Consider the following 70,157-nt stretch of genomic DNA (forward strand, 5'->3'; position numbering starts at 1 on the left):
AGATGCAAGCCAAGATGCAAAATTCAGATACACACATCATTCACACAGATGAAATTCTCAGGATGGGGGTGGGCCAAGTCCCGCCTTGCTGAGACTCTGGCAGCTACATCCAGATCCCACATTCAACACCACACCAATGGCCCAACCTCACCTTTTCACAACTCATCTCAGAAGAGACACCAAACTGACAAAAGCTCCAGGTATGCAGTTTGGGGACTGAGAACTCTGGGGTCCGCAGTGAGGAAGGGCAGCCTTCCCTCCAGCTCCTGTATTCCGGAATCCTGGGCAGCCAGACACATCCCCTAGCCACCGCCAATGTCAGCTCATTGGCCCAGCTCCAGATGATCCTGAAATTCTTGAGAGTGTGGCCACATTTGTGGCCATGTGCCATGTCCACATTTTTCAACACTGACATCCCAGTAGGAAAGCACCATATTAAATGCCAAAGTAGTATCAGCTCAACATCAACAAAAAATAATCAATAACAGAATACTCAATGAGCAACAAACAGCTTGGTAAACCTTCATACAATGCCTTAAATGACCCCACTGTGAGATAATATATTAATTTTTCACAAATTTTCTTTTAGTGAGTTTTTTTTTCTAATTCAACTACCATTTAGTTGTAACAAGCAATGTAAAGTCCATTATTTCATATCTGACAAGGGGGCAGGTTTAGGAATGGGTGGGAAACTAGGAACAATGGTGGAGGAAATGCCACACTGTTAGTGGGATTGGTGCTGGAATACAGAATGCCAGAATCAACTATAATGAACAACTCTAAACCAGTAAGTGATACTGAGACATACCCATGGAGAAAAGGAACTTAAAGTTATATTTCTGACCTTATACCACATTCAAAAGTAATTCCATATAGTTTAAGAAACCAAATGTTTCTAGACAGAAAGCCTGTCTAGAGTACAGGCCTGTGTGGGGTGGGGAGGAAGGACATTTGGGATATTGGTCATGGGAATGTTGCACTAGTGAAGGATTTTATATACATATATATTTAAAAATCAAAAAAAAAAAAGAAAAGAAAAGATAAGGCCTCCCAATTCTTACCACAGGCTGTGTTCTGTACACTGACTGTATAGAAAGAGGAGGTACAGTAAATGCACCCCATATACACCTCAACCCAGGCCCTTTGCCTGGTCTGTATTGTGAATTGGGGGATAAAAAAAAAAAAAAGAAACCAAATGTGGATAGTAACAGTCTTTAAAATATTCAGAAAACAACCTACAATTTTATGGCCATAGGATAGGAAAATATTTGTTAAAGACGAGCATAAAAGATAAAGAATTAAAGCATTAAAACATAAAAATTCATGTTGTACAAAAGATATCATGAAGCAAATACTTGCAACATACAATCCACAAATAACCATTCTCAATAATGAAAGAATCTAACAGACCTAAAAGAACAAATCAAACCAAAGACCTTCTACAAAAATAAAACAAAAACAATAAATGGGGTTGGTGCAATAGCATAGTGGGCTGGGTGCTTGTCTTGGATGAGATTGACCCAGGTTCAATTCCAGCAACCTATACAATCCCTTGAGCCCACCAGGAGTGATTCCTGAGTGCAGAGTCAGGAGTAATCCCTAAGCACCATCAGGTGTAGCCTAAAAACAAAAACAACATCTGAGTAGCTGGTTACTATGAAAAGATGCATATTCTTTCTATATCTCTTTGGGGCGTAGTGGAAACCAATGCTGGGGACAACAGGAACCAGATCTCCAGCTCTGCCACCAAGAAATTATGATCAGCACTGACACCTGAGCTCCCTTATCTGCAAAATGGACAGATCTGTGCTTCATTATAGAAGGACAAGAATTGAGTTGGTGGCATAGTATAGTGGGAAGGGCACTTGCCTGGCATGCAGCTGATAGAGGTTCAATTCCCAGCATCCATACGGTTCCCAGAACACTGCCAAGAGTGATCTCTGAGCACAGAACCAGGACTTAGTTCTGAGCACCAACAGGTACAGCCACAAAACTAAAACAATGACTTAGTAGAAAAATTTCTTCTCTAGACAACCATACTCCTAAAAGGATAATTACAAGGATTAAACTACTAAATTTAAGTAATTTTTTTCAAAAATAAAACACATGTCAGAGGCCAGAGAGATAGCACAGCAGTAGAGCATTTGCCTTGCATGCAGCTGACCTGGGAGGGACCTGGTTCGATTCCCAGCAACCCATAAGGTCCCGGAGCCTACTGGGGTGATTTCTGAGTGCAGAGCCAGGAGTAACCCCTGAGTATTGTCAGGTGTAGCCCAAAAACCAATCTATCAATAATTAAAGTTTTCAAAAAACAGATTACTATGATCACTTTTAACAGAACATCAGTCTTCTAAGCAAACACTATGTTCTTTCAGTAATTTGTTGATTTTCCCATAAAAGGAAAAGGGACAGTCTACATGAAACCATAAAAAGAAAGCTTGTGGGGAAGGGAGGGCTAAAATAAAAAAGAAAGTTTGTGGGGAAAAACACTCAGCAACACATTTCCATCACCACCCTAAGCAATTAACTCATTCTTCCTATCACTGCTTCCAATATTCCATGCAAAAATTTGAGACTAACTCCTAAGATATATACATATGTATCAGGCCCTGTTAGGTGCTAAACAAGGAGGACCCATCCTTGTAGGATCCGGCATGGAAGACATATGATGAGCAGTGCTATACTCTACTCACTGAAGATGAAGCAGCAAAGCCAGGGCCCTGACCCTGTCCTGAAGGTCAGAGACAGGCTTCCCCGAGGAAGCAATAGTGCAGTGGGAATAGCATCCAGCTGTCTCTTTGCCAGACGACACAAGCTATTAAGATCGTCCATCTAAATCCACGGCTCTATACCTCCTCTGCCAACAACCTTCTGGTTCTAATTTGACTCCCAACACACATTGTCCAATAAGGAGAAAAGAGGCTGAGTCCAGCCACAGGCACTCTCATTAACTTGGCATTAATAAATAGCCTCTACCTTTCAATCTAAAAAGAAAGAACTGGGCATTTTCTGAGCCACCATGGACAGCAGCAGGGTGATGAGAAAAGAGTTGGGGATTCTCTGCAGTCTCTATCACTGTGACCTGTGAAGCTGATCAGAGTGAATCAGATATCATTTCTGTTTGTTTGTTTGTTCGGTTTGTTTCGGGGCCACACCTGGTGACACTCAGGGATTACTCCTGTCTATGCGCTTAGAAATCACTCCTGGCTCAGGGGACCATATGGGACACCAGGGGGATCGAATTTGGTCTGTCCTAGAATAGCTCGGGCAATGCAGACACCTAACCTCTTGCGCCACTGTTCCGGCCCCAGATACCATTTCTTCACATGGACAAAAGGAGACTTTGTGTACCTCTCTGAGATCCCCTTCTCGCTAAGCTGATGCTGGGGTTAAACTACAGAAGGAGTCAACAAACATGTCTCTACCTTTGGCTTTCTTGGTAGCAAAATGGCGGCTGGGTACAGCTGGGCAAGTTATGTTCTGCCTAAGGTCATTTTGACTTGTGTTCACTGTCTTCAGCGTAACTTCTGAAATAGGTCTGGTGAAGGCTGCAAGAGAGCTGTAAAGGGCAGGGTGGACGCAGCGGAAGCAACGGAAGCCCAAGGCCATGGCTGAAGACAGTGGTGTGAGCAGGAACTAAAATGAAAAACAAGAGAAAGAAAATTTATGTAAAATTGACTGTCACAACACCAGAAAACACTGTGTAACCATTTTTTCCTTTATTTTATTTTATTTTATTTTATTTTATTTTATTTTATTTTATTTTTTGGCCCTTTTAGACCACACCAGGTGATGCTCTTGATTCTGTATTTAGGAATTACCCCTGACAGTGCTTGGAGAACTATATGGGATGCTGGGGATTGAACCAGGTTTGATCTCATGCAAGTCAAACACTCCTGCACTATCACTGCAGCTCCAAAAGTGTGTACCCTTTCTGAACAAAGCTTATCTTACTAGATAATTTAAGTACATTATTGCTAGTCCTTCTCCCACCAGCTATATGCAGAAATATTATTAGCCTCTTTCTTTTTTTTTTTTTTTTTTTTGTGGTTTTTGGGTCACACCCGGCAGTGCTCAGGGGTTTTTCCTGGCTCTGTGCTCAGAAACTGCTCCTGGCAGGCACGGGGGACCATATGGGACGCCGGGATTCGAACCGATGACCTTCTGCATGAAAGGTAAACGCCTTACCTCCATGCCATCTCTCCGGCCCCTTATTAGCCTCTTTCATAGGACAAAAACACTAAAGCTCATTAGAAATTTTACTTGCTTTAGTCTGCAGGACTGCAAATCCCTGACTCCTCCTACTGCACAAAATGTACCTAAGGACAAGTGAATGTCCGTCAGTCTCTGCTTTTAAATATGCTAATTCAACCCCATTCTGAGAAAAGGCATCAAATCTGGACAAAATTTTACTATAAAAGAGGAGGGCAGAGAATCAGAGGAGGACTTGAAACGAAGTAAGAAAATCATTTCAACAGGCATAAAACAACTGGAAAATTCACACGAAAGCATTTAATTAAAATTTTCTTTGGTTCTTCATGCACTGATTACCAATTAAAATTACTTTAATGTGTATCTGAAGCCTGACTTAAGTTTGAGGTCTTCCATGTTATGGAACTCAAGGTCTGGAAAATGCTACTCTCCTTTGTGTTAATACAAGTTACACATTATATTTGAGATCTTTGTCCATGGAAAGATATTAGAGCCAAAAGCTACCTCTGAGATGAAACAGAAAGCCAACAGACTAACAAATATAAGCATTAACAGCTTCTACCAGGAATTTGGCTACCATACAGCTAAGAATTAAGAACACTTAGCATCAAATATCTAGAAGAAGCTATCTTTAAAAAATCAATCTCAGACCTCATTAAAAAAAAGAAAACCTCATTAAATTTTTGATGTGGTATAATGACCTAAATTAAGAGCACACGTTTGGCAGTCTGGAAGATTTAAAATCCCATCTGAGCAATACCCAGCTGGCTAAGTGTCCTCGGAACATCTCTCTACCTTGATTTCCTTAACTATAAAGTGGGTATAATTATGCTTACTCGGGCTTGGGAGAAGTAAATGAAGCAATGCAGGTACAACAGTTGGAATAGTGCCTAGCAGATACAAGAGTCAAAAACAAGACTATCCACTGATAGTTACCACCTTCCCTTTAAAGACTCCTAAGCTAGGGACAGTCGCAATAAGGAAATTATGAACATAGGGTCTGAGGAATAATACAGTAGTGTTTGCCTTACATGTAGCTGACCTAGATTCGATCCACAGTATTCCCATGGCCTCCTGAGCAACATCAAGAGTGAACCCTGGGGCCAGAGAGATAGCATGGAGGTAAGGCACTTGCCTTTCATGCAGAAGAATGGTGGTTTGAATCCCGGCATCCCATATGGTCTCCGTGCCTGCCGGCATCCCATATGGTCCCCCGTGCCTGCCAGGGACGATTTTCTGAGCCTAGAGCAAGGAGTAACCCCTGAGCGCTGCCAGGTGTGACCCAAAAACAAAACAAAACAAAACAAAAACAGAGTGCACCCCAAGCACAGAGCCAAGAGTAAGCCCTGAGCACTGCTAGGTGTGGAGCTAAATCAAAAACAAAAAAGAAAAGCAAATGAGTTACCACATAGAAAATACTTTCTTCAGGTCAGATCTTATTTTTTAAATGTTTTAGAGCCAACTTTGAGAGAGCCCAAAGGGTTGGAGCACAAGATACTGAGTTTGATCCCCTAAACTGCATACCCTCACCATCACCCCAAACACAACCAGATGTATGGCCTTGTTAGCCCCAGATCTGCTGGGCCTGCAGTTCCACAACCTGGGCCCTAGCATTGAAAGGTTAGGTCCCACAACAAAAGCAAGAGTCACCAGAAGTGGGCACAGAAGTGGGGAAGTGCGAGGGGGAGGAAGAGAGAAGTTGGCAAGGCCAGTGAAAACAATCTGTACAGTGCATAAGGCACTGACTGGCTTGTACTACCCAATTCTGGCTCAACCCAGGGCATTCCTTATGGTTCCCAGAGCCCCACCAGAAGTGATCTCTGAATAGAGGCAGAAGCCAGCACTGGACAAAGTCAGTGTGACCCGAAACAAAATTAACAAAAATGTGTACCTTTTTTTTTGTGTGTGTGTGTGGTTTTTGGGTCACACCCAGCAGTGCTCAGGGGTTATTCCTGGCTCCAGGCTCAGAAATTGCTCCTGGCAGGCACGGGGGACCATATGGGGCGCCGGGATTCGAACCAATGACCTCATGCATGAAAGGCAAACGCCCTATCTCCATGCTATCTCTCTGGCCCCAAAAATGTGTACCTCTAAAATGAAGAAATATTTCTTCCTATTCATCCAACCAAAAGTTACTACTAATTGAACTCAGGCACTGAGCTATTTACTACACCCATATTATTTCATGTAATGCTCAATAATGCCCCCCAAAGAAGGTATAATAACCTTCACTTAATAGAACATCAGAAACTGATGTTCTATTAGATTATTAGTTGCCCCACCTTACTTAGCAAAACTGTTTACAAAGATCTGGCTCTAAGTGGGGTTTCTAAATCTAGGGTTTTGCCTTATATAGTCAATATCAGGCTGTCCACACACCTCCAAATATGGCTGCATAATAATGTGTGGGGTTCTGCGAGCCTATTTCTTTAATCTCTTGGTCTCAATCTAGCTACTCCATTTAAGTTTCCTGGTGTTCCTGTTGTAGGTCATAATGCCAATCTACAAGGAAACAGGAAATCAAAATGGATTAGAAATAACCTTTGACAGAAAATGCAGCACCCAAAAGCAGACCTAGTACAACGGAACCGGAAGACAGTGCTATAAATAAACCACATTGCTGAAATGCTTAAAGAGTATCTTAATTGCAGAGAAGTCGGGAAATTTCAAAGTGGAAGTTCAGTACAGGCAATCCCTTGCGCCTTTTACCTTATTATTATATTAACATTCAATCCAATCTATATAAAGAAGTTCAGCAAAGAAACCAATAGACAAATCCAGGTGGTACCTCACAAAATGAACCTCTCAGAAACTATACAACAGGAAGTAGCTGGGCTTTGGGTGCAGTATGAAACTGAAATTCTACTTCCTGCACCACCTTAGGTGGTTCTTTTGAGTAGTACATCCCTGAGCCATAGTCATAGTGTCCACTGTATCACTGATGACATAATATAAATGAGTCTTTCAAAAGAACTATAATAATAATAATAATAATAATACCTAGCAGTAGCTGCATGCCAAAAATAATTCAAATGTTATATTACATACACCAGAGGACTTCAAACTACGGCCCATGGGCCACATGCGGCCCGCAGAGGAGTCTAATCCGGCCCGCCAGCAGTGAGCACTGTTTGGTTGCCAAGATACCTGCCAGCATATACACTCAATGTATATCCAAATATCAGGAACCATGCACTCAAAATGGTAACCATCTTTGGTAGCACTTATGCCTGTGAACAGACTTTTTCAAGAATGAAACATCTGAAATCTCCAACCAGATCAAGATTAACTGATGGCCACTTGCATCACTTGTTACGGATGGCAGTGACAAATATGGAACCGGACATTGACCATCTCATTAACCAAAAGCAGGCCCACAGTTCCCATTGAAATACTGGTGTGTGATCTGTTTATTTATAAATGGTTTTCATTTTATTTATATAAGATATGTGCAGTGTGAGTAGGAATTAGTAGGCCCTCCAGCTCTCTAAGGGATCGTAATCCGGCCCCCACTTTAAAAAGTTTGAAGACCCCTGACGTACACTAACTTGAGCCAGTTGTTATTATGCCTATCTTACAACTGAGAAAACTGGCACAATCTGCCCAAAACTTGATTTCACTCCTTGCTTGAAGTTAGGGGGACCATATGGGACTCTGGGGATCAAACCCAGGTCCGTCCTGGGTCAACCGCATGCAAGGCAAACGCCCTACCCCCTACTGCTGTGCTATTACTTCGGCCCCCAACATAAACTAAGTCAACCCTGCCCCTCAGGAGATTTACCTTTATTCTGTTAACTCTGTCTAGTAAAAGTGACAGGGAAAGCAGCTCAGTTTAGCTCAGCTGGGCTGGCCTAGTAAAATCGAAGAGGCTACTCGACCCCCTGATCCTTATGCACCTTTTCCTGTGACTCCGTCTGTTTCTTGTGGGCACAGCCTCAAACACAGTGAACACTACAAACAGGAGGCTGCAGGTAGCAGCCCCTGGGAAACCAGTCATCCCACACAATACTATGCTGTGTCTATATAACAGTATAATATCTGGTACCCAGTGAGTAGGCAAGAAAGCAGCTGCTAAAACATTATTCAAACTACTAAATGGTTTTAAAACATACTTGATATTTACATTCTTTTCCTAAAATGAAGGGTCATCACAGAAGCGCCCTTTTCATTTTAGAAAGAACAAGATGGGCCCGGAGAGATAGCACAGCGGCGTTTGCCTTGCAAGCAGCTGATCCAGGACGTAAGGTGGTTGGTTCAAATCCCAGTGTCCCATATGGTCCCCCGTGCCTGCCAGGAGCTATTTCTGAGCAAACAGCCAGGAGTAACCCCTGAGCACCGCCGGGTGTGGCCCAAAAACCAAACAAACAAAAAAAAAAAAAATAGAAAGAACAAGATGAGGAACTTCTAGAGTATAGACTGGCCATTGACCCAGCAACTGTTCTCAAGTCAGCTATATATATTAGCACCAAATACATACTTTTTTTTTGATGTTTGGACCACACACAGTGATGCTCAGGTGTTACTCTGGCTATATGCTCAGAAATCGCTCCTGGCAGGCTCAGGGGACCAGAGGGGACACTGGGGATCGAACCCAGGTCTGTCCCGGGTCAGCCGCATGCAAGGCAAAAGCCCTACCGCTGTGCTATTGCTCCCACTCCTAAATAGGTACATTTTTAAGCATGCAGCTGTGTGTACATGTACACCCAGGTTGTATCTAAAATAAGTCCACGTTTATTTGCTGCTTATCACCCTCATTTACAAATAAGTAAACCAATTTCATTCATTCCTTTACATCCTGCAAGTGTGCTATACAATCTGCTTACTCCTTCTCCCAGCTCTTCCGATTTGCAGATGAAGCCATCATTTCCTCAGAGGTGCCTTCCTTGGCTGCCTCCTCCAGCCCAGCTTGAGACCACTTTTCTAACACTTTATATGAACCTTGTTTATATGAACCTTGTTTACAAACATGGACTTGGAGTGACCCATAGACTGGAAACTGGAAACTACTTTCCTGTGCATTTTCATAGCCTTTATTTAACCAGGTGAGTTAATATTTAATGACCGTCTTCCTTTCCTCCAAGTCCTTATGAAGACTGACCTTCAGTGGCCTTCACTGGCATATCCCTGTCTGTCCCTGAACATGGAAGACGCTGAATATTATCTGACAAATTTATAAGTGAAGGTCCTCGGAGATTGAGTGTTGGCCTCCAAATTGGCTTCTTTGCCTCCGAAAAGTAACTCTGAACTCTTCTCCCTAATACATCTCTTATTACTTCTTGGCTTACTGAATTTTCACTTTGAGATAAAAGGGCATGCATGTCCTTCTGGAACTTTGGTGCACGTCAAGGTATTGGTGCTATCTGACAGATCCACATCTCTAGCACAGCCAAAAGAGGCTGACCCACTTTACCACGTGGGAAAGAGCTTTTTGCCTAAGAGCTAGGAGGTCTGGATTCCCATACTACACTTCAGTCAAACTTCCAAGTAGGTATAGACCTTTTAGACTAGTCCTCATTTGTATCTCGATTAGTTTCCTTTGGTTTTGTTTCCCCATTGGCTTTTCCCCCTCCCGTTGGGGGTGAGGCTTGGTTTGTGACCTTAATAGAGGAGAAGGCAATGGGGAAACAAAAACCAAAGGAAACCAACTGAGACACAAATGAGGACTAATCCAGAAGGCCTCTATCTACATCTCCTCTTTGGATTCACAACCAACCTGTACTCAAAAAAAACATTTCTGGCAGACTCATTTCTTGAGTCTAAACACAGCAAATCATCTCTCCTACATTGCTTCTGTTTCCCCAACTACGCAAGGAAGACAGACTAGGTTTTCGTTCTAATCCCACTCTAAATGGCTGCCAGCTTCTGGGAAACGCAGGAGCGTGGCCAAAAGGTGGGGAAAGGGGTGCTAGACACCAAGAAGACAGGGGCAAAGCGTCCCGGTTCCAAAACATCTTATACAAGTCAGTGACTTTAGGCAGGTCAGACTCCGGGCACCTCATTCCCGTGTGACAGGACCTCCAAGTCCTGGCGTCATCAGGATGACGGGGCCACGACAAGGAGTGGCGTACTTTGCAGAGAGGCCTCCTGAGCGCCAGGAAGGACAGAGGCTGGGAGCTGTCCGTGGGCTGGGGTCAGCGGCGACCCCGCGGGTCCTCCTCTCCGCGTCCTTCGGGGCTCCACCCTCGAGATGGGAGCGCGACGCCCAGCCCCCGACCCCCGAGAGAGACAGCGCTCTGCAGGTGCGCCCGGGTCGCTCCCAGGTCCTCCGGTCCTCCCCGCCACCTCCCTCCGTCCGCCAGGGACGCCAGGCCCGAGGCCCCGCCCACCCGGGTCACGTGACGCGCGGGCCCCGCCCCGAGCCGGGCATGGCTGGGCTGGGCAGGGCAGGGCAGGGCAGGCCCGGCCGAGCCCGGAAGCGGCGCGCCGGGGCCTGGGGTGCCCGGGTTCGCGTGCACGCTGCTCCCCCGCCACCCCGCCGCGGAGGTCCGAGCGGCGCCCGTGGCGGCCGGAGCCCGCGAGCGCTCAAGGCGCCTCCGGCCGCGCCGACTCACCCAGGGGCGTCCGGGACGCGGGGCGGGGCGGGGCGGCGCTGGGCGGCGCTGGGCGGCGCGGGCTCCTCCGACGTCGGCGGCGGCGGCGGCGCGGGGCGATGACGTCACGACGCGCGACGCGGCGCAGGCGCAGAACGTCCCGGGCTTTGCGGCCGAGCGAGTCCCGCGGCTGGAACCCGGAGCCGCTCGCTCGGGGCAGGAGCCCGGGGACCGGGGGCCCAGGCTGCGGGTGAGGCCGGGTGGAGCGCGCGCGCGAGGGGCCCGGAGACCGACGCCGCCTCCGCGCCCCGCCGCCGCCCCCGCCCCCGCCCCCGCCGGGCGGCCTGGAAATCGGCGGGGACGCGGGGTGGGGTGCGGGGAGGGGGGAGGGGGCAGCCTCGTTTGCTTGTCTAGCTGGCTGTCTGTCTATCGGTAGAGTTTATCGATTTGCTTCCTGATACGTCCATTTATTTATCTATTATTGGTGGTGTTTATTCTTTGTCTATTGGTAGTGTTTATTGATTCATCTATCGGTAGTGGTTATCCATCTATATAGTGATAATGTTTATTTATCTATTTGTTTATTGCTAATGATTATCGGTAGTGGTTATTTGTTTATTGGTAGTGCTTATTGATTCATCTATCGGTACTGGTTATCCATCTATTTATTGGTAGTTTATCTATTAATAACGTTTGTTTATCTATTTATTTATTGGTAGTGTTTATCATTTGTTTATAGGTAGTGTTAATTGATTCATCTATCGGTAGTGGTTATCCATCTATCTATTGATAATGTTTCTTTATTTATCTACTTGTTTATTGCTAGTGATTATCTATCGTAGTGTTTATTTGTTTATTGGTAGTGTTTATTGATTCTTCTATCGGTAGTGGTTATCCATCTATTTATTGGTAGTGTTTATCTAGTTGCTTATTGATAACGTTTATTTATTTATTGGTAGTGTTTATTGTTTGTTTATTGGTAGTGTTTATCTGTCGGTGGTGGTTATTTATTATTTATTGGTCATGTTTATTGATTCATCTATCGGTAGTGGTTATCCATCTATTTATTGGTAGAGTTTATTTATTGATCATGTTTATCTATTTATTGATAGTGTTTATCGGTAGTGTTTGTTTATTATTTGCTTATTGATTCATCTATGGGTAGTGGTTATCCATCTATGTATTGGTCGTGTTTATTTACTTAGCTGTCACGGTAGTGATTTCTCGGTAGTGTCCTGGCCAAAAGTCTTGACTTCTCCCCACGCCTCCCTCCCACCTCCCTTCCCAAGCTGAGCCGTCAGACGTCAGGTCAGGTCGAAGGCTCCCACCGCGCAGGGCCTAGGCGGGGAGCGTCCCAAGGAGACCCTGTGGAGGAACAAAGCAAGGCCAGGCCCAGGGACAGGCGGTTTCAGTGATTCCCGCGATTCCCGGGCCCAGAAAAGAGCCCACAAGGGCGCTGAGCACTGTGGAGAGAGCCAGGGTCAAAGTCAAAGCCCCGCGTGCTAGGAACTTAGGGGAGGGAGGGAGGGAGGGAGAGAGAGAGAGAGAGAGAGAGAGAGAGAGAGAGAGAGAGAGAGAGAGAGAGAGAGAGAGAGAGAGAGAGAGAGAGAGAGAGAGAGAGAGAGAGAGAGAGAGAGAGCAGACGCGGGGAGGGAGGGGGAGACAGGGAGAGGGGGAGAGGGGGAGGGAGGGGGAGAGGGACACTCCAGGTAGAGCAGACACGGACACCCCTAATGGCCCACTCAGTGCCAAAGCCAGGATTTGGGTCCAGATCTTTGGGGGGCGGGGTCCACGTCCTAAATTCTTTCTTCCCATGGAAAATGTTCTCCCCCCCCCCCCCCAGCCTCCATCAAAGCATCTTTTGTTTGCTGTGCTGTTTTCAGTTGTGGAGAAAAGCAGAGCCGCTGTCATCCCGTCCTCAGCTCAGTCAGTGGTCCTCAAACTATGGCCCGCGGGCCACATACTGTATTTGTATCTGTTTTGTTTCTTCATTGCAAAATAAGATGTGTGCATAAGAATTCATTCATGGGCCCGGAGAGATAGCACAGCAGCATTTGCCTTGCAAGCAGCTGATTCAGGACCAAAGGTGGTTGGTTCGAATCCCGGTGTCCCATAGGGTCCCCCGTGCCTGCCAGGAGCTATTTCTGAGCAGACAGCCAGGAGTAACCCCTGAGCACCTGGGTGTGACCCAAAAACCAAAAAAAAAAAAAAAAAAAAAAAAAAAAAGAATTCATTCATAAGTTTTGTTTTACTATAGTCAGACCCTCCAATGGTCTGAGGGACAGTGAACTGGCCCCCTGTTTAAAAAGTTTGAGGACCCCTGGCTCAGATCATCTTTAGAGCGCTTCTCTCCAATAATTCTTTTTAAACATCTGCTTAATGTACTCTTATGGTGAGGGGGATGGTGTTAGAGGCCAGAAGTGTTTAGGCGCTTTTGTCTTCAAGTATTTCCTGAAGGACCATGCTGTGCCAGGGTTTGAACTGGAGTCAGCTACATGCAAAGCAGGAACCTTACTTAATCTCTGTGCTACACTCTAGCCCACCTCTCCTTCCAGTAATTCTAAAGTTGTTCAGTAAAGTCTCCCCGACAGGTCACTTTGCTCAGCCTGTGTGAACGCGTTTATTACTAATGACAGCTTGCTTGTTTTGCTTTGGTCTACCCTCTCTTCCAAGTATAAACCTGAGGTCTGAGATCTTGCTTGTTCACCGGTCTGTCACCAGTACCTAGAAAACAGAAATGCAATTCAACTTTCTCTGAATGATCTTTAGGAAAATAGAATGGCAGAGAAGCAAGAAGGGAAAACTGTTCCTTCCTTTTCTCTCCCTGGAATTCTACCTCTGTGTATGGACTTCATGGACTTAAAAGGACGTATGGGCCATTCACTTCTCTTATTCTCAGCACACCTTGCCAACAGATTGGCCACTGAGGGGGAAAGGAAGAATACTGCCCCCACGAACGGTGTATGGATACACTTTCAGCAGTTCCCTAGGGATACTGTCTGCTCAGCTTGCTGCCCTGCCCTGAATATGAGGGAATGGCAGCATTCAGTGTATGACAGCTGTGCTTATTAAGTAAGACCCAGTTCCTGCAGCTCTGGCCCCTGAGTCAGATAGAAAGGGCACTCGTTTCCTCTGAGAGGGAGGTCTGAGGTCAGCCCGGCCAGCCCTCTTCCTAGGGTTTTTTATCCTTTCTTTTCTCTACCACACTTTTTTTTTTTTTTTTTTGGTTTTTGGGCCACACCCGGCATTGCTCAGGGGTTACTCCTGGCTGTCTGCTCAGAAATAGCTCCTGGCAGGCACAGGGGACCATATGGGGCACCGGGATTCGAACCAACCACCTTTGGTCCTGGATCGGCTGCTTGCAAGGCAAACGCCGCTGTGCTATCTCTCCGGGCCCTCTACCACACTCTTACGTTTCTTTTCTTTTGGTCTTTCATCCTTTTGTTTATTATGGGAGAGAGGGAGTTGGGCCAGATCAGGTGGTAGTGCTCAAGGCTTACTCATACGGCAGTGCTCAGGATACTGTATGTGATTCCAGGGTTTGAACCACATGTGGGATAGGAGCCCTACTTGCTATAACAGCTCTTCATCCCTCATCTCATTTTTTGGTCCTTGCAGCAACCTTAAGCAATCAATTTTATTACATACCCAAGATTTATTATGTACAAGTGATGAAACAGGAATTTAGAAAGAGGTTACTTCCAGTGTAAATGCAAAAATGAGAGGCCAGGGGGCCGGAGAGATAGATAGTATGGAGGTAGGGTGTTTGCCTTGCATGCAGAAGGACGGTGGGGAGAAGGACGGTGGTTCGGATCCCGGCATCCCCTATGGTCCCCCAAGCCCCCCACCCCCCAAAATGAGAGGCCAGGTTTATTGACATACAGGCTCTTTTCATGAGTTTCCATTGTACTCCTCAATGTTCTTTGGCTGTGAGAGAAGTCATTTCAATAATAATAACTGGAAACTGTAGGGGACACAGTATATAGAATGTTTTAAGATATTTCTATTGAGTGAATCTACACAGATCTATGAGATTCCCAGTGTACGGATGAGGCCACACGCAGAGTGGTTTAGTCATTTGCCCGGTGTTTTGCCCCTCTTAAGTGGTGGAACTGGAATAACCAAGGAGGAAGTTGGTTTTTCCTAAATTCTCCCCAAATAGTCCAGATGAAAATGGAAAAAGCTAATATCTATTGATGACTGTTGTTGAGTGCCATGAGTAATATATTTTACGCACTTTCTTTAATCTTCACAACAGCCTTAGAAGAACTGGTCTCTCCATTTACATATTAGAGGAAACTAAAGTCTAGCAAGCCCACAGAATTCATCAGATCTCACAACCTGCTCTCCAGTCCAGTCCTATCTTCAGAGTCTCTAGTATTAATCTTCTCCTTCCCATGAGAAGAGATTTGAAAAATGTTCAGTGACACTGAGACTCCCTGGCAGTTTCCACGACTGACTTGGGAGACCAAACTGGAATTCTCATGTAGTAATGGAGGCTTTGGCCTCCTCCCAAGTCAGCCTCAGAAGGTGGAAAACTTTAATCTCTGCAGACAGAAGCCACACTCCTTTCACCTTCAGAGTTTACCTAGAGGAGCTGTCCCTCAGGAACTGGTGCTGGACCAAGGATTGGGGAATGGCCCAGGCCGCTGAGGGACTCCTTGAATCAATTTTGTTGAATTTCAAGTCTCATGTTCACAGTTTCTTTAGTATCGTGCTGTTCTTCTCCTGCTTATGTGCATGTTTTCTTTAGTATTTCATAGAGATTGATGGAAACAGAAACCAAAACTCTTCCCCTGGAGAATGCATCCATCCTTTCAGAGGGCTCCCTGCAGGAAGGGCACCGGTTATGGATTGGCAACCTGGACCCCAAAATCACAGAGTAAGTCTCATTCATCTTGATGAACCATCTATAAAATGGGAGTGTTGTAATGACTGATGCATAAAGGCATCTTCAGGGAATGTGGGATGTTCGAATTTTAATCATTTAGTTTTCTGTGTTTTAAGTCTCTTTGAAAGGGATATGATTTTATTCTGTTATCGTTGTTCTTACATTGGAGCTCTTCCACTCACATGGACTTGGCTAGCTTTTAAACCCTCACTTCTTTGGTTGGTTGGTTTGTTTGTTTGAGGGCCACACCTAGTGGCACTCAAAGGTGACTCCTGGCTCTGTGCTCAGAAATTACTCCTGGCAGACTTGGGAGAGCATATGAGATGCCAGGGATTGAACCTGGGTTAGCCGGTCACCCTACCTGCTGTACTGTCGCTCTTACCCTTAAACCCTCACTTCTTTTTTTAGGGAGGGTCATACCTTGCAGTGCTCAGGGGTTACTTCTGGCTCTGCTCTCAGAAATCACTCCTGGCAAGCTTAGGGGACCATGTGTGATGCCAGAGATTGAACCCGGGTCCGTCCCAGTTCAGCCACATGCAAGGAAAACACCCTACCACTGGGCTATTGCTTCAGCCTCAAACCCTCACTTCCAACTGTGTGTCTCAATGCCATAAACTGAATGTGGTGGAAGAGTAGGGCAGATTACAAAAAATTTGCTGGTTATAAAGGATATCTGAATGCACAATAAGCACAAAAAAGAAGTTCAAAATCTTCAGCTAATGACTAGATCAGGGGTCTCAAACCCGTGACCCGAGGGCTGTTTGCGGCCCTCCGTACAACATTTTGTGGCCCACGGCCGGCCTTCAATATCGCAGTATTCGCGATTATTCGCTTACCGAATAATTGCAATAAAAATCGCATTAGTAAGAAAAAATTGCATTAAACATTCGCATACCCTGAGCAGTTCCTTTCGGGGTATGCAAATGTTTAATGCGATTTTTTGCGATTTTTTTCTTACTAATGCGATTTTTTATTGCGAATATTCGGTAAGCAAAATCCCTTATGCAGCCCTGCCTCACCATGACTTTGCCTCCCGTGGCCCCCAGGTAAATTGAGTTTGAGACCCCTGGACTAGAGTGATTCTTAGGTGAAAAGAGGCATAACTTGAAAAAGTTTAAGAAACCCTGCTTTGAACCATTTTTCCCCTTTTGTTAAAGATGGTGGTATATTTTATTTTTTGACTTCTTAGGATATTAGAAAATTATTTTCTAGAATTGCCTCAGGCAAACCTTCATTATTCAGAAAGAAGAAACCAAAAGTCTTGGTTCCGTCATAGAGAAGTACCGTTTAACCAGAGCTCAGGTTTAGTAGCTACGGAAGCTTAGAAGATGGATCTAAAGGGATCTTGGAGATCATCCAGGTCTCCTCAGTTGTCATTCATTCAGTAGATGATTCAGGTGGTGCTTCCTGGGTGACAGGCTAAGCAATGCCCAAACTTTTTAAATCTTTTTTAAAGGGACCTTGTCTTAAAGTAATCAACAGTCGGTAAGCAAAAATAACAGTTCAGAGATGATGTGATGAGAGGAAGGAATTAGAGCCACAGCCTATGGACAGTGGCACCCATTGGCGATGGTACTGAGAATCACTGCAGAACACTTGAAACTTTCTAATGTGACCCAGCTCTCTTCTCTGCAACCGAGGAAAAGGGGGTCTAAGAAATGGAGGTACTCATGCTAAGGTGGTCACAACGCTAATTGAATTGTTGACTCCCCACCTCTTTCATGGCTGTTAGACTGGAAAGGGAGATCTTAGCAGAGGAAATTGTTGATGGTTTGGGAGAGATAATAGAAAGTGCATCGAGCTGATGAGAGGGGGCTATGTGTCAGTGATATAGCAGGCATGCAGTAGATTGTTAATCCTGTAAGTTCCTCCCTCTGCAAACGTGTTCAAGGCAAGAGCCAAGGAGACCAAGGATCCTTACTTGTGTAAATTGGGGGTGAGAGGAGATAGAAATTAAGTTGGAGTCAGAGGGATAGCACAGCAGGCAAGGTGCTTGCCTTACGTGCTGTAGCCTTGAGTTCAGTCTTGCCATTTCACATGGTCCCCCCCAAGCTCCCCAGAAGTAATTCCTGATACAGAGCCAGGGTCTTATGGAAAGAGGGGGTTTCCTTCTAAGCTTTTGAATCCAGTTCCTCATGCAAGGCCTCTATGAGTCTTGACAGAATGACAGTACTGCCCCATTGCAGTGCTGGAGCAGTCTGGGGTGCACAGTATCAACCTTAGGTTGATGTAGAGTTGGGGAGCACTTTGTTCCATTAAAGAAGGTAGGTTTCTCTAAGTATTTTTTTTTCCTGAAAAGAAAGTGATAGGGCCCGGAGAGATAGAACAGCAGCGTTTGCCTTGCAAGCAGCCGATCCAGGACCAAAGGTGGTTGGTTCGAATCCCGGTGTCCCATATGGCCCCTGTGCCTGCCAGGAGCTATTTCTGAGCAGACAGCCAGGAGTAACCCCTGAGCATCGCCGGGTGTGGCCCAAAAACCAAAAAGAAAAAAAAGAAAAGAAAGTGATAGGCTAAATAGTTTGGAAACTGCTAGCCTAGACTATTCATTAAAATACCATCAGTCTTTCTCAGGGCCAGAAAGATCAGACAGAGGTTTAGGCACTTGCTTTACAGGCAGCTGACCTCAGTTTGATTCCTGCCACTGCATGGTCCCCTGAACACAGAGCTAGGAGTATGCCCTCCCCCCCAAAAAAGGCATTTCCAAACATGGCAACTTACGTGAACAGTTTGGAGTCCTGTCTCAAAAAGTAATGTCACTCCAGATCTCTAGACTTCAGTGGCTTTTGACAGAAGTTGCAGAGCACCCTTCAGCTTTGAAATTAAACTGCCAAAAAGAAAAAAAGAAAAAAGAAATTAAACTACCACCTCCCCCCCCCACACACACACACACAAATTACCGCCACTTCCTGCTGTTCTCCCCTCCAGCACCTACTTCTTACCTCTTAGCCTGGATGTTTTACTGCTAGTCCCATCCTTCCTCATAAATGTTCTCACCTTTTGTTAGAAGACAAATTAGGGGCCGGGCGGTGGCGCTAAAGGTAAGGTGCCTGCCTTGCCTGCGCTAGCCTTGGACGGACAGCGGTTCGATCCCCCGGTGTCCCATATGGTCCCCCAAGCCAGGAGCAACTTCTGAACACATAGCCAGGAGTAACCCCTGAGCGTTACCGGGTGTGACCCAAAAACCAAAAAAAAAAAGAAGACAAATTAAACCATTTGTTTACTCCATATATTACAGGAATATGTAAAACAGCAACAATTGTTTTTATTTATTTATTTATTTTGGATTTTTGGGCATGCCTGGGGAAGCTCAATGATTACTCCTGGCTATACACTCAGAAATCACTCCCAGCTTGGGGGACCATATGGAACACCAGGGATCGATCATCCTGGGTCAGCCACGTGCAAGGCAAATGCCCTACTGCTGTGCCATCGCTCCGGTCCTGTTCTTTTTTTTTTAAATGTTGGGATTTCCCAACATTTCTTTCCTGATTCTGCTCACCTGGTCCATGCTGTGCTGTAGGCAGCACATTGGGAGTCTCAACTCTATCCACATGGCCAGCCAACTGGCAAGCATACTAATGCCCTCCCGCTCATCACTCATATTCCTTTGTAGTTCCAGTGTGGCCATTTGATGCCCATGCTAGATGCCAGGACCTATGGAGATTTTAGAGATCCAGGCATAAGGGATTGATGACCTACTTTTCCGTATTCAAATCTATATTCTTCCTGTGACATTCCAGTGCCACCCAACAAAGTGGGGCTGTTTAACTCACTGATCCGGTTTGGGGTTTTGTTTGTTTGATTTTTGTTTTTGAGTCACACAAACACACACACTCCCCCAAGTTATTGGTGACTGTTCCCAGCAGTGCTCAGGGATCACTCCATTAATGCCCAGGGGACCGTGCAGTGCTGGGGGTCCAATCTAATTCAAGATCTAGTCGTTATCGGGCCAGTGTCAGCTGTGAGCAAGGCAAAGGCCTTAACCCTTGAACTCTCTCTCTAGCCTCAACTAGTTACATAACTTCATCCTTCCTTGTAGCTGAATAGTGTTGCAAGTCAGCTCTTGACGGGGTTGACTGATGGAAGGATGGAGGATGAGGTCTTTCCCCTCCAGCTCTGAGCACGCGTCTGCCACCCTGTTCAGCTGGCGGTTCTGAGGTGAAGCGGTGGGTTAAAAGGCTAGCAGTCCATCAGGCTTGTGAAAATATCAACTTTATTCGGAGGACAAGACTGAAGCCAAAAGCTTCAGCATCAGTTCCAGCCAAAAAGCCCCTCGCCTTCCACATACCCTTGCTTTTATCCCCCAGAATCAGGTACCACCCAATGGTGGGAGCAGAATCAGGTACCACCCTAGGGTGGGAGCAGAATGCCAGGTCACACCCTAGGGTAGGGCACAATCACTGATCAGGGTAGGGTCAGTAACATAATCCCATTGAAATGTTTACATAACAACAAATAGTATTCTATTTTATATATATATACCACAACTTCCTTATCCCACTTGAAGTTGTTGGGCACTTAGGTTTAATTGCAAAACTTTTCTAATTAGTAAAAATTGTAATAATTTTTTTTTGTTGATCTTTGCAGGGGCACGCCGAGTGGTACTCAGGGTTTATTACTGGCTCTGCTCACCTGGATCACTCCAGGTGGTGCTTAGGAAACCAGGAATCAAACCAGTGTTGGCTGTGTGTAAGGCAAGGACCTTAAATTATTGTGGGACCTATTCCAGCTGTAAGGGTAAAAGCAACACCTCTAAATCATATCATTAGGGCACTGGAGCAATGATAATACAGTAGATAAAGTGTTTGTATGCACCAGCCAGACTTGGATCCACATTATCCCATATGGTCTCTTGGGCACCACAGGAGTACTTCCTGAGTACAGAGCCAGGAGTAAACCCTAAGCATCTTTAGGTATGACCCCCACAAGAAATCATATGACTAGTACTTTCAACAGAGAAATCAAAAAAGAATCAATACTGACTTACTTTTTTTTTCTTCTCTGTACTCAAAAATCACTCCTGGCAGGCTTAGGGAAGCATATGGGATATCAGGGATCGAACCCAGGTTAGTCATGTGCAAGGCAAACACCCTACCTGCAGTCCTATTGCTACAGTCCCCAATACTAACTTTCTTTTAACAAATATTAAATCTGCTGTATAGAGACCAAATTAATCCTACTGCATTATGCTTACGAAGTTTGAAAAAGAACAGTAGAAATTCTGGGAAAGGGGGGCATTTTAGACAGAGGCAAATCATAAAGATATGTAAGAAAAATAGGAGTAAGAAAAATAGTTATGGGGCCAGAGATCTAGTACAGTGGGCAGGGTGCTTGCCTTGCATGTGGTCCCATGCTCAGCAGGTATAATCCTTGAGAGCAGAGCCAATAGTAAGCCCTGAATATTGCCAGGTGTGGCCCAAAAACAAAACAAAAGGCAACAACAGAAAGATAATTATGTGTGAACAGAGTGTCAGGAGCATCTCTTTGACTAACTTGGAGATATTGAATGCCAAACGACCCTGAACATAGTAGCTGGATCAATGAAACTCTGTCAGAGTCAGCCAGAGGCTTTACGCTGCTTACTCAGACACATTTGAATTTCATGTGGAAGACAGTGTGGTGGAAGGCTTAACATTCTGAGGGGAATTGGCCACTAGCAAGTAGAATGGATTAGAACGACAGTGTGAAGGAGGAGATGAGTGAGTAGAGACTGCTGGGAGCCAGAGCTGCCATTCAGCTGGACTGAACTTGAAGACCAGTGGGTGAGTGTAAGAAAGGAAGAACTGATTGCAGAGGAATGGAGCATGGAGAGCGATTCTCAAGTTTTTTTACAGGAGAATGGTAGAAAAATCTCGTCTGTGCTAAAAGGGACATCAGTTTGCGGAGGGGAAGAGCTCGGTCTTGGGTTTATTAAGAAAACTTAAAAACTATGGAGCGGGTTGGAAAGGTAGTACTTATGGGTAGGTGCTCGCCCTGCTTGTGACGACCCAGGTTTGATCCACCAAGGGAGGTGGTCCCTCCCTGACCACTGACAGAATCTACTAAAGTCCCTGAGTAGAGAGCCAGGGTAGGTCCTGAGCAATGCCCTCTGTGGCCCCAAAATAAATCAGACAGAACAAAAGCAGTAGAGAGTCACCAGATGCAACTTTTCTTTGGATACAAGCCTTGAAACCGGAATGTCTGGGGACAGGACCCAGGCATGAGCTTGAGTACGGTTTGTTCATCCTGTGTGCGCTTCTCTCTCTCTCTCTCTCTCTCTCTCTCTCTCTCTCTCTCTCTCTCTCTCTCTCTCTCTCTCTCTCTCTCTCTCTCTCTCTCTTCTCTCTCTCTCTCTCTCTCTCTCTCTCTCTTCCCCTCTCCCTCCCTCCCTCTGTCCCCTTTTCTTATTTTTCATTTGTTCCCTCTTTCTATCTGTAGCCTTTACTTAAATTTGAATCATATAAGACTATTTCATTCCTCCCATGAAAAACATTAAAGATTCATCTCATAATGTTTTTAAGTTTGGCAAGAGAATTTTCTTGGACTCTGTCGTGCACCGAAAAGTGTCCTCAATGTCCTTCCATTGGTTTTCTTGTGCCTCCAGTATCAAATCAGAAATCGTCATCAAGGGCCAGAGCGGGCACTTGCCTTGCACGCAGCCAGCCTGGGTTCACTCCCCAGCATCTCGTTGGTCTCCCAAGCACCGCCAGGAGTGATTCCTGAGGGCAGAGCCAGAAGTAACTCTGAGCATCTCCAGGTGTGGCCCCAAGCAGAAAGTCCTTCCCCCCTTCCTTCCTCCTTCATGGCCTTTGCCCCTCTCCGTGTTCTTTGCCAGGTACTTGCTGCTTCCCTGCAGTCTTTCACTGGACCAGACTCCTTTCATGTTTTCTGTTTTCTGACCAACTTGGCACTGCTCAGAAACTATTCCTGGCTGTACTCAGGGAACCTTAAGGGATGCTGGGGATCAAACCCATGTAGGCTGCAGGCAGGGCAAGCCTACTTGCTGTACTGCCTGTCCAGCCCTCCGTTCGTTCACCTTTGAATCTGCACATGACGTTCACTGGCACTGCTTCACTCTGGTGTCAGTTGGGTGCTTTTGGAAGCTTCTCTCCACCTCCCCTTTCTCCCCTCTGACTAGTTCTGAGTTGTCTTGTCATCCTTCCATAACATCTGTCCTCTAACTCAGTGATCTTTGAGCACCAGAGCCACCCACAGGCGAAGAAAGGTTGGAATGGAAGGTCTTGAAGGGTCCCGGTCATCCCTCTGCCTAGTCCAGGTGATTAAGACAGTACTTGACACATCCACGTGGTGGTTGTACCATTTGTATAAGCCGATTGATCCTGTGTAGGAATGCCAAGTTGTTTTGTTCAGTGCAGTTGAGGTAGCATCATTACAACAGTGTTGATATTCATGCTTATGAACTTGAAAGAGTGAATTTGCTCTCATTTGTATCTTTTGTGTTGTTGAGTTTGGGCGGTGCTTGAGGGCTTCTCTCAGCAGGATGCTCCCAAATTGCTCCTTGAGAGCTTGGGGAACCAGGCAGCCACGGGACTCACCTTACAGACCCTTCCACATCCAAAGCATGCACTCCGATCCTTTTAGCCATCTCCCAGTACAGAAACTGAGGAAGTGGCCAGAAAGAAAGTGCACCCTCGCATGCGACCAGCCTGGATTCAGTCTCTGGAGCCAGTAACAGCACAGCGAGTAGGCGTCTGCCTTGAATGTGACCAACCCAGGTTCAGTTCTTGTCATTCCGTAAGGTGCCCCAAGCCCACCAGGAGTAATCACTGAACTCAGAGCCAGGAGTAACCCTGCTTCAGACTGCAGGGCCCATATTTCTGTAAGAGACTCGAGGCTCTGACGAGCAGTGAACTCTCAGGCTTCGGCAGCAGATGAAAATGTTTGCAGATGTGAAAGAAAGATCCTTCGGGCCTCTTTCACTATCAGAGCTTGCAGTCCCCATCTCCAGGAAGCAAAATAGTAAACATCTCATTCCTTTTGTTTCCGTGTTCCGATAATTTCAGAAATTATCAAACAAGAAAAAGGAATCCTGGAGAAGTTGAAAGACACGGTCCTAAGCAGATGTTCCTGGAATCTTAAGGTCACGCTTCTCGGGCGGCACGCTATTTGTTCACTTCTCAAAGAATAATCTGTTGGCGTCCCGTCCCCCACCCCACATGCTCTCCGAATAAATTAAAATCATTTCCTAGGAAATGCCAATCGCCTTACCTTCCTGCTATTAAGCAGAATAGAGCTCATGAAAAGATGACCAGCCCACAGTAGCCTTAAGATGCTTTGAGGGGGAGGAGAGAGAAGGGGGGTTGGAACCCTCAATCAGTGGTAGTTGAAGTTTGAATGGCGAGGTTTGAATAGTTATAGAAAGTTGAAGGTGCAGCTGTGATCCACCGGCTTGGGCCTGGTTGAGTCTTCCAGTTCATCTATGCCTTTAAGAGACTTGCCCCTGTTGTCAGCCTGGTTAAAAATCAAGTAAAATTTGCACTTCAGGTATCTCTCTTTCCCTGAGGAGTCCCCATCCCACCCCCAAACCCACCAATCTTCCCCCCAACAGACCCACACTCCAGTGGGGTCTACTGATTGGAGTGTACAGACTATGGTATCTCAGCTTTCTTCCCTTCAGAGCAGCTCTGAAAACCAAATTAATATCCACAGTCCGCCATGGGATCTTTGCTTCCTGCCCCGGTGTGAGACCTGTACTATGTTCCCTGTCAGGCTCCTGATCCGACTGGCTCATTGAGATGCATTAGTATCAAGTTAAGTGTGGCTTAGGATCCAGGGATCAGACCTCTCTGCCTCCCCTAGGAGATGCTGGCCAGGGAATGAGATCTTGACGAGTTTCTCCGAAAAACAATGTGAACACAAATGTGGCTGCAACGACAGCTTCGCTGGCTCCCTGTGGGGCAGAATTCCCAGTAATAACAGATTTAGCATGTGGGCTGATACCTTTTTAGTATCACAGGGACAGCATTGTTTAGAGAAAGCCTTGACTCCATTTGAATAGCGCAGAGGATGCCAGGAGAAAGGCCAAAGGAAAAGGAAATGGGAGAGCTGTTGGTTTGTCTCACCCTTACATCAGATGACAGGAAGTCGGAATTGACATTGGCCACAGCAACCTGTTCAGCCACATCTGTTTGAGTCACTTTAAAGTGCTATAGAAACCAAGTCTGCTTTTGAGTCAGGAATCAAGACCAGGGCAAGGGCCAGGATGGCAAGAGCATGCGCCGGGCGAACCTCCTGCCAGGAATCGTTTCTGCCTTGGCCATCTGTGTCCGGGATTCGGCTGCGTTCAGGCCCCCGAGAGGGGTGTGATCGCCCACACGGCTGAACCATTTCCCAGGTCTAGCCCTGATTCCTTGCTTCAGGTGGGACCCACCTGAGAGTGAAAGTTCTACGTTGCCCTCATGTGGAGCGGAGCTCAAGCACACAGAAGCACCGATAACCTCGGCTCGGCCCGTTGGGTTCGGGCAGTTTCCCAAGTGTAGACAGGGACTGATGATTGCTAACCGAGCAAGCCAGTAGGGAAGTCTTCCAGGGCTGCTGCTGCTTTATTTGTGGGAGTGTGTGTGTGTGTGTGTGTGTGTGTGTGTGTGTGTGTGTGTGTGTGTGTGTGTGTGTGTGTGTGTTGGTTGCTTTGTTTTTGAGATAGGCTGAGCCTGTGTGTGTGTGTGTGTGTGTGTGTGTGTGTGTGTGTGTGTGTTGGTTGCTTGCTTTGTTTTTGAGATAGGCTGAGCCTGTGTATGTGTGTGTGTGTGTGTGTCTGTTGGTTGCTTGCTTTGTTTTTGAGATAGGCTGAGCCTGGCTTGGGGGTGTGGGTGATGGGTGGGTGTGTTTATGATGAAGTTCAAGTTCTTCCCAAATAGGATTGTGTTGCCAAGAAATTAAAAATAAATAAATCTACACTATTTTTGAGCTTTTCTTCCAAAGAAAAACAAATGGTGTTTGTGGGCCAGACAGCTGTTTGTTAGGTGTGGTTTTTTTTTGTTTGGTATTTTTGTGCTGGACAGACGCATAGCCACGACAATTCCAGTTCCCGTTCTAAACAGAGGCAAACAAGTGTGTTTGCCAAGTAAATGAATGCCGCAGTTTGGATGGAGGGTGAGGGGGCAGGGATGTCGGAGTTGACTCCTGGGGTAAATTAGTTCCTGCTTTTTGGCTCGTGCCAAAGAGACGAGTGACCAAGCTCATGAGCAATTCTTCTCCGCAGATACCACCTTCTCAAGCTCCTGCAAAAGTTCGGCACGGTGAAGCAGTTCGACTTCCTCTTCCACAAGTCCGGTGCCCTGGAGGGTCAGCCTCGGGGCTACTGTTTTGTTAACTTTGAGACCAAGCAGGTAATTGCAGCCATCCCTCTCCTCTTTGCTTCCCCTTCCAGGCGCTTTAGATCCTCCTTGTTCTTGATGAGTTGTTGGCCCAGGCACCTCCTTGTGGGCAGGATTCAATTCTGTGGGTTCTCTGCGCCCTAGCCCTGTCCCCAGCCCTGTACCCTTCGGCAAGCAGGATCTCAGCTCAAATGACCTCATGTCCAACACTTTCCACCTCGTGGGACACTCCTGGGGTCCTCCCTGGGCCCACAGGCAAAAGTCCCTGACCTACTTTCCCAACCAAACACTTCAGGGTGCCCCTGAAGCACCCAGCCATCCTTCCTCCTCCCTGTTCCATTTTGTTTTTCCGCTAGAGGTTGGCCAACTAAGCCTCTTTTTCTTTCAGTAGCGTTGCCCTGTGGTGCTGAAGCCCTCCCTGTCTGTGGTGAGCCACCCACAAATTCCCTTTTATTGTGATTTCTTAAAATATGTGAACATCTCGGTGTCTCAGAACAGATGCAGGCCAGTCTGCATGTGCCTAAAAGAGACGGTTCAGCTTCCTCCGCAACACACATAGGTGTCTGCTTGTCTCGAGGCCTGGGCACGGGTGCAGATGTGCATTGAGAAAGAAATGGAGTCTGAATGTTATTAAGTGCAGAGACGTAGCTTAGTACCTGCCGTAGCTTGATAATTCATATGTAAAAACATTGCCTCGTTAATTACTTTATTAGTAATTCTATTTGGATGTTTTTCTTATTTTAAAGGTAGCATGCTTATTTATAGATGAAAATACGAATAAGTAGCTTCACTTAGCCTGAAATAATCACTACTAATAGTTACATATTTTTCTAGTCTGTCCACATTCACAGATAGTTTATAGCACAGATGGGATCATATTACCATGTTTACCACTCGGTATATTAGATTCCTGTCACTAATGCACATTTAAATGATATTCTCGATCATGTATTTGCATTGTGGTTTCACCACAAGAGCTGTGAAATATAAAATTTAAAGGTAGCTATACCTTGAACTCTTCCTCGATTTAAAACAGACCACCGTAAAGAGAAGAATAGCAGCTAGAGAAAGAGCACAGGGATTAAGGCCCTTGCCTTGCAACCAGGACTAGCCCCAGGCATGACCAACTGTGGCCCCAAAACTCAAAAATAAAAACAAATCAGCATCACTTTGCTAACTGCATAATATTTGTCATTAAATGACTATGGTAAATTATTAGGCTGATCCTCTAGATTCCCAATTTAGACTACCCTGATAAGCAGACATATCAGTAGGGAATCTCTTCATAGGTCTCATAGTGTGCATTTTCCATATATTTATGAAAACAGAGGATAGCAACAAAGATCATACAGTTTTTTTCTTAACACAGCTACCAACTAGGGGCTAGAGAAATAGTATAGAGGGCAGAGCATTTATTTGCCTTGTGCCCAAGTTTGATCCCCAGTATCAAATACGATCCCCCATATACCACCAGGAATAATTCCTGAGTGTAGAGCATAGGACTAACTGAGCACTGCCTGGTGATATGACATTGCCCTTCAAAACAAATGTTTTATATGTTAAAAAAAAAAAAAAACTAAACTGATGTATTCTGAAATTGTAGGAGAGTGTCATTTTTCTTTCTAGTACTGAAAAAATCTCATAGACAGTAAGTGATGCATCATTCTAATTCTGAGGGTGCTGAAGGCATGGCCCGTGTGGTTAGCATTCCCCTTCCTTCCCTCTGGTGATGTGTGATGACCAGGGATTGCACCTACAGTTGGCGGAGGTGCTCCCTGGGTCTTTCACTCCTCCCAGCCGAGACTCACAGCCACTCATACCTCCTTCAGTTTCATTGCTCACATACCCCTGACTGCAGCGTGGCACTGGGGATCAAACTCGGGGCCTAACGCTTGCTAGGGTAGGTGGGAGCCACCCCACCCTCTCCTAAGAGCAGCCTTAAGAAAATTCTAGTGAAGATTCTTTTTGTGGGGGGAGGGGTTAGGCCATACCCGGTGACGCTCAGAGCTTACTCCTGACTCTGTGCTCAGAAATCACTCCTTGCAGGCTAGGGGGACCATATGGGACGCTGGGGAATCGAACGGAGGTCGGTCCTGGGTCAGCGTGCAAGGCGTGCAAGCCCTACTGCTGCGCCATCGCTCCGACCCCTCTAGTGAAGGTTCCTGGTAAAGCTTCTTCCAGGCAGTTCTGTCTGTGACCCCTGAAGCTAGGATTTGTTTACAGCCTCACTGAAACTGCAGCACTGTGCCTGGAAGGAGCACCCTACATCATACACCCTCTCGGGCAGCTGCAGAGGTGTTTGACCTCAGTGCCATTCAGTGCAGTGCATTTGCTCTCACAGGGTCAGTCGCACGGGGGAAGGGGACAATAAGACACCCCTTCACTACTCTGGAAGTTGAGGGAACAGACTAGGGCCCTTAAATCACTATCGGCATTTAGCAATATTGTTGAACTTGGAAATGACGTATCAAGATTGGAAATTGTTTCTGAAAACAATTGCATATTGGCATCCTATTGCTCCTGATACTATAGAATTAGATTGTGTATGTGTGCGTATAAGTGCATATTAATGCCCACTAAGCTCACATTTACTAAGAGAAACTTGACCAAACGCTTAGGCTGGGGAGGCAAGAGTCCGGGGGCTTCTCCATCAGCTGACACACAGTCTTCCATCACTACTTGTGAAAATAAATGATGGCAGTAGAATTCTAGAACACATAGCCAGTAGAAGCAGCCCGAATGTCCATGGGTTCCACAGTAGCCTCGGAGAGAATCTTCTGCTCCTCTTTCTGTTCCTTCAAGGGCTTCTTCACCCCCAGTCAGCACGGGTTGCACTTGGCCCAACGCCTCCTGGATGCTAGTAGTGTGGAGAAGGTTTGACAGGATGGAAAAGTATGGCCAGGGTTCCTGGGAATGGCCTAGAGTGACTGTTCTCCAGCCTTCGATTCTCCTCAGATTCCTCTCAGCCTGGAATTCTTCTGAGCCTCGTTGCTGTCTCTCTGAGGGTGGTGTTGACTCTGAAAGCCCAGTTCTGATATTGGCTCTCCTGGATTCTTGCTCACGGTCCCTTTGACTCACTCCTGCTTTTTCAGGCCTTGTTCCCTTTCCCCTCATCTTTCCTGATGCCTTTGCTTTTGGGTTCTGAAAGGAGCAGCCCTCTGGGTATTGCCCTAAATCAGAGTGGCCCCTGTGTAGAAAACCACTGGTACTGTTGTCTGGGGCCGGAGCCATAATAGAGCATATGGGCACTTTGCACACAACCAATCTGGATTCAAGCTCTTGCACCCACATGGTCCCCCAAGCCCACCGGGAATGATCCCTGAGCATCATCAGGTATGCACCCTCCCCTCCCCAAAACACTATTGTCAAACAGTGTAGTGCTCACCACATGTTGCAGGGGAAGCTGCTCGGAGCCTGCCAAGATGTCAGGAAGTGACCGAGCCAGGGCATAAATTCCTCCTTAAAGGGATGGCTCTTTAAGGCTCTGGTTTGGTTTGGTTTGGATTTTGTTTTTAGGCATTTTAAGAAGCCTTTAAGCACCGTTAGTGTGTTTGTTACTTTGCCTTTGTTGATCACCACCCAGAGCTGTGGGTTCCAATTTCAGCCCTTAGAGATGATGAGGTCCTCACTGCCGCAAGGCAGGCTGTGAGGTGGGCCTTCGATGTGTCCACTAATACAACAACATCTGTCCCTTTCCTGGACAGGAAGCGGAGCAAGCCATCCAGTGTCTCAATGGCAAGCTGGCTCTGTCCAAGAAGCTGGTGGTACGATGGGCGCATGCCCAAGTAAAGGTAAGTAGGGGTATGGGGGGCTAGGGGGTGCCGGGGTGCAGCTCTGGGATGGCCCTCCCTCCTGAGCCGCCAGGACACCGCTGGGCTCGCCACTCACCGTGGGCCTCCCAGCCCCCCACATCTGGAACAGTCAGACTTCGGTCTCCAACTTGTATTTACCATGTGTGTTGCCAGATTTTTCTTTTGAGAAACATCTCAGGAGGGATTAAGTTCCTTCGTTGTTTCTCTCCACATACCCACAGATTCTGGTTTTGATTGATTTTTCCATGTGACTGATGTGTGCGCTTAGGCCTCTCTCCTCGCTCTCTCTTCTCTCTCTCCTCTCCCCTCCCCCTTTCCTCTCTCTTCTCTCACATTGGGGTTGCTCTTAAAATTACATATTTTAAAAATATGAAAAATATATTTATTATATATTAAAATATATATTTTTTAAATTAGTTGCTTTAGGCATTATTAGACTCTTTCCAGCTCTGGGAAATTGGGATGTGTTTCTTCTAAATGCTTGAGAAATGAGTGTTTTATTGGAGTGCTTCAAGCACTGGCAACTCCTTACTCCATAGAGTTTGAGAGTTACTTGTGGAGCTTTGCAATATCTGCCACACACACACACACACACACACACACACACACACACACACACACACACGTCTGAAAAATGGCAAGATGCTTTTACTTATCTTGCAGTTGGTCATTTCGGAAAATGTGCTGGAAAAGATAGATGATATTCTTCTACCTGGTACAGAGGTACAAAGCAGTAGTAAGTAGATTTTCTCCCCTTTTGTGGGGAGCTGCTCAAGGGCTACTCCAGGCTCCTGCAGGGCTTGCTCCTTGCAGTTCTGTGTGCAGCATGGAGGGAGGGCCCAGTGAGGTGTTGAGGATAGAAACTGGCTTCAGTGTGCCTGAGCTTTCTCCTCCTCTAGCAGAATCTTAGCAGATCAAGCTACGGAAAGTTTCCTGGCCCCTCAAATTGTAGCATCGGTCTTGCGCTCTAGGGGCCTGGTTTTGATCAGAAACTCGACCCAACAATACACTTCCCAGTAACGTCACAGAAGTGAAGCATTTTTGAGTTCGGTGTCCAAACTAGAAATAAGAGCTCAGGCCCTCTGGGTCCCGGTAAAAATTTCAGGTAATCCCAGAACCTTCTCAATGCGAATAGAAACAGGAAGAAGAGACCCAGTGCATTTTCTATCAGAGGGAAATCAAGTCTCATTTGCCAGGCTGGCTGTCATTTTCTCCCCCTGAATTTACTGAGGAGCCGTTACTGTCTTGCATTTGAGACTTGCTCTGCCTCACAGCTCCCTTCCAACTTGTTTTGACCAGAAGTCCCAACTTCTTTAATAGTAAACTTTTTGTTTTGGTTTGGTTTTGGTTTTTGGGTCACACCTGCCGGTGCTCAGGGGTTACTCCTGGCTCTACGCTCAGAAATCGCTCCTGGCAGGCTGGGGGGACCATATGGGATACCGGGATTCAAACCACCATCCTTCTGCATGAAAGGCAAATGCCCTGCCTCCATGCTATCTCTCCGGCCCCAGTAAACTTATTTTTTGTGGAAGTATATCTTTGTCTGATATTAAATTAAACTACTCCTCTATTATAGAATCTTTTGGTGTTGGTGGTGGAGCATTGTTACTCCTCTTCGTGCAGGCACACGAAGAGCTAAATTTTTGTTTGGTTTGGTTTGGGGTTGAGTTTTTGGGTCCCACCGGCAGTGCTCAGGGGTTACTTCTGGCTCTACGCTCAGAAATCGCTCCTGGCAGGCTGGGGGACCATATGGGATAACGGAATTCAAACCACCATCCTTCTGCATGCAAGGCAAACGCCTTACCTCCATGCTGTCTCTCTGGCCCCAAGAGCTGAATATTAATGCTAAGTACTTGGTAAAAACCCGAACAATTTTTGTTTTTTGGGCCACATCCAGAGCACACAAAGGTTACTCCTGGCTCCGAGCTCAGAACTAGCTCCTGGCAGGCTTTGGGGACCATATGGGATGCTGTGGATTGAACTCAGGTTCTTCCGGGGTCAGCAGTGTGCAAGGCAAATGCCCTACCACTGCACTATCACTCTGGCCCCTAACAAAATTTTTTAAGAATTTTGGCTTTTGTTTGAAGCAGAGGTGGAAATGGCTAAGTTGGGCCTCACCTGGCCGTACTTGAGAGCTATTTCCATCTCTGTGCTCAGGGATCATGTGATATCGGGGAGTTGAGTATTTTGGAAACAGCAAAAGGAAATATCTAAGAGGCAATAGGTAACAGTTAAAATAAGACTGTAGCGTGCCAACCCAGGTTCCCTAGGCCCCACCAGGAGTTATTCCTAAATTCAGAGCCAGGAACTCTGTAAGAGTAAGCCTGAGGACTGCAGGATGTGCCCCTCCAATTAATTAACTAAAATAGGATTCTAATAATGCACCCTGCTGTGCTTTTGTACTCTATAAGGATTTTAATTTTAATTTTTATTTTTGGTTTTTGGCACACCCAGTGATGTGCAGGGCTTACTCCTGCCCCACTACTCTGGGATCACACCGAGCAGTTCTCAGGGAACCACAGGGGATACCCGGGTGCAAGGCAAACACCCTTACCCACTGGACTATTGCCACCCCCTTCTCGTATCAAATGAGAACTAATGACTAACGGGAACCCGTATTCTAGGCTTTTTTTAAAATTACATTTAAAAGCCCAAATAATGGCGTTTTGCCTTCCTTCTCAATGGACAGCAGCATGAAGGTGTCTCTGAGCTGACCACACGCTGATGGGACTGGGGTTTTCGGAAGCTCCACATCCAGTGAAAGTCTGGTTTGCTGTCACTGAGGGGCTTTCTCCTCTCTTTCAGAGGTACGATCACAACAAGAATGACAAGATCCTCCCCATCAGCTTGGAGCCCTCCTCCAGCACTGAGCCCGTTCAGTCCAACCTGAGGTAAGTTGGGCCTTGGTGAAGACACACTTGCCACGAGCTCACGCCACTTCTGCCCTGTCTGTTCAGAGTCTAGAACTATTCAGGCTTCGCATCGAAAATAGGATTTGCTGGGCCGGAGAGGTAGCGCAGCAGTAGGGCGTTTGCCTTGCACTCAGCCAATCCAGGACAGACAGTGGTTCAGATCCCGGCATCCCATATGGTCCCCCGTGCCTGCCGGGAGCGATTTCTGAGTGCAGAGCCTGGGGTAACCCCTGAATGTCACTGGATGTGAGCCAAAAAACAAACAAAAAAAGGCTTTGCTAATTTTGACAGTGGTGGGCGGTATATTTATTCGGTTAGTCTTCAGAATGTATGCATTTCCTCGCCTCCGTCACTTCACGATCACGTACTACCCATGTCGAGGACTCATTCGCTCAAAAAATGTAGGTCAAAGTCCTGTGTTGTGCTGGGTCTTAGCCCCGGGGAGCCAACTAAGTCCAGCCCAGACAGAACCTCAAAACACATGTCACGATACCACTCTGAGTATGGTGGTCACTACAGTTTCGCTGCAGCTCGGTTTCTTGATCCAGAATTACGGTTTGCCGTGCGTTAGTTCTCCGTGCCATTTCAGTAACTAGAACATCTTTGGTTCTAATATGTACAAATTGTCAGTTACTTCTTTGGAGTTAATTCAGAACAGAAGGAGCTATGAGGGCTGGGCAGAGAAAGGGGAAGTGGATGGTTAAGCAGAAGGCATTTTTTTTTCTTTCTTTCTTTCTTGCATCCTAGCCTCAGGAGAGATTATAACAATGACTCTTAACAATAGTCAGGATTTAAGGAGCTTACTGTGAAGCAGGCAGATGTTGTGTGACGGTTGATTATCATAAATTTTTTGGTGGAAGTAGTGTTCTACTCATTTTACATACGAGGAAGCAAGCTTCCAGGGGTAAAAACACCTTGACTCTGCAGGGAGCAGAGTCCAGATTTAAAGTTGGACTTCAGAGCTCAGTCCTAGTTATCTCTTCAGAGACACTCTGATGTGTGCATGTGTGCAGTGTTTTAACTAATGGGGGGGGGGGAAGATGCGTGAAGAGATGGGCCAGAGAGGTAGCACAACTGGCCTTGCATGCATCCAACCAGAGTTCACTCCCGGCACCATGTCTGGTTCTTTAAGTCCTATCAGGAGTGATCCCTGAGCGCCACCAGTAGTAGCCAGGAAGGAAGGAAGGAAGGAAGGAAGGAAGGAAGGAAGGAAGGAAGGAAGGAAGGAAGGAAGGAAGGAAGGAAGGAAGGAAGGAAGGAAGGAAGGAAGGAAGGAAGGAAGGAAGGAAGGAAGGAAGGAAGGAAGGAAGGAAGGAAGGAAGGAAGGAAGGAAGGAAGGAAGGAAGGAAGGAAGGAAGGAAGGAAGGAAGGAAGACACTACCAGTAGTGGTCTAAAACGAAAGACACACACACACACACACACACACACACACACACACACACACACACACACACACAAAATGTGGAGGAATCTCACTACCTCAAAAGGCCCAGTTATTGGTACTGTATCATTTAAGTTCTATAAGGAGTGATCCCTGAGAAAAACTCTCTCTCTCTCTCTCTCTCTCTCTCTCTCTCTCTCTCTCTCTCTCTCTCTCTCTCTCTCTCTCTCTCTCTCCCTCTCTCCCTCTCCCCCCTCCTCTCTCTCTCCTCTCTTCCCTCCTCCCCCCCACCCCCCAAGGCACAGTTAGGAAAACAGTGATTGTGTGACAGAAGGATGGGGACTCAGAAACCTTTCTTATATCTTTTCTATGCTATACAAAAGAGGAACACACATATCATTAAACTGCCAGGAAGGTAAGCCTGAATTGGTTTCAGGAATGACACGATTGATAGACTAAAAGTAACTCGCAGCCACAACAATGGTTCAAATCCCAGCACCACATATGGTCCCTAAGCACAGAGCCAGGTATGTGGCTGGAAAAGAATCATGGTAATTGAGGCCTAAGAGAAAGTAATGGGCAAGTCTTGTACATAGCTAACCCTGGTTCAATCCCCAGGACACCACTTCTGGCCCCCACACCCAGCCAGGAATGATCCCTGAGTTCAAAGCCGTGAGTAAGCTTTGAGCACTGTCTGGATGTGATGTTTCTCCCCCACCCCAGAAAGCTTTATTGTTGGGTTTTGTTTTTTGTTGGTTTTGGGGGGCCACACCCAGCGGCGCTCAAGCGTTACTCCTGGCTCTGTACTCGGAAATCACTCCTGGCAGGCTCGGGGGACCATATGTGATGCTGGGGATTGAACCTGGGTCTGTCCCATGTCGGTCACATGCAAGGCAAATGCCATACTGCTGTGCTATCGCTCCGGCTCCTCTGATTTGTTCATCTTTATTGGTATTTCATAGTTTTGTACTGTTCAATGTTTTGTGACCATGGAAATGCTTCTTTTTTTTTTTTTTTAAAGGTATCATCAGTTTATAGATTGACTGGGCACTTAAACCCACTGTGTTATTTTATTATCCCCACAATACTGCAGGGGTTGGGGTCTAATGACAATAGATCTAGTGGTGCACAGGGCTTATTCCTGGTTTTGTACTGAGGGATCATGCCTGGTGGGGCTCAGGAGACGATGTGGGCTGCAGGCACTTTTAATCCCCCACTCCCAGAAACAACCAGCCCGTTTTGTGTCTGTCATTTGAATGACTATTGTGTCTTACATAAATAGGTAAAGCAGTGAAATAAGTCTGTCACAGAAAGGCAAATACCGACACCCCACATGGGCCCCCAAGCACTGCCAGGATGATCCCTGAGCACAGAGCCAAAAATAAACCTTGACCACTGCCAGGTGTGGCCCAAAAACAAAAGAGGGGCAAAAAACTGGGAGGTATATTCCAGATCCTGCTTTTAATTCCTACACGAATTATTTTTTGCCTCCCTGTTACCTGTCAACCACTATGGCAAGGGGCCTGGGATGAAATGTGATTGTATCTGAAGTATACCTGACCATAGCTGGGTCCTAGGAGACCCTGTCCGGTCCTCTGTTGCTTAATGACAGTTCGGTGAATAGGGCACCACGGATCTGACAGTGGTTCCTCCTGTGCTCTGAGTTTGTGTGATGGAACCAGATATGAGCACACCTAGAAAAGCTAACTGCATTTTTCTCAGAAAGTGCCTGTCATCTGGCAGTGCCTGACTGCGATGTTGACTCCCATGCTTTCTTCAAATGAGCTCAAATGCGTTTCTCATTTCTTCAAATGAGTTGCCATATGTGTGTGGTGGTGTGACTGCTCTGCTCATCTTCAGGTGTGTTTGGGGCTTCTCCAAGACAGGTGCAGTCTGCGGGCTCTGACCCTTTGCTCTCCTCTCTCCAGTGTCACCGCCAAGATCAAAGCCATTGAAGCAAAGCTGAAGATGATGGCGGAAAACCCTGATGCGGAGTATCCAGCCGCTCCGGTGTATTCCTACTTCAAGCCACCAGAGAAAAAAAGGACTACTCCTTATTCGAGAACAGCATGGAAGTCCCGAAGATGATGGCTGCAAGTCACCGTCCCGGCCAAAGCAAATCTGTCGTGACGCCTCCACCCCTCTGCCTTTGTACTTTGTAGGTGTGACCGGTGCTTCCCAACAAAGCACAGTCACATGTGAGATTTTGGTGACATGACATTTTGGATCTTCTGAGGGCTTTTTCTTCCCTGAAGTGTGTGTGGAATTGAGCTTCGTCCAGAATAAATAGGATTGTATCCAAACTTGTGACTCAAACACTGGGATGCGCTAGTTGGCAGGTTTGTTTGATTTCGGAGCTCCAGAAACAACAGAGTGGTGCCAGAAAAGCAAACTTTAAAAAAAAATCACTATTTCAATCAGGAAGCTAAATTTACTAACATCCGTCTTAAAAATAATAATAGAGCATTTTTTCTTGTGCTCAAGTGTCTTTACAACATAAAAAGTGAGAGATGGGGAAGGAAGTGAAATACTTTGAATCATGTTCAGAACTGGTATCCAGAATTGATTGTGGCAGTCCCTCTCACTGACTGAAAAGAGAAAGTTCTTGGCAGAAGGAAGCTGATTCTTTGAACAAATACTGAGATCTCTCTCAGAACATTCAAAATCCCAGGTAGGAGAACACGGCGAGCATCTTAAAAACTATTTGCACAACACTGGTGGTGGGAATACCCCTGATTCAATGCCACTATGTACCGCAAATATTACTGTAAAAGATTTGTAATTGACGTTGGTCACAATAAAAATAATTTAAAAATAAATAAATAAAGGAACTATTTTCATCGACAAAACCATAGAATCAAATGTCATATTATACACCAACCGTAAGGAAATTCTATTTGGAAATCCAACTTTTATTCTATAGCAGTCTTTTTTTAAAAAAAGAACCGTTGAAGCAGTCCTGCCTTCTGTAATACCAAATATTATTTAGCTGTGGGACATTCTAAATTGCTTTTACTGCATGAGGTTGTTTTTTATAGCATGAGAATGTTCTATTTGAAATTGCGTTTTGGTCAGGCTAAATAGAAGAGCAGACTTTTTCTTTGAAAACCTATACGTGGCTAGATGATTGTCACAAACATTATTTCCTAATCACTGAACTGGGGTCCGAGCGGAAGACATGTTGCAAGGGCTTAAAAACTCAGGCTCCAGCTTGGACCACTATAGTAGCGAGCTTGCAGTTTCAGGCATAAAAGGCCTGGGAGGTGGCAGGCCTTTTAGGTAATGCTGTTTTTGCAAGAGTCACTTCTCCCTGGGTAGGCTTCGCTCGTGGGAACAATCCGAGTGGAAAGGCAGCAGAGTTTGAACTGCCCATGGTATTGTTTCTTTGGGTCCCGGCCCAGGACCATGTCTTTGGGCCACATCATTGCTTCTTGAGAGGGACTCTTTCGAGCTGTCCCTCACGGTCATTCCTAGCAATAGGAAACTTGATTAGAGGAATGTAAAAGCTCCCCTGAGGCCTCCATGAATCAAGATTCTTGAACCAAAACTGTAGCGTAGCAAGAGCAAGGTCTCTGGTTTCTTAGACCCCATATTGAGAAGTTCTTAGCGCCTTTCTCTAGGTAAAGTCTTTTAGAGAGTTTAGATAGTGCATTCTTCCTGCATTTGTGAGTGATGTCCATGATAAAAAGTTTCTCCCTTCCATTTGAGGGTTAATTCCAGGAGGAGGAAGCATTAGTCCCCCCCCCCTTTTTTTTTTCCTGGTAAATTCTTAGAGCATAGAACTCACCATTTTATCCTTACATTCCCAAAGGGTGATGGTGGAATAGGACTGACTTATTGCCAAATAGTCTTCTATTTTTAATAGAATCATAGAAAATAACTCTGAATTATATGGAGTTGTTTCCTTTAGAAACCAGAGCTATTTATTTGTATTTAAAGCGATGTTTATTATTTGTACTGATTCTGACTCTTCTGTGTGAATAAACGCACGACATGGTCTGTGTAGTTGTGTCTTCCCTGATTACTTCTTTTTTTTTGTTTGTTTTTTTGGGGGGCCACACCCAGTGACGCTCAGGGGTTACTCCTGGCTATGCACTCAGAAGTCACTCCTGGCTTGGGGGACCATATGGGACACCGGGGGATCAAACCGCGGTCCGTCCTAGGCTAGCGCTGGCAAGGCAGACACTAGCGCTACCACCCCGGCCCTTCCCTGATTACTTCTTACATTCATGACTGTGGCTTTTCTTTTTCAGATTTTTAAAAAAATTACTATAGTTAAACACCATGGTTTATAAGGTCATTCATAATATAGGTTCTCCCCCCAGTCACAAAGTTGTCCATGATTGAATTCCAGTCACACAGTATCCAACACCTTTCACCAGTTCACATTTCCTGCCACCAGTCCCCAGTATCCCGTTTCCCTCCCGCCTTCTACCTGCCTGCTGCTGTTCTCTCACATTCTCTCCCTCCACCTCAATCCTTTCTCCTCTCTCTTTCCTTTGTGGTTTGCAATATTATTACTGATGGGGACTATGGCTCTTGAGCTGTTTCCACTCAGGACTTGGGCAGTCTCTAAAGCACTTTCTTTGCAGCAGGCCCCAGCTAGAGGTGACCTCAGGGACAACTCTCTGGGCTCTGCCTGCCACCTTCTGTCAAAGATCAGACATGAGCTGTTGTCCCTGGAAATGTGTTTGAAAAGTGAGTTTCAAGGTACTGAAAGTATCTTCCTGTGTTTAGTGTCACACTGCCCCTCTTTCAAAATAGAAGTTTCCAACAAATACATCTTGTGTCATAAATATGCTGAAAGCAGTCTGGTGAAAGGTTTGCTGTTTTCCCTAGAAGTTATGCCACTTAGCATTTTTCTCTATCCAGGGGTGATCAAATGTCCAGCAGAGAGCTAGGAGAAAATAATCTGAATCTCAGCTCCTGTTTTATCAAATATAACAACCTAATTGATTTTTCTGTTATTCACGTCTCAGTCCTGGAGATGTTTAAAGAGGAGAAACTTGCAGATTTTTTCAAACTCTTGAAAAACCCTGTTTCTTTTTAGAAGACAGGAACAATTAATTTCTTTTTTTTTTTTTTTTTTTTTTTTTTTTTTGGTTTTTGGGCCACACCCGGCAGTGCTCAGGGGTTACTCCTGGCTGTCTGCTCAGAAATAGCTCCTGGCAGGCACGGGGGACCATATGGGACACCGGGATTCGAACCAACCACCTTTGGTCCTGAATCGGCTGTTTGCAAGGCAAACACCGCTGTGCTATCTCTCCGGGCCCAGGAACAATTAATTTCTGAATCAGCAAGCATAGCTGGTTTCTTAAAAGATTGGGTTTCAGGGGCCGGAGAGATAGCATGGAGGTAAGACGTTTGCCTTTCATGCAGAAGGTCATCGGTTCGAATCCCGGCATCCCATATGGTCCCCCGTGCTTGCCAGGAACAATTTCTGAGCATGGAGCCAGGAATAACCTCTGAGCACTGCTGGGTGTGACCCAAAAACCACAAAAAAAAAAAAAAAAAAAGATTGGGTTTCAGAGTGCAGAGAGTTAACACAATGAATGAGTAGGGAGCATGCCTTACCCGTGGTCGACCTGTGTTCGATTCCCAACACCCCGTATGGAAAAAATAATTGGGGTCAAGTGTTTCCTGTATGTAATTGTTTCTAAAGTAGAATCTGAGCCTATCATAGATTTCTCTTCGCTTTCTCTTTCTCTTGCTCCTCGCGAGTCCTTCAACAACCTCAGTCATCCCTGCCCTCCTGAGCCAGAGCATGATCTCTTCCTCCACATACAAGTGAGATGCAGAGACCTGCAAGATTTAGAGGGCGGGCGTACAGGGCTAGTCCTGCCTTCGTTGCCTGTACTGCAGCCACCCCAATCTTGCTCCCCTTGCTCTTCAAGGCAGCGCCTCTGACAGGTCTCTACTTGGGCAGCTCCAGAGCCCATGTCTGGTTTTTGTTTACTTTGGGGAGATACTCCTGGCAGTGCTCAGGCATTCTGCATTCAGAAATCACTCCTGGCAGGATCTGGGGAGAGGCCATATGGAATGCGGTGGATCAAACCAAGTGCTGACCACATGCAAGGCAAACGGCCTACTCCCTATGCTAATGCTCCAGTCCCAACTATTCCTGGTTTTGTTCAAAAGTCAGTGATCAAGACACCATCCCGTCTGCCCTTTCTAAAATGACAGCAGGTAAGGCACTGACTTGCCCTCCTTGTATCTCACTTGTGTGAAGGAAAGGAATGAAGAGATCATAGGGGCCCCATATCATGCTCCCCACATCTTGCAGTCAGGAGATCCCTGACTGCAGAGCCAGGATTAAGTCTAGGCAAGGAGTGACCCCAAAACCAAAAACAGTTTTATGCCAGTCCCCATCAATCCATAGTCAGTTTTTTTCTTCACTACCTCACATGGTATCTACATTTTATCCTTTTTTATTGTTTCAGTGAAAACGTGGTTCATTGTGAGCAGAAATTCATTCTCGGCTTCATCCCCAACATTGGAAATTTCAGTGGATATTCACTGATGAAACAGAACTGAGATATTTAAGAGCTGTGACCAGCTCTACACTGCTTATTGTCCGGAAGGAAAACATGGAAATGCAGAAACAACATGGTGGAGCCAGGAATGCAGAGTAGGGAGAAAGAAGTCTTGAGGTAGAACCCAGGTCCTCTATAAACACCACATCCGGGGTTCATCACACGTGCCGACTACCCCACAGCCTCTTTTGTGTTGATTGACAAGCTGAGTGGTTTTCGTGTTTTTGAGATGGCTAAAGAAGGTCAAAAGAATATTATCTTATGACACGCGAATTATGTGCATTTCAACTGTCAGTGGCCATAAATAAACGTTTACTGGAACGCAGCCATGCCCATCCACTCCATATCCCCCATGACTGCTTTTCCTACTGCAGAACAGTAGAGCTGAGTAATTCTAATTCGACAGATCTGACGACTCAAAGCTGAAGAGATTTGTCATCTGGCCCGCTCCTTGGTAAATGCAGCAACCCCCACTCCACACAACATTCCATGAGAGACAGTGCCTTTCTTAATTCTCGGTGGTGGCCAATGAGCTAGTCTTAAGAGCAGAGTCAAAAAACAGCATAGGGACAAGAGCAATAGCACCACAAGAAGGATGCCTGCTTTGCACTCGGCTAACCGAGGTTCAGTCCTTGGCAACCCTCTAAGATTCAGGAGCACAGAGCCATAAGTAACCCCTGAGCACCCCCAATGTGGCCCTCCCAAAAAGAAAAAGGGCAGCAGAGAGGACCTAGTATATGGAGTTTGCCATGCACACAGCCAGCCCCTCTTTGAAACCAGGGGTCACTTCTGAGCAGCGCTGGGTATAGCCCTCCAAAATAAGCAGCAAGCAGTTAAGGGAGGGAATGAACGGCAGGCACTGAGTATTGTCAACTTGTCTTGGGCCCCAACACTTGTTCCATGCAAGGCATGTGGCAAGACTCCAAACTGAGGAAGAGTTTCTGGCAATCATGTAAGCCAGAGCTGCTTCTCTTCCAGCCTCAGCAGTGCTGACCAAGTCAGCCAGAACTCTGGTCCAGAAACAACTCTTCCAACTCCCCAACAGGAAATGTTTCGGCACGTGGAACTGAAAAGTCTATGTACAATAAATGATACGTGGTCAGGAATCTATTGGTTTAGGTTTGGGTTTGGGGGTCACATTGGCAGGAGGGACTCCCTCCTAATGGAGTTCAGGACACCATGTGGTAAGCCAGGGATCAAACCCTGGTCCATGGTGTGCAAAGCGAACCTTTCTTTTCTTTATTATCTGTCCAACCCTGAGATCTGTCTATCGATTGTGTTTTCCTTTGGGTTAGGTTCATTCTCAGGCATATTTTTAGTAGTGTCTGAAGGGGGGGGGGCTTTTGAATTCTAGAACTAAAAAGAGCAGAGGGAGTAGAGTCTCACCATAGCAAGGAGGGCATTTGCCTTGCATGTGGCCAACCCGAGTTCAATCTCCAGCATTCCAAATGGTCCCTGGAGCAGTACCGGGAGTGATTTCTGAGCACAGAGTCAAGAGTAATCTTCAAGCATTGCCTGATGTGGCCCAAAAGCAAAAACATAAGGGCTGGAGAAAGATATGTATAGTGCAGGGGTTGGCAACCTTTAAGACATAAAAATCCACTTGGACGTGTTTCCGAAGGAAAAGAAAGCCTGGAGGCCACAAAACCATTGCAACATTTAAAATAAATATAGCACTGCATACATTGTTTCTTCTCTTAATGCTGTATACAGGATGGTGCAGTTAGCTGTCGATCTGAAGAAAAAAAGGAACTTTTTCACTTAGCAATGTAAAATATATTTGTGTATATTAATAGCCAATTAAAATATTTAAGTGCTACTGCTTCTGCCCCCTGCTATCAGCCCTGATGTCAGAGCCAGGGCAAAGCTTCAAAAGAGCCGCATGCTGCTCTTGAGCCACAAGTTGCCAATCCCTGGTATAGTGCATAAGTCACTTGCCCAGCACATGGCTGACCCAGGCTCAATCTTCAGCACCCCATAATGGTCCCCCGGCAATACCAGGAGTCTCTCCTGACCACAGAGCCAGGAAGAAACCCTGAGGACTGCAGAATGTGGCCCCAAAACAAACAAAACGGGTGGAGAGGAAAGGCAAGCACAGATCTGTCAAAATTCATCCTCTGACTTGAGACTGTATCTTCCTTCCTCTCTGATCAACTTTACGTGACTGGTAACTGATGACACGGAATGATGTTTCTGTGATCTTTCCAAGCTTGAGGCAAAATTAGAAATGGAGGAGCAGAGGCTAGAGAGATAGTATAGTACTTAGCCTGACTCACAACCAATGCTGGTTCAATTCCCAGCACCACATAGGGTCCCCCAAGCACTGCCAGGAATGGCCCCCTGAGCCAGGATTGAGTATGGCCATCCCTTCTCGGCTCAAAGAGTAAGTATCTGGTAGCTTCCAGATACTTCTACCCACAGGATTAGCCAGGAGTCTGAGACCTTCTGCAAAATACACTCACCCCAACATCCAGCCCCCTCCTAATCAGACGGAACACCCAAGCACGAGGCAATCTCCCAGACCCCATGTCTCTGCACAGGATGTTCCTTCCAGCTGCACAATCCTTTCCACGAACCCCACCTCCCAGGGCCCGTAGATGTCTTCCCACCCAGCCTCACCCCTGCAAGGCCGTCAATGTGCCTTCCTGCTTTTTTACTCCAGGCTTCTGTTTTAGCACTAGTCATGGAGCAATCTTTCATTACTGAGAAAGGGATTCGCAGGGGCTGGAGTACAGTGGGTAGGGCACTTGCCTTGGATGTGGCTAGCCAGGGTTCGATCCCTGCCATCCCATCTGGTCCCCTAATCCCACCTGGAGTGATCCTGAAGAGGAAAACCAAGAGTAATCCCTGAGTACTTCCAGGTGTGTCCCCAAAACAAAAATTAAGAATATTTTCAAGGGCTGGAGAGATAGACAGTAGTAAGGCGCTGGTCTTGCACATTGCCAGGCTGTGTTCAAACCCAAGTACTCATCATGAGGAATGATCTCAGCGCTCAAGCCAGGAATAATCCCTGAGCTTAGCTATATATTATATATTATTATTACTATATATAGTAATTCCTGGCTATAGCTAAGTAAGATAAAATAATAATAATAAAACAAAAAGAATTTGCCCAGAATTCTTTGCCACCCCCCCCTCAATAAACTGGACGACTTTTCTATTTGTTGTGTTTGGGGCCACACCCAGCAATGCTCAGGAGTTACTTCTGGTTCTGCACTTCAGGAGTACTCATGGGACCATCTGGGATGCCAAGGATTGAACCTGGGGGGAGGGGGCACTGCAAAGAAAACGTCCTAGACACTATACTATAGCTCCAGCCTACAAACAATTTTCTTTTATTCACTGTGGACTAAACCCTGGACACTGCTTTATCTCCACCCTCATTTCTGACCTGATATCCTGAAGTGCCTGGCTCTGTCCCCAGCCTTTCCTCTGAGACACACACACACACACACACACACACACACACACACACGCACACGCACACGCAGATAGTTCAGCTACCAGCCACCTCCTCCTGTATAGTCCCCTCCTACACGGAAATGAAACAACAGTCCCCCGGCTCTCCTCAGGCACTGCAGTGTTCCTTGTCTTTGGAACAACATAGACCAAAAAACCCTAGAAACCCAGAAGTCAGCTTCTGGTCCTCACGTTCTGTCTCCTAAACCATGAGCTTGACTTACGTAAGCCACATGATGCTATTTGCCATCATACGACATGTGTACTACCAGATATGATTATGTACAACATCAGACTAATGTGTGTGTACAAATGTGAAGGTGACATATATGTCTAACCAGGGGTCTCAAACTCAATTTACCTGGGGGCCGCAGGAGGCAAAGTCGGGGTGATCCTTGAGTGCAAAGTCAGTAGTAAGCCTTGAACATTGGGGGTGTGACCCAAACAACTAAAACAAAACAAAACAAAAAAAGATTCTTCTAAGGCAGGGCCACAAAATGTTGTACAGAGGCCGTTTGCGGCCTGCGGGCCTCGAGTTTGAGACCCCTGGAGGTGTTTGCTGTTGTGTATGTAAACATTTTTATGGGATTATTATGTTACTGACCCTACCCTGATCGGTGATTGTACCCTACCCTAGAGTGTGACCTGGCATTCTGCACCCACCCTAGGGTGGTACCTGATTCTGCTCCCACCATTGGGTGATACCTGATCCCATCATTGGGTGGTACCTGATTCTGGGGCATAAAAGCAAGGGTCTGTGGAAGGCAGGGGGCTTTTTTCCTGGGGCCTATTCTTAGGCCTTTTGGCTTCGGCCTCTTCACGAATAAAGAGCTGTTTTCTTCGGAAGCCTGACTGCCTGTTGGCTTTCTTCCCACCGCATTCACCTCAGAACCACTGACTGAACAGGGTGTGGGCCGAGCTGGAGGAGAAAGGCCTCATCCTCCATCCCTCCATCAGTCAACCTCATCAGGGGCTGACTTACAACATTCGCTATAGGAATACATAATTATTACACTTCTTTGGGTTTGCTTTGGACTTGAGGCCACAACTAGAGTTGTGCTACTCCCAATTCCGTGCTCAGACATTACTCCAGGCAGTGCTCAAGAAAATATGCAGAAATCAAACCTGGGACTCCTGTATGCAAAACCTGCACTCAGCACATAAGCCAGCTTTAAATGGTTATATAGAAGGCTGGAGAGCTCAACGGTCAGAGCAAGGCTGGAGAGCTCAATGGTCAGAGCATATACTTTGCATGCAGGACACCTGGACTCAATCCTGGAAGTCATGGTCTCCAGACCACTGGGAGTGGCCCAGGAGCACTAGCTTGGAGTAGCCTCTGGACATCACCAAGTGTGCCTCGCCCTCCCTCAAATGCTCATATTATAATCCAATAGAGTAACACATGATTCGTTTTTATTACGTTCCTTCCTGCTTCTGTGGCTGCCTTGGACCTCTCACTGCTGTCACTCCTCTCCCTTCAACACTCCGCAAAGGACTCCCCTTCAAATCTGTCCTCAAGTCTTCATCCCAAACCTCCAACATGTTCTCTACATGCTTAGAAGTCTTCCAGGGGGTCTCACTATTGGAAAATACTTCATCAGCAGTCCAAGGCTTACTCCAGTGGAGCCTATTTTTAAATCTTCTCTCCCCTCTGCTGGGAAAAAGATTAAGAAGAGAGATCGGCTTCAAATCTCATAGGCAGGGCTGAATCCTCTCAGAAGGGTGTACATAGCCCTAGATGGCTCAGGCCTCCATGCTCCCACACAGTGACTGAGCACTTCCTGGTTGGCAAGCTGGTGCCAAGCTTTGACCTGGCACTTGCTCCTTGGTCTCCTGGAACCATCACAGCGCTCATCAGTGGGTTTTCCTTAGATGTCAAAAAGGCAGTCAAGGAAAATAAGACTAGAGTTTGCCCCTTGTTTGTTCCACAACCCAAAATACAACCAGATACCCACTTGGGCCACCTGACTTCAAACCTGAAGTCATTTTTGGGGCTTGCTTTTGTTTTGTGATTTGGGGGTCACAAACCCAGCTATGCTCTGAGCTCATGGATCACTCCAGGTGGTACTCTGGGAAACCAGATGTGGTGCATGAACAAAGGAAGTGCCTTACCTACTGTACCCTCTTTAGCCTCAAGATTGAATCCTCAAGTGCCATGCCCTGCTAGATCCGCACAAGCCTGCAGCTCCAGGAGCAGTGTGGATTCACAGACACAAAGCTTTGCAAAGAACCCTGAAGTCCTTGATTTTGTTCCTGGCCTTCTATGACCTACGTCCTCCCTCCAGCCCTCCCTGCCGAGACGCCAGGCATTGTCCCAACCAAGCACTCACGAGCCCTGATTCCCACTGGGTCCCTTTCCCCTGGTCCTCTTGGCCTCCCACTCATGATAGGATGCTCCCAAGATTCTTTGCCCCTCCTCCTAGCCTGGAGCATCTAGATGCCCACTGAGAAACACCCACACTACGGCCATGCCCAGATGGCTCTGTTGGGTGTTAGGTTGGAGTTTTTTGTGTGTCTCTGGTTTGAAGACTGGCATGGTGGAAATGTTTCCTAAGTACCTGCTGACCAGCATATATGTGGTGGGTGTCTGCACGAGCATGCACAGTGCATGGCAGAAATGGCAGGTTCTTGTCACATGCTCTGAGGCCGAGAAAGTGCAATCACACATGCCTCATGTCTTCTGCTCAGGGTGGTCTCCCCTGCGACTTTCTCAAGTTCTGCCTGCCAGGAAGGGGCATGGTTGGGATTTTATCTCAGACCTGTCTAGTCTTGAGACTAAAGCTCTCTCTATCCACTCCCCAGTGGCCCAATTTAAAGGACAGAGCCACACTGGACCTACTAGGGCACTGAGGAGAAGCAAAGAAAAGCGCAGAGTTTGCCTGCGGCCGTTCCATGGCACCCATGTCCCTTTGGCCTTCCCCAACTCAAATAGGACATGCTCAGGATAGTAACACCCAAATGGAGGGTCCTGAGTGGGGAGGGACACATGTGCCACCTGGGTCTCTTCCCGGCACCTCCTTCCCATTTGTCCCAACCGGAATGTTTCAATCTTGTACTTCGGATTTACTCTGAAATGGCTTTCATCTGACTTCCCCCTTGCTCAGCAATTTAGCTGTCAGAGTATATAAATGTGAGGCTGGCTCTGCTGGCTCCTAAGCTCATGTTACTTTCTAGAATTACTCCCCGGCGGGGTGAACCTCTGCTGGGGGCGCTCCCACAGAATGCTCTGGTGACTCAAAGTCATTTTTTAAGCCGAGCCTTGAACCAGGACTCAGGTGGAGGAAGACGGTCAAGTTCACCTTCAAGGATGAGATGTCCGTGTCCTACTGTGGATGGGGTGAGGGTGGGGAGGCCCTGTTCCTGCCAGATACGGATGGCATTGGGCATGGAGACTGCTTAGAGCTTCGACAAGAAAGGTTCCTCTGTGGTGCCAAGACTAAAGGCAACACTTTTTCAAATGTTCATTTTTTGGTTTTTGGGTCACACCCGGCAGCGCTCAGGGCTCTATGCTCAGAAATCGCTCCTGGCAGGCTCAGGGGACTGTTGGGATGCCAGGATTTGAAGCACCGTCCTTCTGCGTCTAAGGCAAACGCCTTACCGCTGTGCTATCTCTCCGGCCCCCAAATGTTCATTTTTAATATGTGGTTAAACATCACCACTGCCCTGAGTGGTTAAATAGTGTCAATCCCCCATCCCTGTTTTGCAGGTACAGAAACCAAGGCTCAGAAAAGCAAAGCCACTTGAACCAAGTCTCTCATGGGAAGAGATCAAACATCCTGAAGGAACTAGATTTGCTAATCCTCATTTCGCCAAGTCCACTCCTAACTGAATTCTTTTCTGCAGGGGTCAGGATTTGTTGAAAGAGAGATAGCTTTTTTGCCTTTTCTTTTCTTTTAGTTTGCTTTTATATTTGTTTGTTTGGAGAACCACTTGGTGCTCTGGGGCTACTTCTGGTTTTGCATGTCGGAGTGACCCCTAGTGGTACTCCAAGGACTTGTGCCAGAGGATTCCAATTGGGCTTGGCAGGACGCGAGGCAAATGTCTCAACACCTATACTATCTCTCCTGCCTGGAAGAACTATTTCTTAGCTATCTAATGTAATTTCATTTCTGAACTCTTTGAAGTTTAGCAAATTCTGGGTTGAAATAATGCTTGGCAACTTAGGTAAATTATTCAGGAGAATATTTGATTATATGATTGGTGCGTGACCCATCCTTCATAAGAAACTTGAGGGACTAGATTGATAATACAACAGGCAAAGTACTTGTCTTGCATGCAGCTGACCACGGTTCAATCCCTAGCAGCCCATTGCCCCCCCCCCCAAGCACCACTAGAAGTAATTACTGAGTGCAGAGGCAGGAATAAACTACTGAGTGTGACCCGAAACAAAAGAAAAAAAGAACTTAGCATAGTGACGATGCCCAATATTATTGATGGTTTTCTGTGTGCCTGCCATGTTCCCTGGCTTTTCTGATTAGTTGATTTACTACATTTCCATAAATGCAGAAAGTAGATTTATCCTCACTTTACAGATGAAGAGACAGAGGCTGGATGGGGGAATGAAGAATTTACCGGGGTTACCTAGATAAACGGGCAGGGATCAATGTTCAAACCATCTGGCTCCAGAGAGTTTGTGCTCCACCACTAAGGCTAGTTAGTGTGTCTAATTCCAGTTTTTATTTTATGTGAATCCTGTTTTTATTTTATGTGAATCTGAATAGAGTTCAGTAAAGGAGTTGTATGCTAAGAAAATGTTGGGGTTCTAGCGACCAGAGCTATAGTACTGCAGGGAGGGTACTTGCTTTGCATGTGGCCAACCCAGGTTCAATCCCTGGCATCCAATATGGCCCCCTGAGCCTGTCAGGTGTGATCTCCGAATGCAGGAGTCAGCCCCAAGCACCATCAGATGTGGCAAAAAATTTTTAAAAAAAAAGGCACAAAACAAACAAAAAGAGTTAGGTTTCTAGAGACTGGATGATAGAGTTTGAAATGAAGTGCCTGTAAGTGTCTCCCTCTGCTGTAAAGAGAGTTAATAGTGTTCTTTCTGTGTAGGGGTGGAGTAGAGGTGGAAGAGGGAGAGGCCTGGAGAGCAAAGCATGGCAGTAAGTGCTCAGCCAATGGAAGTCACTTTGCATCACTCAAAGATCACACATGTCATAGCCATTTTCCTGAGTCCAGCTCTTTGGGGCTAGGGCAATAGCACAGCCGGGTTGCCTGGATGTGGCCAACCTGAGATCTCCAGCATCATGTATGGTCCAAGAATTGCCAGAAGAAAACCCGAGCATATTGTTTTATTGCCCCCCCCCTACACAAGAGCAGAAGCAGGGGAGAAGAGGAGAAAGAGAAGGAGGAGAGGAGAAGGGGGAGATGCAGATGGTGGAGAAGGAGAATGCAGCACTCACTTTGCAGTCCTTTATCTGGAAGATTTCTCTCCTCTGCAAATGCACCCAACTGTTTTCTTTCCTGGGGTCCGATAGATAGTACAGCAGGCAGGGCACTTGCCTTGCACACAGCTGACCTGGATTCCATATCCCCTATGTTTCCCTGAGCACTGCCATGAGTGATTCCTGAGTGCAAGAGCCAGGAGTAAGCCCTGATCACTGCCAGGTGTGACCCCCAAAAAATAAAAACGAATAAAACCTTCCTTCCTGGGCCCAGAGAGCTAGCACAGCGGTGTTTGCCTCGCAAGCAGCCGATCCAGGACCAAAGGTGGTTGGTTCGAATCCCGGTGTCCCATAGGGTCCCCCGTGCCTGCCAGGAGCTATTTCTGAGCAGACAGCCAGGAGTAAACCCTGAGCAATGCCGGGTGTGGCCCAAAAACCAAAACCAAAAACAACAACAACAAAAAAAAAACCTTCCTTCCTCCCTTCCTCCCTCCCTCCCTCTCTCCCTCTCTCCTTTTTTCTTCCTTCTTCCTTCCTTCCTTTCTTCTTTCTTTCTTTCTCCTTCCTTCCTTTCTTCCTCTTTCTTCCTTCCTCCCTCCCTCTCTCCTTTTTTCTTCCTTCCTTTCTTTCTTCCTTCCTTTCTTCCTCCCTTCCTTCCTTCCTTCTTTCTTTCTTTGTTTCTTTGTTTCTTTGTTTCTTTGTTTCTTTCTTTCTTTCTTTCTTTCTTTCTTTCTTTCTTTCTTTCTTTCTTTCTCTCTCTTTCTTTCTCTTCCTTCCCTTTTATATTTTTTGTGGTGCTTGTTGAAGGGGTTGGGCCACTCCCAGTCATGCTCAGGGCTTTCTCCTGGCTCTGTGCTCAGGAATTACTCATGGCAGTGCTCAGGGAAACATATGGGATATGGAATCCAGGCCAGCTGCATCAAGGCTGGCACCCTACCCATTTGTACTATCTCTTTAGCCATTCACACCCAAGTTTCAACTGCCTTTTATCCAGCTCAAAAGACTTCCACACTTTAGCTTGAGAAGAAAACCAGAGCTGCCCTCCTCATCTTCTTCCGGACTCTTCCCGCCTGAACATATTTGACACCTGGACAGCATTGCCTAAGGCAGTGGTGGGCAACCTTTTTTTTTCAACTGAGCCAAATCTCGCCAAAACCACGATTGAAATTTATTTTGAGAGCCACACAGAGCGTGCATTGACAGAGGCTAGGAGCAGAGCCCTGACTCCTGGAGCGGCTTCCCAACACACATAAGAGCCGCATTAAAAAGTGTAAAGAGGGGCCAGCGCGGTGGCGCTAGAGGTAAGGTGTCTGCCTTGCCAGCGCTAGCCTAGGACGGACCACGGTTCGATTCCCCGGCCTCCCATATGGTCCCCCAATCCAGGAGCGACTTCTAAGTGCATAGTCAGCAGTAACCCCTGAGCATTACTGGGTGTGTAAAGAGCAGGGGCCAGAGAGATAGCATGGGGGTAAGGCGTTTGCCTTTCACGCAGAAGGACAGTGGTTCAAATCCCGGCATCCCATAGGGTCCCCTGTGCCTGCCAGGGGCAATTTCTGAGCACAGAGCCAGGAGTAGCCCCTGAGCGCTGCCGGGTGTGACCCAAAAACCAAGCCAAACCAAAACAAAACAAAAAGTGTAAAGAGCCACATGTGGCTCGAGAGCTGCAGCTTGCCGACCACTGGCCTAAGGTTTATGGCGTCCTGCCTCTCCCAGGAATCCCGCTCCTGGCCAAAGGGAAAAATAGAGAAGTTGACTTTTATTATTATAGTTGTTATTATTATTAATGATTATTCTCCCACTTCTCAGGTGAGAAAACCCACAGAACTAGAGAGCTAGTACAGTGGGTAAGGGACTAGCCTTGCATGTGGCTGACCCAGGTTTGATTTTCAGCACCACATATATTCCCCTTGTGCACCATGATTAATCCCTGAGTGCAGAGCCAGGAGTAAGCCCTGAGCACCACCAGGTATGGCCTAAAATCAGAGAGAAAGAGAGAGAGAGAGAGAGAGTCCACAGTGAGGACAACAGTCAAATACAGAAATGCAATCAGGGAGTATGGAAAACATGTGTGTCTGCTCATGTGTGAGTGCACTCACACACACAGGAAGTAGGCACACTCATGCACGCAGCTAAAAATAAGAAATAGGAGCTTTGAGGTCAGAGTGATAACACAGCAGGTAGGGCGTTTGCCTTGCGTGCAGCCGATCCAGGTTCAACCCCCAGCATCCCATATGTTCTCCCCAACCTACCAGGAGTAACTTCTGAACATAAAGCCAGGAGCAACCCCTGAGTGCCACAGGGTGTGGCCCCAAACAAACAAACATAAATAAGTATGAGCTTTGATGTCAGAGGAATCCAGTTGTGAATTTTGGCTTAGGCAGTGACTAGCCCCAGGACACCTCTTGTGGGTATATCTCATAACGTAGCTGCACCTCAATTTATTTTTGGGGGGTGCTGTTTGGGTCACATCGAGCCATACTCCTGGCTCTGCACTCAGGAATCACTCCTGGTGTGCTCAGGGAACCATCTGGAATGCTGGGGACCTAGCCAGACTGGCTTCATGCAAGGAAGACACTTTGCCCGCTCTACTATTACTTTAGCCCCTTGCACCTCAATGTCTTCATGGATGCAATGGGTGTAATGGTGGCACCACCACTTACTATGAAATTAAAATGAGGTCCTGACCATAAGCCACAAAGGGCTTTACAGATAAAAGTTCCCAGGAGGATGTCTGTGGTACGTTGCATGACTGAAATTCAACCATGAACAACTTTAAAACTGTGTGCCTCGTGATAGTCTAATTAAATAATGTATTTATAAATAAAATACTTGAGAAATAAATAAATAAAAACAAAAAACTCCCTAGGGGCTGAGTTTATCAAGCACAGAAGAGACAGGTCAGAGGGAGGGGGCTGCTGACCTGCAGTTGATGTGGGCGTTTGAGTTGCATCTGTGCAGACACATGCGTGAACACACACACGCACGCACGCACACGCGCGCACACACACACACACACACACACACACACACACACACACACATACACACACCCCTTACCACCTCTCACCAGCCAATCTCAGCTGGAAAGAGCAGAAACTTTTTGCTCTGAATGTCACTTCAGTACCACCTAGCAATACCTCTGGAATTGTCCAGAGGTAAAGGAAGCCATGACCGGCAGGCACTGGGCTTTTGACTATCTCAAAGACCATCTCTTTGGGGGGCAGAGGTGTGAGACTTCAGGCCCACGGGTGGGCAGAGGCTCTGGGCTCAATTCTGGTGGTGCAGGGGGCCGAAGAGAAAAGTATGTGAGCGCCTGAGCCTGCAACGAGTGGGAACTGGGTGTGTGCAGAGGTGTGTGAGCTGTCTCTGCCTGAAAGGCTTCTTTCATCATCTCTAGGGAGGTATGTGCAAGCTGGGGGGGGGGGGTGGGGGTTGAGCAGAGGACACAGGTTTGACATGGGTCTGGGGCTCCTTGGGGACCTGAGATCTTCTGAGTCCAGACACGCACGCATATGTAAGAACAGCTATGTGAGGGCTCAGGCGAGTAAATGGGGCGACTGCAGGTGGAAGCATGCCTGGTGGCAGTGGGGCGCTGTGTGTCCGTGTCTGTAGGCTGGGCAGAATATCTGAGGGCTGTGACTCTTTGGTTTGGGATGAGAAGGTGGATTTCCACGTGGCTCTGATGGCTCCGGGTGTGTGGGGGGGGGCGTGGGCTGGAACCTGGGGCGGAGTGGGGGCTGTCTCAGGACAAACACAGGTATGTGAGTGACTGTTAAAATCGGAAGTATTGGCAGCTATGTTTGAGGGCCTGCGTGTTTGGATGCTGTGGCTCCTGTCTAACTGCCTGGGAGCCCTCTCCCACTAAGAAGGGGACCCTGGAGAAAGAGAGCGGCACTAGACTGCAGGACGAAGGGAGGCAGACGCTGCTCCAGGCATAGGAGGGCTCCGGGGAGCACTCGGTGCTCTGAGCAGGCTGGGAGGAAGCAGCCGAGCAGGTGTGTGCGTGGTGCGGTGCTGTGCAGGGAGAGACGCCCAGAGTTGGGCAGCGATGGCACCGCGCGCAGGCCACTCAGACAGACGCAGGGGCCCAGGCTGGCACTGGCATCCGGGACTGCACTGAGCTTGACTTTTGAGTGGGACTCGCCCGCCGAGGAGCGGCCACGGACACCCTCTCCACGGCCCGCGAGTGGGCCTGCTGTGCCTTCGGGCTGGCTGGGGGGCGGCCTGCGCCTTTGTGCGCCGGGGAGGCTCTGCTGGGCGTGTGTGCGCGGAGTTTGGGTGCGTGGTGTGTGGGTCTGTGTGTGTGTGTGTGCGCGCGCGCGCGTGTGCGCGTGTGTGTGCGTGTGTTTGTGTGTGTGTGCGTGTGCGTGTGTGTGTGCATGTATGTATGTGCGCGTCTCGGTCGCTGCCTCCCGCGCGTCTCTCTCCCCCTGGGCGGGGAGGGGATTGGTCACACATGACTCATCTTGAACCGAGCGGGGCTCCAGCGGCAGGGCGGCCGTCGCCGCAGCTGGAGGGGGAGGCGGAGGAGGAGGAGGGAGAGGAGGAGGAGGGGGGGGAGGAGGACCGCGCGGGGACGGGGGAGGGGGAGGAGGAGGAGGAGGAGGAGGCGCAGGAGGGGGCGGCGGCCTCTCCAAGTTTGCCGGGACCTTGCGCCCAGGCAGCCAGGGAGGCGGCGGCCGCCGGGGAGGCCGGGGCTGCGCGCGGGCCGGGGCCGGGGCCGGGGCTGGGGCTTGGGCCGGGGGCCGGGGCCGGGCCGGGGGCGTCGGGGCTTGGGGGCTGCTCCCGCATCGGCCTCTGCGCCCGCGGCGGCCGCGGCCCCCCTGGGCGGGACTCTGGGCGCTGCGCACCCGCCGCTGCCCGGCCCATGTACTGGAAGCATGAGAGCGCGGCCCCGGCGTTGCCCGAGGGCTGCCGGCTGCCGGCCGAGGGAGGCCCCGCCGCCGACCAGGTGAGCGGGAGGGAGGGCCGGGCCGGGCGGGCCGGGTGGGCTGCGGCGCGTCCGAAGCCGTCTGGGGCGCGCGGGACGCGGGGACGCGGTCTCCGAGTGCCGGGGGATCTCTCCGAAAAGCGCCTTCGCCTCGCCAGGCACGGCTGCGTCCAGGGGAGGCCGGGCGGGTCTGGTCCGCCGCGGAAGCGCCGACCGCGCCGGGGCGCACGGGGGTGGCGACGGCCATGGCGAGGGCTCCGGGCTCCCCTTGGCGCGCGGGATCCCGGGCGCGCCGAGGGGCCGGCTGGTGCGCGCGGGGTCTCCCGCCGTCTCTCAGTCTCTGTTTCTGTGTGTGCGTCTCTCTCTGGGTCGACCCCGGCTCGCTCAGGCTCTCCCCGCGCCTGTCCCTCCAAGGGCGCCCGGCCCCGAGCCGCCGCGCGCGCGCCGACGCTCCCAGCGCGCAGCGTTTTCTCTTTTTCCTCCAAGGCCTCCCCCACCGCCCCTCCATCTCCTTTTTCTTTTCTTTCTCGCTTTCTCCCTTTTCTTCTCCCTTTTTTGCATTTTGTGCCCAGAGGAGGAACGGGGAGCGAGGGAAGGAGGGGGTGCAGGAGGAAAAAATTCGATTTTTAATTACTACCATTAAAAAATCAAATTTGCAATTCTTTGGGCGGCCTGATGGATCTCCCTGATTGACAGTCGGAATTGACACTCTGGCTACCTCTTATCTTGGGCATTCACGACAATTTCTAATTGCAGGTAGTTTGTGTGTGCGCGCGTGTGTTTTTCCCCCCTTCCAGGCTGGGATTGCAAGGGAACTAAGCGATTACTTCAAGAGCCACGGGTTAAGTGCAGGCAGAGGGGGAGCGAGAGGGAAAAATCCAATCCAAATTCAAATTGCTTCATTAGACAGACACCGCTTTTGTGGGGAAGGGCTTTAAATGCCCACTACAAAGTTAGCGCGCATTGTTCCGCGCGCGTTTATATAACGGGCGCGGGAGGCGCCGGGCGCAGGCTGAGGGGAGCCAGTGGTGCCGCCGCCGCCGCCGCCACCGCCTGCCTTCGCCCCCTCCCCAGGTGATGGCCCAGCCCGGGTCCGGCTGCAAAGGGACCCCCCGCTGCCTGGAGGGGACTGCGCCGCCCGCCATGGTGAGTGTGCCCGGCGCGCCAGCCCTGGGGTCTGGCCCGCCAGAGATGCCCAGCCGCTGGGGAGCCGCTCTGGGCCGGGAAGGAGGCTTGGGGCGCCGGGACTGGCTCCTCCTGCCCGCTCGGCCCTCGCCCTCTGCTCCTCGAGCCCACCGCGCGGCGTCCGGGGGGCATTTCGTTGTCGGTGGGTGCGCCCCTGAGCCTACCCCCGGCCCCGTTAGCATCCGCGGCTGCCGGGGCGCTGGGCTCCGGGCTCCGGGCTCCGGGCTCACGCTGCCCGCCTGTCCGCGCCCCTGCAGGCGCAGTCGGACGCCGAAGCCCTGGCGGGCGCTCTGGACAAGGACGAGGGCCGGGCGTCCCCCTGCACGCCCAGCACGCCGTCCGTCTGCTCACCGCCCTCCGCCGCCTCCTCCGTGCCCTCGGCCGGCAAGAACATCTGCTCCAGCTGCGGCCTCGAGATCCTGGACCGCTATCTGCTCAAGGTGCGCTCGCTCGCTCGCTCGCTCTGGCCTAGCCTGGCCTGTGGGCGCATTGGGGCGTCGGGGTGGTGGGCGCAGCATGCCGTGTCGCCTCTAGACCCCGCCGCTTCTCTCCGCGCCCCCCAGAGGCCCCCACCCTTCGCCACTACCCCCACCCCCCGTTTCCAGTCTGGGGGGTGAAAACGGGCCAAGGATTTCTTCCACCTCCCCAAGAGAGCGCGTCCCGGCTGCGGAGGGAAACTGGGGAGCCCCTCGCAGCGCCGGAGCCGTGGCGTCGCGCCTGCGAATGAGAGGGGAGGCCGCACTTCCCCTGCCCCAGCCCCCCACTCCGCCCGCCCCGCACTCCACACTGAGCCGCCCCCCACCCCCTGCCCCCCCCCCCAGGTCAACAACCTCATCTGGCACGTGCGCTGCCTCGAGTGCTCCGTGTGCCGCACGTCGCTGCGGCAGCAGAACAGCTGCTACATCAAGAACAAGGAGATCTTCTGCAAGATGGATTATTTCAGGTAGGCCCGAGGCCGCCCGGGGTCCCTGGGTGCGGAGACTCGAGTCCCGGGGGCGTCCGCACGCCCTGCCCGGGGGCCTCGCGCGCCACCACCACGGAGATCCAAGCCCCGCGCGCCTGGGCGCACGGCGAACCTTGGGGTCCAGCCCACTCTCGCTTTGGCCCGCTTCGCCGCCTGCCCCTCGTGTCGGGCTCTGCCTGTCTCGCGGGCTCCTGGCTCCGAGCTCATGTGCCCGCCCGCGTGGGGCTCCGACACCCTCAGCTCGGACCCTCCCTGCCCGGTCCTATTCCAGCCCGAGCTCGGGCTGCAGGGCAAGGCCGGTGCCCACCACCCCAGGCTCCCCAACTCCTTTGCCGGTGGCACAGCCAGTCTCTCCGCGTTGGCACCATCCTAGGCTGAGCCCCAGCTCCGCTGGTTCTGGCAGGCCTGTTGAAGGTCCAGCCTCACCTCGAGGGGTCTGTCTCGGGTTCTTTTCCAAATCCCAGTCCCAAATTGGGCGTCCGGCTCAGGCTCAGCTTAGCCCTGTGGCATCTTTGCAGTGTTGCGTTTCGATTTGGGGGCCCTGTGCCAGTGCCGGGTGGCGGATTCAGTCCCAGCTCCAGCGCAGTCTGGGGTGGGGGCTGAGATTTAGGTCTGGTGCACCAGAAGAGAAAGAGCTACCGCTGCAGGCCGGCAGGCAGGGCCTTTCCTGAGGTCCATCTTGGGGTGCCATCTCTGCACTACGGAGGCTGCCCATCAACACCTCCTGAGGAGCACCCCGCTTAAACTTGATCGGGCCCTGAGGTCAAGGTCACTGCGAGGTCAGGGGGCAAAGCTGCAACGGATATGGCAGAAGCTGAGCCTGCCCAGAGACCCAGCCGCCAGAACCGTGGAGGAGGAGGATAGTGGGGTAGGAGACACGACTCGCCTGTGGTGGTTTTTCCCCCAGTTTTTCCAGCCAAGTGGAGAAAGCTTTTCGCCCACCTTATTCTCAGGTTCCCACAACTGTCTTTCCCACCTGGCTTCATTCCTCGTGGGAAAAGTGTCCCCATGCTCAGAGAGATGCCTCCTCCGGGGTGCATCTTAGCAGAGGTTGGGGCTCGGCTGGTCTGCTGCATCCATGACCAGGATGTGCACCTTCTGGACTCTTCCATGTGTAGGCGGATGGGGAAGGTGCTCTGGGGATCCAGCTGGGGAGGGGGTGTCCTGAGCGTGTGAGGTAGGGGACCTGCTTCACCAAGCAAGTGTGGGCACAGGCGGTGGCTGGGCATGCTCCTTTAGGGCAAGTTTTTTATTTGATGTGTTTGGGGGATTGAGTCTTTTCTCTGTGAAGGTTGGAGCTTGGCTCCTGAGAGAGAGAAAGCCAGGCAGTCACAGGTTCTGAGAACTGAACAGGATCTGAGGAGAGGATCTGAGAGGAGGATTACGAATTCCTCCCATTGCCTGTTCTCTGAGCCAAGGCCAGCAGAATGTGGATTGGGGCTTTGTGGTGTGAACTTTGGCCCTGTGTATCGTTGGCCAGCGGTTGTGTATCTGATCCCAGGGTGCCGTGAAATCAAAGAGTGATGTCCTCCACACTGTCCCCTCTGACTATTGGCTGGCCAGGGCAGGGATAGGAGGCTGGAGACCTGCCTCTTCACTTCCCTGCATTAGACCTGACTCCGGAGCTTGAAATGTGGAGAAAAAGACAATTGCTATTGTGGGTGTCTCTTGTACTCCCAGGCGAGCTAGTGCCAAGGCCCCAGCCTGGGGAAGGGTGTAGGATGGTGTCTCCTAAAGGGAAAGACAATGAGCCTTGTAACCTGGTGAGCTCTATCAGCCCACATCTCCACACGCCTTTCCAGCTCATTCTAGACAGAGCTGTTTCGCATGCTGTGCTTGGCTGGACTCGCAAGGCTTATCAAAACTCAGGCTCCCACTCCATTGCTCAGCACCTTCCTTGGCTCCGGGGTTCCCTTCCCTTTGTGCTGAGCCTCCCCTTCCATCGTGATGGGGTGAAGACATGGAGAAGCAGCGCTTGGTTCCTTCAGGCCAGCAGTGGATCACTGTGTGACCGTGGGCGCGTCACTCCCTTTTGCTCATCCTCTCGAAAGAATCTAGAAAGCCATGGCATGAAGGAAGGTCCATGGAGGCTCCTGGAAGTAGCCTGTGGTCTGGGTGCCATGCTTGTTTTGTTTTGTTTTGTTTTGTTTTACCATCCTTATTCTGGACAGTGACCTAACTGGGGACAATCCCTTGCTGGATTGCTTGAAGAGGAAGGGGAACTTGCTGTTCCTGGACTCCTGGTTCTGAGCGTTCCTTCCCAAGTGCTCTGAAAGTCAAACTGAACCGGGTTTGGGGAGGGGAGGGGGGAGCACAAGAACTGTGGTGTGGCTGCTCATCCCCACCCCACCCCCACCAGGTCGCCCTGCAGGCACAACCCATCCCTGGCTGCCCCACCTGTAACAAAAATAATCAAAGCCACAAGAAGGGAAAGGGAAGCCCTGGCAGCGCCAGGCAGGACTCTTGTCTGCTCCGAACAACACCCAGGCTCCGGGGAGGGTCTGAACTGAGGCAAGGGTGGGGAGCACCCCTCTCCAGAGCTGGGGGTCCATGAGGGGCCAGGCCCTGAGACAAATTCTGTTTCCTGAAGCTCAGACTCAGAGCTCTGTAGGGTGCAAACTGGAGTGTTTGAAATAGAGCAAAGCCAAGATTCTCACAGGGAGAATAAGGAGTTGGATGGGGAGCTGAGTTCTCCTTTTTTTTTTTTTTTTTTGGTTTTTGGTTTTTGGGCCACACCCGGCATTGCTCAGGGGTTTCTCCTGGCTGTCTGTCTGCTCAGAAATAGCTCCTGGCAGGCATGGGGGACCATATGGGACACCAGGGTTCGAACCAACCACCTTTGGTCCTGGATCGGCTGCTTGCAAGGCAAACGCCGCTGTGCTATCTCTCTCCTTTTCTGCCAGTCTTTGACCTATGTCTCCCCCATTGTCCCTTAGACCCTTCAATGTCACCTGGCAGCTGGTGCTGGTTGGAGGTTCCAAAGGTGCCCCAAGGGTGCTAGCAAGAGGCTTTGGAGTGGGGTGGGGGAAATTCAGAGACCTGGTTCTGCCCCTGCCCTGATTTAAATGCCTTGTTGGGAGGTTTTGCTTCATCCCTGTCTGTGTGCCTGCCTCAGTGTTTCCAATTCTCCCTAATCCGCACAGGCACCTCACCAGTTCTTTTTTTTTTTTTTTTTTTTTTGTTTGTTTGTTTTTTTGGTTTTTGGGCCACACCCGTTTGACGCTCAGGGGTTACTCCTGGCTATGTGCTCAGAAATCGCCCCTGGCTTGGGCGGACCATATGGGACGCCGGGGGATCGAACCGCGGTCCTGATCCTTGGCTAGCGTTTGCAAGGCAGACACCTTACTTCCAGCGCCACCTACCCGGCCCCTCCTCACCAGTTCTTATGCCTTCTGCCAGATTCCTACGTCCGCTCTACCCCCCAAGCCCTAGCAAAAACAAGACAGAACCTGGGGAAAAAAGCAAGAGACCCATCTGGAGACAGTGACTGTGTGTTGTTCTGTTTTCTTATTATTTTCTGCTAAGATCTTTCTTCCTTTCTATTTTCTTTGGAGAAGTGAAGCAAAGTCCCAGGCAAGGATTGGGTGGGGTTTCTTTGGGGGATGAAGTTCCTTTTGGTGTTTATAACTCCAGTGTGCTCAGCAGCTCCACCCCCAGATAAGCACCTCCTGCCCACTGCCCCAGGACCTGCAAATGTCACCCTCACCCCCAAATAGGGCTCCTTAGGCTTCCTGAAGCATTGCACCCCTGTGTCCTGGGAAGGCCAGTGTCCCTAGAGCGGAAAGGGACAGATTCAGGGTCACTTGGAGGGGGTGGGGGAGGGGAAAGGAAGAGGGAAAGGGGGCGGAGAACTCCTGTTATCTGAATGTAAGGAGCCCCCTAAACTAGGACTCTGTTAACCCTATTCAGGCTCTATCTCATTGAATCACCACTCCAGTCTCAGATCCTAACCCCCACATTAGAGAAGGGGAAATCCAGGCTCCAGGGTTTTAGAACTAATAAGTGGTGGCGTCTGAGGAAGCCCCCCTCACGCCTGGGTCTAAGTGGTGGCGTCTGAGGAAGCCCCCCTCGTGCCTGGGTCTCAGTGTCCCAGGTGAGCTATGTCCACGCCCTTCAGGCTCCTGCCCAGTGGCTTCCGGCAGTCCAGCAGCATCCTCCGTGTAGGGTGCAAACTGGAGTGTTTGAAATCGAGCAAATCCATCTGGGCGTTTGGCTCGCCTGGGTGGATGCAGGGAGCATGCGCACAGGGGTGTCCTCAGAGACCTGTGACAGGAACAAGGACGTGGGGGTCAGGCCACCTGGTCTCCTCCTATGCCTGGGACCTTGGGAGCAGGGAGTCAAGTGTTCAGTGCCTCTCCCCTCGATTCAAACCCAATTCAGACCCCCTTCCTGAAGTTGCTGTCCCAAGTCCTCATCCTGCTCTGGTCTTCCTAGAGCCCCAAAACCTGTATGGGGGAGAGTGGGGGCTCCAGCGGGAGAACCCCCTCCCCCTCCCCCAAGAGTCCCCGGGGAAAGGCAGTGCTGGGAAGCGGCCCCCCACCTCGGCACAGAGCTGGCCGGCAACCGCCAGCTGTTGGGGGACAGATGTTGGGGGGAGCTTAGAGTGGAGTTGGGGAGGGGCCTCTGGCCGGGACCTCCGTGGCGCTGGGCGTTTTAACCTCTTAATTGCTGGTCTGTTTCCTTTTCATTCGCGTCTTCTCTTAGAGGATAGGAAGGAATGGGAGGGGAAAGGAACCCAAACCCCTAGCTTGCCTTCTGCAAGTCTCGGGTCATCAAGGGAACATGCCAGGCAAAGGAAGGCTGGTCTGAGGGGCAGCAGCTCGACTCCCTGGGCTTTTCCCCATAAAAATGTGCTTTTCCAAAGCGTGCAGAAGAGGGTCGCCGCGCTCAGAGGGAGGGATCAGAGAGAAACTTCGGGGTCCCGGGGTCCCTTCTTCTAACGGATGATTACGGAGCGCTTTTGGAGTTGGCTGGCGGGACGAGCGTGGCCTGGGCAGGGGCGCAGCAGCCGGGCACGACCGGCACGACCGACGTCTCTGCTTCGTGCTCGGAGAGCCTGGAATCTCCAGCTCGGCGGGGCGTGCTCCCCTCTGGCGTCGGCCCTGCTGTCCTTTGCGCCTTCGCCACGCGAAATCCCGGGAATCTGGGGAGCAGGGGGGTTAGGCGGCGGTGCTGGTGGTTCCTCCGAATCGCTCCCCAACGCTCCTTCCTGGAAGTTTCGTTGTCTCCGCTCCACGATTTCGCTGCTCCCGGAATCCGGCAGCTGCGCAGCGAACGCGTCCATCGAACGCTACTAGAATCTCGGTGCGCAAAACTCTCCCTTTGGCCCTGAGTGTTGGCACAGACCCCTGCCTGGGTGGCGGGTACTCTTCGCGGCAGCCCGGAAGGTTCCCCAACCGTGTGCTCTTCCTCGGGATCCCCGCGCCGGGCTGGTTTCGTTGACGCGGGAGGGAGGGGATCCTGGGGCTGGAGGGACTCGTGGAGAAGTGTCACTGGGATGTGGTCGCCACGCTCCACTTGGAGCACTGGGAGAGAACTGAAGGGAGGAGCTGAGTCTCAAAGTGCCAGGAGATCTGGGGGTGACCTCCAGGAGGTGCATGAATTGGTCTTTGGCTTTCTTGGGGAGTTTGAGACCGCAGTCCAGAAGCCTCCTGGCCGCATAGAGCCAGGACCTTCCTCCCTTGGCCCTGTGGGCCCCAGTCCTTGGCATACATTCCTCCCAGCCCAAGAGCTGCCTTCCAATAGAGCCCCTTCCCATCTATGCCAGTTCAGCTCAGCTCCTTCGAGTGGGGTTTGGTCTTTAATGTTCCTTAGGGTCCACCCAGCCAGAGCTCACTCTACCTGTGGCCTTGGGCAAGTCACCTGCCCGCTTGCACATTGCATGCCAGAGTCCCTACCTCCAACTGCTGAAGAGAAAAGCAGTGGGGGACCTTCACGGGGTGCCACAATGAAGGGCTCCTACTCCAGGCTCCTTCCTATCTTGACTGGGCTCTGCACACACCTGCTAGCTTCTTTCTACGCTCCCAACAACCCAGACACTGCCAACAGAAGGGACCGTTATGGGTGGGTGAGGAGCAGGTTTGCACCAGCTGAGCAGACTTGCTTTCCTCTGCCCTTTCCTCGTGTAGAATTCAAGACCTAAGTTGAGGAAAGCCCAGTTAGCTGGATGAAGAGATGATGAATGTGCCCAAGCTATAGAGTTGGCAGAGGTACTCCGAGCAACCTCTGTGAACTGGTCTCCAAACTCTAGTGAAAGCCCCCCCTCTCGCTGACTGTCTTGATCCCCATAGAGTAGTGCTGTGAATCCTTCTGGGGTGTGAGCTGTTTAGTCCAAGTCTGTGTTGCCTGAGGACAGTTGTTTCTTGCATTAGTCAAAGTGGTCAGGACTGTAACCAACCAATGGGTGCGTTGACTGGCTGATTCCTCAGGCCACAGGCTCCTGGGTTGGAGTGGAGGGGCAGCTTCTGGGATCCCAAAGGCAAGTCTTCTGGGTGGGGCCAGCCTTCCAGGGTAGCAAGGGGATCGGAGCAAGTAGCCTGTCATTTACCGAATGCAAGAAGGAAATGCTGCAATAGTTTCAGGAGTGAGTGGGTGCCTAGAGTTGGGAAAGTGCCATGGGGGGGGGACCTAAAAGCCTGCCCCCCCTTGATGCAGGTTACTATTTGTTAGAGAGTCTGTGGTCTGTTAGGCTTTGCAAAGCTCCTGGGCAGAGATCCTGAGGAGAGAGCTAAGCCAACAAGGATTTGAACAGGAGATGGGAGGGCACTGGATCCACTCTGCAGTCTGGGAGGCAGCTTGCTGAACATGGGAAGGGCAGGCTGAGAAGGTTGGGGTGGAGACTGGGGGATCCTGACCGAGGATGCAGGAGAGGAGATGATGGGTCCCCAGATACTTCAGAAAGGGGACTTGAAGAGCCTGATTATGGGTCAGTTGTGGGAGTGCAAAGAAGGATTGAATAGAAGGGATTGAGGGACTGACGAAGCACAGATCTTGGCTTCAACGTTTGATGGGCTGTCTTCAGGACACAGTCACCACATTCCCAGAAATCCTGGTGTGAGCCGGAGGAAACAGGCTTGCAGGGAGGGCCATGGTGAATCGTGCCCAGAACAAACCTTCCTCAGCGCTCAGGCATCAGAGCCTGAGCTGACTCAAGCAACTGGTGAAGCCTGTTTTTTTTTTTTTCTGCTGCTTCCCAGCAGCGGTCTGATGGTAGAGGTGCTTCCAGTCTAATAATGGTGGGGGCAGAAACACCTAACAGCTACAGCACTAGGGGAAGGAGACAGTTGATCTGTTGGTTGTGTTTGTCTTTTTATTAGTGTTAGAAAGGCATGTATTTCTAGAGTCTGAGGCCAGCTGGGTATTATTTGAGCACAAAGCACTAAATAAATTCAAATTTGTAGCCACTACTGCTGGGCAGGGTATATGGGCTCTCAGAGGAATCAAATAATTTGTGCAGGGTCACTCGGCCCAAACGTGTCTTCTCTGGTTCTTCAGAACTTCAGGCTTCTCTTCAGTGGTGACAGTTTATTCATCTGTGGAGCCAGACTGGCTTGGGAACGACCTTGGGAAAGTTTCCTGACCTCGCCGGCCCGCAGTTTCCTTACCTGCACAATCAACGTAAAAACTTGGAACTTTATTGGGCATATGATAAGAGGGCAAAAGGGGGGGAATCTATTATTTCTATTATCATAGTCTCTCTAGTAAGAAAGGTCTTAATAAGCAGATTGATGTGAAATCGAGTTGCAAGTCAGCCTTGGAAAACTTAGAAAAGAAAGAAAGTTAAAACAACAATAGCAACAACACCAACTCCCACTTTCTAGGTGGGCCTTGGCGCGCGCCGGGGGTGAGTCTGGGGTAGGGGACCCTGAGCGCCCCGGGATTTGGGAGGTGGTCTCACCCTTCTCCTCCCGCTCCCTCTCCGCAGCCGCTTCGGGACCAAGTGCGCGCGGTGCGGGCGGCAGATCTACGCCAGCGACTGGGTGCGGAGGGCGCGCGGCAACGCCTACCACCTGGCCTGCTTCGCCTGCTTCTCCTGCAAGCGGCAGCTCTCCACGGGCGAGGAGTTCGGCTTGGTGGAGGAGAAGGTGCTGTGTCGCATCCACTACGACACCATGATCGAGAACCTCAAGAGGGCCGCGGAGAACGGTACCCACTCGGCCCGATTGCGCCTCTGCCCGCCCGCTCCTCTCCCACCCCGTCCCGGGCCCGCAAACCCTGCGCTCCAGCCTGGAGGGAGCCCTGGGGATCGCCACCCAGAGGCGATGGACGTGCGGTGTGCGGTGGAGCCGCGCGCCCGGCTCGCGCCCAGGCTGGAGTTGGCTAGAGATGCGGCCACTGAAAAGGGAGACTTTGAAATGCGTAAAATGGGCTGAGGAGTGAGGGTCGGGCATCTTCTCAAAGAGCAGGGAGCCAGCCGCGTGGGAGAGTTAGGAGGTACCGACAGAATGGAGCAGCCCAGCGTTCTGTAGCGCCTGGAACAATTCCTCCAGCTGCCCGGGACCTTCTTGGGCCAGGCCCCGCGGGGTTAGAGGGGTAAGGAGACCCAGTACCACTCCCACTCCGGCTGCTCCAGCTGGAGACCAGGGCCCGGAGTTTCTTTTGCAGCTGGGAGGAAAGCGACCTTGGCTTCTGGAGAGCCTTCCTGGGGTTTGTCTCTGGCATGCCCGGGTGGGGTGGGGTGGGGTGGGGTTGGGGTGAGTGTGGAAGAAACATCCTTGCCTTGCCAGGCGGGCCACAGTCTCCTCTTCTAGGCAAGACCAATGTTGCACTAGAAAGATTCCTCCAGCTTTCTGTCTCTGATAGTGGGGTTTCTCCCCAAAGCACATAGATCCGGGTCCTGCAGCTCTGGTGAGGGCTGGGAGGGAGAAGGGGAGGCTGGAATGAGGGCTGCACCAGACACTCCAGTCTGGCTGCCAACTTCCCTGTAACATGGTTACTTCATGAGTTCGTAGCATCACCTTAGGAGGTAGCGAGCACCCCTCCCTGTGGGTGTAGCGGTGGAAAAACAGGCGCAGGCTATCTGCACGGTGCAAGTGCTGTGTTAGAGGTCACCCTGGCTCAGAAGCCATCTTGGCATCCTGTCCCTTCCCCAGCCCGGAGCTCCAGAGCCCCTTCACCTGGCCCAAGATCAGGCTCCCTCCGTTTGCCTTACCAAGGTACAGGGTAGTCCACCCATTCTTGTCTCTTGCGACATTCATACCAGAAAGTGCCTGCCCCACGTCCACGATCTCAGGGCGTGATGCAATGAATGGAGGGGACGCTTATAGGGATGCCATGAAGTTTTACCTGCAGCAGTGGGCCAGTAGGCAGTAGAAACCTGGGAGTTAATCCTCCCTTATCAGTGACCCCAAATGCACGTGGACCAACTGGGAAACCCAGCCAAGCTGAACTCCGATCCTGCCCTGCAGGGAAGCTTGAAGACAAGTGCTCTGAATAACCTCCACTGACTTTGCTGCATTGTTGTAAAACAATGCAGTTGTTTTATTTCTTAAATTTGCAAATACATTGATGTGGAGGGGAGAATGAGACGAATTGGTTTGGGGGGGGGGAGAGAGACAAAAATAAAGATTGCTCCAAATACCACTACCCCCTATATTTTAGTGTATCTTCTCAGGTTTTTAGGTAGGTATATTGAAGTGTTTTTTTCTCCCTCAACATAGTATTTTTCCTAATTACAAAAACAAATACAATAAATTGAGAATAGCGGTGGAATCGCTGATGACTTCTACTTTCTTGCTTATGCTTATCTGAAAATTTGATTCTGAGTTTTTAATAAGGAGTTTGGAAATAAATTTAGCATGACTATTAAGGTAATATCCGTGAGAAGAGAATAATTAATATATTCCAGTTAACAAAATCAAACTTATAAAGTGTCTTAAGAGGATTGTAAAAGATTCCAGAATTAGCTATATTGCAAGAAACGTCGCAATTCTGCCAGACGACCACCGCCAATTCCTTCTGTAGATCTTTCCAGCCTTTTTTATTCTACCTGTTGTTTTTTCTTGTTTAGTTTTTACAATATTGTTAAGGATCACGGTTCTGTACCCTGCATGCTTCCCCTCTGCCCCTGCGGGGCCTGTTGTAGCTTAGGATAGCCCAGTTTGAGGCACCGGAGTCAGCGCCCTGAGAATTCTAGTGGAAAGGTCGAGCGCTCTCTCTGAGCCTCGGTTTCCCCCGCTGTTAGGTGGTGAGGATCACGCCGTCCGCCCTGGGGGAGGTGAGACTTATTTAAGATTCAGACCAGATAAGGGAAGCCTCTGTGCCAGAGCAAAAGGCCCTTCCCGGTGGCGACGGAGCGCAGGGACCTGAGCCCCGCGGGATGCCCCTCGGCAGCCAACCCGGCTCCTGACCCTTTCCGGGACCAGCTCCCCGTCCCCGTCCTTTCCAGGCTGCCACTAGAAGAGAGGGGGACGTGGACAGCCTCTTGTGTCGCCCCCAGGGAACGGCCTCACGCTGGAGGGGGCAGTGCCCTCGGAGCAGGACAGTCAGCCCAAGCCGGCCAAGCGCGCGCGGACCTCCTTCACGGCCGAGCAGCTGCAGGTACCCGAGCGCGCGGGCGCGGGGGGCGTGGGAGTGGCCTGGGGCGCCCCGGGGCGGAGAGCCCGCACCCCAGGAGGACGGGGCGGAGCTGCGGGTGCCCGGGGCGTGGCCTCCGGGCCGTTGGCGCCCATTGGGCCGGGGTTCGAGCCTCACCGCCCGCCCGCAGGTGATGCAGGCGCAGTTCGCGCAGGACAACAACCCCGACGCGCAGACCTTGCAGAAGCTGGCGGACATGACGGGCCTCAGCCGGAGGGTCATCCAGGTGCGATGGGCACCCAGGGGCAGGGTCTGGGGGCATCCAGGGGCAGGACCTGGGGCTCCCCGGGGCGCGCCCCACCCCGTGCGGGGCCAGCTTGGAGACGCGCGTCCGTCTCCCGGGGCGCACGGGGAGCGCGCAGACCCTGGGTCCCACCGCGGGGGTCCGAGCCCTTCCGAGAGGCTGAGGGGCCCGAGGCTGTCGTTGCAGGTGTGGTTTCAAAACTGCCGGGCGCGGCATAAAAAGCACACGCCGCAGCACCCCGTGCCGCCCTCCGGGGCGCCTCCGTCCCGCCTGCCCTCCACCCTGTCCGACGACATCCACTACGCGCCCTTCAGCAGCCCCGAGCGCGCGCGCATGGTCACCCTGCACGGCTACATCGAGAGTGAGTGGGCGCCACGCGGCAGTGGAGAGAGAGGGCGCGGGGTGCAGGGGGGTGTGGACAGAGAGGGACCCTGGGGGCCGCTCGATGCGGAATCGTGAAGCTTGGAAACTCGATTCTGCCCTTGCCGTAAAGAATGGCCAAGCAAGCACCCACCCACGCGGAGCCAGGAGCAGGGGGCGAGGGAGAAAGCGAGACAGATGGTGGGTGGATGACGGAGCCTGCTTTCTGGTAGAGAGAACTTGGAGCAAGAAGCCAAGGTGACCCGCGCCTGTCCAGTTTTCACAGCTGTGCGCGCATAGGAGCAAGGGGCAGTCGATGAGCGCCCGGGGATGGACCGCTGGCAAGTGGGGCGCCGGAGGATGGTCAGGCTTAACTTGAGGCGAGAGAGGGCAGCTTCCATTGCAGCGCCACAGAGGAAGCCGAAGGAGACAGAATGCGCCCTTATGGTTGAATGTAGGGGTGCATGACAGGGGGATGGCGTGCTCAGAGTTCTGTGATCTTGGACAGGTCACCAAAACTTCACCAGCCTCAACTTCCTCATCTGGAAACTAAGATGTTAGTTGGTTCCTGGCTGGTAGAGTCCTAAGGCTGAATGTAAGAGCTGGAGCAATAGTACAGTGAGCGGGCACTTGCCTTGCATGCGGACAACATGCGTTCGGTCACTGGTATCCCATAGGGTCCCCACTGACCTCAGGAGTGACACCTGACTATGACCCCCCCTATAAAAAGACTGCATTTAGGGCCCGGAGAGATAGCACAGCGGCGTTTGCCTTGCAAGCAGCCGATCCAGGACCAAAGGTGGTTGGTTCGAATCCCGGTGTCCTGGTGCCTGCCAGGAGCTACTTCTGAGCAGACAGCCAGGAGTAACCCCTGAGCACCGCTGGGTGTCCCCCCCCCCAAAAAAAAACAAAAAAAAATGAAAAAGACTGCATTTAGAAATATATTTTCGTATTCTGGGCTCCATATAGTACTTTTGGGGGATAGGGACTACCCTCGGCTGTTCTCAGCCAACAGGAGGGGTCAGTTTAAAGTCTGGACCTAGTGGTACTGGGGTTCCTAGTGGAGCCAGGGTTGAACTTGAGGCCTCCTGTATGTAAAGCTGCATTTCAGCCCTTTGAGAGATCTCCCAGGCTGGCTCTGCGCTCAAAAGTCTTTCCTGGCAGACTAGGGGGCCATATGGGATGCCAGAAATCAAACCGAAGTCGGTCTGGGGTTGGCTGAGTGCAAGGAAAACACCCTACCGCTGTGCTTTCGCTACGGCCCCACATACATATATGTTATGGTGCCAGGGGTCAAACCTAAGGCCTCACACATGCCAGCCACATGCTTTGCCAATGAGCCCTGTCCCCAACATGGTAAATGTTTCTTAAGTGCCCTTCTGTGTGCTAGGCCCTGAGATACAACAGAGAAGAAAATAGTTGAAAGTCTGCTGCTCTTACAGCCCCCATTTCAGATTGGAAGGGGGCGGAAAGATGATAAATGGTGAAGGATTTCTGGAGGGAACAGGATGACTCTTGACAGAATATGAGCAGGCATTGATGGCTAGTTTTCTTTTTGAGGCAGTTTCCATTGATGGCATCCTCAGAGATGACACACCTAGAGAAGCACCATATTCACCAAATAATTATCCCACACCATGGTTTGTAGCCACACCAACACTGTTAAAAAAGGGCCCGGAGAGATAGCAGCCGATCCAGGACCAAAGGTGGTTGGTTCGAATCCCGGTGTCCCATAGGGTCCCCCGTGCCTGCCAGGAGCTATTTCTGAGCAGACAGCCAGGAGTAACCCCTGAGCACCGCCGGGTGTGGCTCAAAAACCAAAAACCAAAAAAAAAAAAAAAAAAAAGCTTCGGGGCCGGGCGGTGGCGCTAAAGGTAAGGTGCCTGCCTTGCCTGCGCTAGCCTTGGACGGACCTCGGTTCGATCCTCCGGCGTCCCATATGGTCCCCCAAGCCAGGAGCAACTTCTGAGCACATAGCCAGGAGTAACCCCTGAGTGTTACCGGGTGTGGCACAAAAACCAAAAAAAAAAAAAAAAAAAAAAAAAAAAGCTTCACACAACAATTGAGCCCCCAGTTTTGGCCAAAGATTGTTGGCATAAAATTTGTGAAGGTTATGCAGTAAAAAACTATAGTAGGGACCATTGCATAGCCACAAATCCTTTGTCCTATGCCAAGTAGGTGTGTGTGTGTGTGTGTGTGTGTGTGTGTGTGTGTGTGTGTGTGTGTGTGAGAGAGAGAGAGAGAGAGAGAGAGAGAGGTGAGAGAGAGAAAGACAGAGACAGAGACAGACAGACAGACAGACAGACAGACAGACAGACAGAGAGATAGAGAAGCTATGCATGTGGGTGGTGGTCTAGGTTCTATCCCCAGCTCCGCTTGTTCCCCAAGCATAAGAGTTGAATGTAGGGGCCAAAGAGATAGCACATCGGTAAGGCATTTGCCTTGCATGCAGCCAACACAGGATGGAC

The 70,157-nt window shown here is 49.6% G+C and overlaps 3 protein-coding genes and 1 non-coding gene across 4 annotated transcripts in view; 3 read left to right on the forward strand and 1 right to left on the reverse strand.

Annotated features, from left to right (window-relative positions):
- MRRF (mitochondrial ribosome recycling factor) overlaps positions 1-3,617 on the reverse strand; it is a 62,294-nt gene extending 58,677 nt beyond the window's left edge. Inside the window, exon 1 of the mRNA XM_049773076.1 lies at positions 3,426-3,617. Coding sequence (XP_049629033.1) covers positions 3,426-3,609 — 184 coding nt within the window. The 5' untranslated portion in view covers positions 3,610-3,617. The remainder of the gene's footprint in view (positions 1-3,425) is intronic.
- Positions 1,045-1,177, forward strand: LOC126010016 (small nucleolar RNA SNORA51). The gene has a single exon (XR_007496158.1). It is a non-coding gene; the product is annotated as a small nucleolar RNA SNORA51 (small nucleolar RNA).
- Positions 3,618-10,865: 7,248 nt separating the features above from the next.
- RBM18 (RNA binding motif protein 18) lies at positions 10,866-38,060 on the forward strand. Its single transcript, XM_049773080.1, has 6 exons — positions 10,866-10,992; positions 15,496-15,624; positions 25,835-25,961; positions 29,654-29,740; positions 32,567-32,652; positions 35,984-38,060. Exons 2-6 carry the CDS (start codon positions 15,512-15,514, stop codon positions 36,141-36,143), a joined length of 573 nt encoding a protein of 190 aa, XP_049629037.1. The 5' UTR covers positions 10,866-10,992; positions 15,496-15,511; the 3' UTR covers positions 36,144-38,060.
- Positions 38,061-54,298: 16,238 nt separating this feature from the next.
- LHX6 (LIM homeobox 6) overlaps positions 54,299-70,157 on the forward strand; it is a 25,393-nt gene continuing 9,534 nt past the window's right edge. The window contains exons 1-8 of the mRNA XM_049773073.1: positions 54,299-54,382; positions 55,436-55,507; positions 55,804-55,986; positions 56,368-56,489; positions 64,435-64,655; positions 66,949-67,049; positions 67,216-67,311; positions 67,516-67,690. Coding sequence (XP_049629030.1) covers positions 54,299-54,382; positions 55,436-55,507; positions 55,804-55,986; positions 56,368-56,489; positions 64,435-64,655; positions 66,949-67,049; positions 67,216-67,311; positions 67,516-67,690 — 1,054 coding nt within the window. The remainder of the gene's footprint in view (positions 54,383-55,435; positions 55,508-55,803; positions 55,987-56,367; positions 56,490-64,434; positions 64,656-66,948; positions 67,050-67,215; positions 67,312-67,515; positions 67,691-70,157) is intronic.

The sequence above is a fragment of the Suncus etruscus genome, chromosome 5, assembly GCF_024139225.1.
Source record: "Suncus etruscus isolate mSunEtr1 chromosome 5, mSunEtr1.pri.cur, whole genome shotgun sequence".
In the NCBI taxonomy this organism is placed as follows: domain Eukaryota; kingdom Metazoa; phylum Chordata; class Mammalia; order Eulipotyphla; family Soricidae; genus Suncus; species Suncus etruscus.

What these genes read in the sequence shown, in the direction of transcription:
- RBM18 (XM_049773080.1), top strand. Translation starts at nt 15,512, where the DNA reads ATGGAAACAGAAACCAAAACTCTTCCCCTGGAGAATGCATCCATCCTT. An exon ending in TTAACTTTGAGACCAAGCAG is followed by an intron (nt 25,962 to 29,653) that starts GTAATTGCAGCC and finishes TTTCCTGGACAG; the next exon opens with GAAGCGGAGCAAGCCATCCA. An exon ending in GGGCGCATGCCCAAGTAAAG is followed by an intron (nt 29,741 to 32,566) that starts GTAAGTAGGGGT and finishes CCTCTCTTTCAG; the next exon opens with AGGTACGATCACAACAAGAA.